At 52.4% G+C, this 70,168-nt stretch overlaps 1 protein-coding gene and 1 long non-coding RNA gene across 2 annotated transcripts; one reads left to right on the forward strand and one right to left on the reverse strand.

Annotated features, from left to right (window-relative positions):
- Positions 1–4,682: 4,682 nt before the first annotated feature.
- On the reverse strand, positions 4,683–21,918 carry SALL1 (spalt like transcription factor 1). Its single transcript, XM_089319706.1, has 4 exons — positions 20,948–21,918; positions 19,833–19,925; positions 7,385–10,863; positions 4,683–6,245 (listed from the first exon to the last, which is right to left on the reverse strand). Exons 2-4 carry the CDS (start codon positions 19,906–19,908, stop codon positions 5,805–5,807), a joined length of 3,996 nt encoding a protein of 1,331 aa, XP_089175832.1. The 5' UTR covers positions 19,909–19,925; positions 20,948–21,918; the 3' UTR covers positions 4,683–5,804.
- On the forward strand, positions 20,686–47,765 carry LOC108176725 (uncharacterized). Its single transcript, XR_016224999.1, has 3 exons — positions 20,686–20,809; positions 22,200–22,389; positions 47,013–47,765. It is a non-coding gene; the product is annotated as an uncharacterized LOC108176725 (long non-coding RNA).
- Positions 47,766–70,168: the final 22,403 nt, after the last annotated feature.

Below are 70,168 nucleotides of genomic sequence, written 5' to 3' on the forward strand. Positions count from 1 at the left end.
GCCATGGCTGGAGTTATGCCGATCTGAAGCCAGGAGCCAGGTGCTTCCTCCAGGTCTCCCACGTGGGTGCAGGGCCCAAGCACCTGGGCCATCCTCTACTGTCCTCCTGGGCCACAGCAGAGAGCTGGACTGGAAGTGGAGCAACTGGGACTAGAACCGGTAACTACACAGGATGCTGGCACCGCAGGCAGAAGATTAACCTAGTGCGCCATGGCACCGGCCCCCAATCTGCTATTTTCTAACCTATTACTTTGAAAAAGAATACTGGTGCTGACATACTGTACCCATTTCTTAATGCACAAAGCAGAGTTTGAAAAAAATCCAGGCCAGTTCAAAGGTGAAGGTTGAAAGGTCAGGGGTGGTGATGGGAGCTTAAATAAAGCTCTTTCCGACTCCGCGGTCCTCACACTTGTCTCAAGCGAGAGGCAGCAGGTGAGTGGAGTTTCTAAAAGTCACACAGAGTGAAGTGGCAAGACGAGCTGGCCCTGCTTTGATTTGGGGGAAGTCTTTCTCAGATGGAAGGGTCAGAAAGACCACTGGAGACAACTTTCCCAGCCTTTCCCAGAACAGGGAAGATCGTCAATAAGTAACAGTGTTGCTGGTGCTCCCGGCACAGTGAGGATGGAAGGAAGCAGCCGGGAAATACGATGGACAGCGGACTTCTCAGAGCGCAGAGGGGCAGGGAGGCTGTGTCACAGTTAGTGACAGCGCCAGGACTCTCCGTGGCCAGAGTTTCCTCTCTGCTCCTTGAGCCTTGCCATCTGTTAAATGGATCGTTAACAAATCATGAGCAAGATGAGACAGGTAGTCATGCCCCCAGTTCTGAATACAGGAGGTCCATCCACAGGTTGGCTTCTATAGCATTCCTGTTCCTGCCCTTAATAGCAGGAGTAGGGGCTGCCCGTTCACCTGGTTACGGCTGCTGTGCTGGGCCTCGCCCCAGTGTAGTTCTCTCTACCACGAGATCATGTGACCCCGTGCCCACCCCCACCCCGGTTCCTCAACTTCCACATCCTCCTAAGCCCTCCCCAGACCGGAAGTGAAGTGCCGAGCCTGGAAGTGGCCCCTCACAGAAGATGGCCGGTCACCTCCCCCAGCCCCGGCATCGTCCCCGGCCGGCTGCCCAGGGCCCTGGAGCCAAGCTGACACTCGGTCCAGGAGTCGCTCTTAAACTCGAGCTCAGATGGACGTAGAAACACAAGAGGAGCCAAATCATATGTTTAAACAGTTCAAGAGGAAACCAGGCTCAGCAAGCAACTCCAACCCTGGATTTAGCCTGGGTGAATTTTCCTTCTGTGGGATTTCCTGTCCCTTTTCTGGATGTTTCTATCTATCGAATGTTCCCTAGCAGCTGGTTTCAGGCCATCAGCTCTGCGGTGAAAGCAAGCCTTATGCAGGACTTGGGCTCAGCTGTTAAAATATCAAAACGGCTGCCGGACCGCATGGCTCCAAAGCCAGGCTTCTGCGCAGCCGTGAGCTCCTGGCATCCGTCAGTGGGCCCCCACGGTGGGGTTTGAAGACCCCTACACACAGCACGGGGGGAGCACGCTGTCCTGCTGCCTGCCGGGGGCGGGGGGGGGGGCAGGCGGCAGGGAAGTGAACCCAAAAGCCGGCTGCCTGCAACGTTCTTAGACTGCAGTTAAAATTTAACAATTTCTTAAAATGTCAATTCTCTGGCATCCTCAGTTGCATGGGGTTGGGGGAGGTGACAGGGAAGGGACAATGGGCCAGGATTAGATAATTGACTTGGTGCTAAAATTCCAGGAAGTTTGTGTTGCTCTGGGCCTGGATCTTGTGACTTGTTAGCTCAAATCTGAATCTACATCTTCCCAAAGTGCAGAGAGCATTTTTTCACTTAGTCACTTTTTCAGTTGTAATTCCGCCGCCCCCCCGCCCCGCCCCCGCCTCTCCAACAGATAGAACTGGTTAGATTAGCAGCTCCTAGCACTGAGATGAAAATACTGGGAGGGCCCAGTCCGGTCCCCTTCTGTTTATTCTGACCGAGCAGGCTTTGATCTAAACATATTTCCTGGGGTCTGGATGAGATGACCTAATTGCTGTCTTATCCGCCTCTACTTTTCTGTGAATCTCAGATTGCCCTTTGCTGTGGAGCCCTTTGAAATTCATTTTGCATCCCCCCTCCTTACCTCTCTGACATTTGTTCATTGGGGGTGGAGTGGGTAACCCCTTGGCCAAAGCCCCTTGCTTTCTTATTTTTCTAACGGGACTGCGAAGCTTTAACAGAGTGGGAGATTTTTTTTTTTTTTTGAAAGTTCTTTCATTCTTGACACTCGCACCATGCCAAAAATAATAAGCAAATAATCTACTGCTAGAAATTTATGTCAACTGCAAATCATTTAGGATTTTGTTCCCCCCCTTTTTTTTCTATGTAAAAAATGTCGCTTTCTGCCACCCTCTGAAAGCCACAGGAATGAACCTGGCTGTGAATGCCGGGATATGAGACTCATAGCTCCAGGTTGGCGTCAGGTAGCTCCAACTGCTCGCTCGCTCTCTCTCTCTCTCTCTCTCTGGCAGCCTGGGTCTGTCATTGCTCCTGTTAATTTTTTTTTTCTTTCCTTGCTCAGGTCCCTGTCAATCACCAAACTGCTCTTCCAAGGACTCCTGTATTTTCCAGAAGGAAGGAAGCTTGTGAGTGTCCTTCCCCAGGGTGGGGCTGTGGAACAGTGCAGATGAAGGGAGAGGGAAGAAGAAACTAACACAAAGGAACACAGGGAAGGAAAAACCCAGAAAGAGGAGAGGATGACAGCGACACAGAGAGACAGGAAAGCACAAAACAAAACAAAAAGAAGAACGGGAAGTTGCTAACGTTTGTAAATTTGGGGTAGTAGGCTCAAGGGGTTTTGTGAAGATTTTTCCAACCGTTCACACATCAAAGCCAACGAGCTGGGGAAAAAATGTCACCAAGTACATATATTTAGTTCCCAAATGCGGAGAACTCAGCCGTCGACCCACGCGCCGACGAGCCGCCTTCTCAGCGCTCAGAGACTTTTGCCTCCAAAGCCACCGGGACCCCCGAAGCTTCAGCGGGTAGCAGGGGCCGGGTCGGCGGGCGTGGGGGCAGGGCGCGCACGGCCTCGACCTGCCAGGAGCCCCCTCGGCTTGGCAAACACAAACCCACGCCTCGCGCGCTGCTCACGCTGGGAGGAGCCGCGGGGCCGAGGGCGAGTTCTTGTTTTGGAAACGCACGGGCAGGTAATGATCGATAGATCAGAAAGATAGCGGGTCGATAAATGGACAGGCAGGGACAAAAGGGCGAGGGAAGGGGAGGCGGGGGCAGAGACCCAGGCTCCGACCTTCCCCCGAAGGGCTTCTGCTGCCTCCAAAAATCTGATCGAAAAGCAACTGGGCTTCCCTGAAGTCACTTTCAGAAAACGCTGGAAGGGCGGGGTGGCTGGCGCGAGGGGAAGTGCCCGCGCTCCCCGCCCCGGCGCCCGCCTCCGCGCGCAGCCCCGGGGGCGCAGGGCCGTGACCCCCGCGCCCTGCCCGGAGCGCGGAGCTCCGGGCTCGGGGGTGGTCGCCGGGCCGCGGGCAAGAGCGCAGTCCAGCAGCGGGGGCCGCCGGCTGGACTCCGCTGGGGAGGGGCCGGCGAGGCGCTGGGGGCCACCCCGGATGTCCTCGGGCGTCGTCCCCGCCGGGGCGCCCTCTCTGAGCCACGCCCAGCGGTGGGAGGTGGAGGGCGCCGCCCGTGCACCGAGGCCCGCCCCCTGGGCCCCGCGAGACCCCGCGCTTATCTCCCGGGGAGAAAGAGGGTCACTTCTGGGCAGCGGGGACGCGGAAGCGAGAAATCGCGTCCTCTGCGTTTTGGGGACAATTCTGCGACCCAGATGCCGCGCGCACCTCTATCCCCGCCCTCACCCGGCACGGTTCGGGGCTGGGGTCGGCGCGCACCTTCCGGAACGCGGGGCTGGGCGGGCGCCGCTGAGGTCCAATGAGCGGTGCGTGCAGGCGGCCCCCGACTCCCGCTCCTTCCCTGCGGGGTGGGGGTGGGGGATCGCCGCTGGTGTAGACGCGGCCTCCACCCCGACGGCGCACGCAGGAGGGACGCCTTTCCAGCTAGGACAAAAGCGGGGAGAGGAAGACTCGGCCAGAATGTTCGCGAGGAGATAACTCAAGTCGCCTCTGCGTAGCCTGCACTGTGTCTCTCAAACACGCATGTGCGCCCCAGTGCCTGGACGCCCAAGGCGAGCGCGCGCGCGCCGGCCTCGCTGGGTGGCGGCCCAGTGTGTGAGTCAGACGGTGGCACCCGGGCGGCCGCCTCGCGAGGGCGCGGGGACGAGGTTCTCGGCCGCCTTCGGTCCGAGTGGAGTCCGGGAAGCCACCGCGGCTGGCCGAAAGCTGAGAGCGAAATCCCTGCAGGGTGCAACCTTCAAGTTTTGTCTCTCTTTGCTTTGGCTGGCGGTGGCGGGAGAGCGGAGTGGGGAGATTACTAAATGCGCTCCCGAACCAGGTTTGGGCGGCCAGCCCCCAGTTTTGAAAATAAAGGAAACGCGAGGCCTTGTAAAACCCTGTTTCTGTTAGGCCTTTTCCCATGGCTTACGCAGAGAGGGGGCGCACGCGCGCTCTCCTGCACAGGTCACTGGTACCTGGGGTATACCTGACAAGGGTCAGGGGCCTGGCTACATAGAAAAATGTACTCTGAAAACACAGACACGGGATTTTGCTTTATCTGTTGCAAAAAAAAAATGTATTTGATTACTTGGGTAAAATTACAGTATCTCTGTTGTTAGTAAGTATTAAATGTTAAAGAAACTGGACCCTCCCCCTTTCCTTTCAACTTTCCAAGAAAGTGCATGTAACAGTCCAATTTTTTTCTTCTTCCATACCTAATACAAAATAAACAAACACTATACCTGCTCTCGATCAAGAAGAAACATTTGCTCTTGTAGGGACCATCTGTACATTTTAATGAGAGTGATATTTCTTATTGTATATACAAGAGCATCTACATTTTTCTCCACGGAAGGTTGTTCAAGATGCTATACTTAGCAGCATTGTGAAATTCCAGCACACATTTTCTATTGTGAATATACCTACAAGGCTACCAAAACAACACTTGTTTTTTTCTCTAAAGAATTCTGCGTGCTTATTACTATACAGAAACTTATTAACATTGAGGGAAGACGCAAGTAAAAAGCACAATACAAATAGCGTTCCAAACGGAAATGGTTAAATCTACAAAACAAAACAAGAAAAAAAAGCGGTTGAATTTTAGAATAAAAGTAAAAAACAAAAAAACAAAAAACAACAACAACAAAACAAAACCCAAACCTTGCAAAGACCCACACTGCTCAGTCTGTACTTCTAGTCCTTTCCTTGAATCTGTTTCGAAAGATTAGACAATGTGTTTGCTGATAAAATTTTTCAGCAGGATCAAAGTGTACATTTATATACAGACTTTATTAGAGACCTAATGCATCACTGTGGCATTGCATCAACACCGGATTCATATTAAACTGGATATAGAAAATAAGTTAATGCCAGATTAAGACCGCCTAGGAGGGCAACTCGAAATTGCCATAAATGTTACAGCAAGTTTACAGCACTCTTAGTCAATTAGTATTTAGTCCAAAATATAGAAGACCAAAGTTAACGCTTGCATTCTGTTTGCAAAGCAAGGTTATATCACTAATAAATAAGCTTTCTTAGAACTCTAGAAGTTGAACAAGGTACAAAAGAATGTCTTCAGAATGTCGTGGTCCATAGAGCTGGGGTGACTAGGGGGTGAGGGGCACGGGGCCGGGGTGGGGGGCAGGAGGCCACCAGAGGTGGCGGCCCCGGTGGCTTTAACTCGTGACGATCTCTTTGCTGTCCTCCACGAAGCGGGTGAAGCGGAAGTTGGTGCCGTTCTCACTGCTGGCCATCTTCTCCAGGCCGGCCAGGGGCGCGCTGGGCTCGGAGTTCTGGAGCTTCTCCAGGTTCCCCGTCAGCCCGCTAATAGGTGAGCTGCTGCCGCTGCCCAGGCTTCCAGGAATTGGAGGGACGCCACCGTTCTGAATGACGGAGATCTCGTTGGCCTTCATGGCCAGCCCGTTGGACAGTGCGGCTGCGTACTGGTTCCAGAAACTGGAAGGATCCCCGCTTCCTGACCTGGCTGCCAAATCCTTCTGGAACATTTCTGGGAACTTGACAGGATTGCCTCCTAGAAATGTCATGGGGCCGTCCACGGAGAGCCGCCGGCCCCGCCGCGCCGGGGTGCTGTTCCACATGTGAGTGCCCATGTGAACCTGCCGTGGGGGTGGGGGGAGGGAGGAAGAAGGGAGGGAGGAGAGAGGAAGGAAGAGAAGCTTAATAGTTGCATCTGTCTCAGCTCATATCCCAGGACGCGACAAAGCAAGGGGCCTGCACGTCTACTCTTATTACGGGCCAGACAGTGGAAAGGCCAGCGGCAACTCTGCACTCGCGGCCACTCTTAATAACGTGTCCGCCCTCGACGGCCCAGGGCCTGTCTTGCCTCTTCCCCGGCCGAGATGCCTTACTTACTCCTTTTTTATTGCCCGTATTTAGCTTATAATGGCCTCCAACAAGCCAGCCACCGGCAGATAGCGCCTTGCAGGGCGCGAATTGTTATGTCCACTCTCATTGCAATGGTAAGGATTGTATCTGACACCCTTTACCCTATAAATGTCCTTTTCAGATGGGAAAAAAGCACCCCTTGCTGATTGCCCATTGGAGGGCCCCGTGTGTGGCTAGGGGAAAAAAAAAAAAAGGCCAGAAAGTAATTATTCATCTCACATTACTGGCAGCAATCTCCAGAGAGAGACTCTGTCAACAGAGATGTACACAGTCAGAGCGCTCAACTGTTGCTCCGGAACTTACGCATATTTGCTTTATTTCCAACACTTATCAGTAGGAAATGTTGTCTAATCAATTATCATCATGCCCATTAGCAGAGCCAGTGACGTTACTGTTTTTAGAGGAGCAAACCACGCTGGAGTGCGTGGTTGTGAAAAATAGATGCACACGCCGAGGCGAGCCGCAATTATTAAGTGATGCAGCCAGCGCACAGGCCACGTGGAGGTCTTTAATCAATGCCCTGTGGCAACGCCAGGCTGTCTTCCTGGGTAGGTAGAGCAATTCATTTGGTGCACTTAGCGAGACAACAGGGAGAGGCCGCTGCTTCGCTTAGGTACCAAATTACTCAATGCGCTCTGACATTCAGCGAGCTGCAGGCTGCCCTTGTCCTGGCCATGATCCTGCCCCTCAAGGGCGTCCCCCGCTCCTCCCCAGGCAGGTGCAAGCAGCAGGTTCCCCTCCTGAGAACCTCTCTCCCTCTCTGCATCTCGGGCCGCATGCATTACAGGCAATCCGTGGCGGGGAGACACGGGCCGGTGGGGTGGCTGAGGTGCACGGTGGAGGCAGGTACCTTAAGATTGCCTTTAGTCGTGAAAGCTCTTCCACAAATAGTGCAAGCAAAGGGTTTCTCTCCAGTGTGAGTTCTCTCGTGAATCTGTAGGGCACTGGATGAGGAGAAGGTTTTGCCACATGTGTTGCAATAGTGCTGTTTAGGAGTTCTCCTGGGCAGAGCGGGGAGCAGGACTGGGGACGTGGCAGCGGATGACAGAGGCCCGGAAGGGACGTGACCGGCGGGGGCGTCCTTGCTGTCCTGAGCAGAAACATGCATGAAGCCGTTGACCTCCGTCTTGATGAGAGACGACAAGGAGTTGGCGGGAATCACCGCAGAGTTCTGATTGGGGCCGAGGTTGGAACTGGGCTCGAAGAGCTGGGATGGCAGATCTCGCATCTGATGTGTCAACATGTGCTGCTTCAAATTACCCTTTGTGGAAAAGCCACGATTGCAAACTGTGCAAATAAACGGTCTCTCTTTGGTATGACTTCTATAGTGGATGTCCAAGGCACTCTGACAAGCAAAGGTTTTGCCACAAATGTCGCAAGCGGTATTTTTAAATTTACCCCGGTCTCTGAAAGGGAAGAGGATGCCCAAGGAATCTTCCTTGATGATTTTCTCTGCGTGACTCGATGTCAGATCCAGGGCCCCGCCGTTCATGGGGGTGGGAGACAAGCCGTTGGCGAACTCGCTCGGCCCGGCTGCTCTCTGTGGCTTTTCCTCAACGCCGGGGGACTTGTGGGCCTCCTGGGCGCTGTTGGAGGGGGACAGGGCCTGCATGGACGAGGCGGACTCGGAGGCGGCCGGGCTGCCGGCGCTCTGGCTCTCCACGTCCCCGCCCACTGAGGACGAGTCGTTGGTCAGCACGTCCCCCTCGACGGAGCCGTTCTCCACCGACTTGAGGCTGGCCTGCAGCTGCTCCGCTAGGCCAGCGCTGATCATCTTCATCTGGTTCTCCAAAGCAGCGATGCTTGACATCTCGAGGGGCAGAGGCGAGGAGGACAGGCTGTCCTGGGAGGCGTCGGCCGACCTGGGCGTGTCGGGGATGCTGCCGTCGGGACAGTCCTCCATGTTCTCGTCAGAGAAATTGTCCAGGTCATCGAAATTCTTCTCGTCGAAGGAGCCCGTGTCGGACTCCATGGACTCGGGGTAGCTGTCGGGGACGGGGGTGTTGGGGATCTGGCCCCCCATGTGCATCCGAATGTGCTGCTGCAGCACCACGGCGTTGGTGAACTTCTTCTGGCAGATGGGGCAGGAATGCTGGACTCTGAGCGGGGGCACGGCCCGGTGCACGCTGTAGTGGGTCTTGAGGTTCCCTTTCGTGGTGAACGCTCGGCCGCAGATCTTGCACTTGAAGGGCCTCTCCCCGGTGTGCGTCCGGTAGTGCATCTTCAGGGCGCTCTGACAGCTCAGGACCCGGTGGCAGATGATGCACTCGTTGGGGTCCGTGGCCTTCTTGTCAATGTTCTCTACCAGCTGCTGCAGCTTGGAAGTCTCTGATGCCTGGGCCGAGTCCAGGAGTCCCCCGAAAGGAAACTTGGCCTTGAACTGCTCCGACATGAGTGGCAACAGAGGGTTGGTGAACGTGGGGGCGCTGCCCGGGCCGCAGTCGGCTGCTGGCGAGCCCAGGGCGCTGCTGCTGCTCCCTGCAGGGGCCGAGGCGGGGACCACGCCGCTGTCTTCACTTTTGCCGCCAGAGGGTGGCAGAGTGGACGCGTCGGCTTCCTCTGGGAGCCCACCCAGGCTTCTCGTGGCTGGCTCCGGGGCCCCAGAGTCACTTTTGACTGAACCCGGGGGGCTGGCAGCAGAGTGGCTAATGGGGATGGGGGCTGGCTCTTCCGTCTTGATGAAGGGGGCCAGGCTCGGCAGGGTCGGGGGCAGCGGCAGGCCGACGGAGGTGGTCAGAGTGGGCAGGACTGGCTTGGTGTCCAGCCAGCTGGTGACCGGCTTCTCTGGAGGGATGGACATGCCATAGGGGATGCCGGTGCTCGTGGGGATGTTGTCCAAATGCTCAGGCACGGGGTAGGGGTTCATCTGGATGTGCGGGTATTTCTCTTTGTGGCGCTGGAAGTGCACCTTGAGGTTGCCCTTGGTGGAGAACCTGTTCCCGCAGATGTTACACTTGAAAGGCCTCTCGCCGGTGTGGGAGCGCAAGTGGATCTGCAAGGCACTGTCGCTCCCGAAGACCTTCGCGCAGAACCTGCACTTGTGTTTGAAGAACGCCTCGTCCGAAGTACTTTTTGCTTCGAAGGCAGTGACATTTGGTGGCTTGCTTTTTCTCTGCTGGGCCAAGGCAGACAAGGGGTTTAAGTCCTCTGCCGTCGTTCCGATGTTGGGCAAAGCGCTGGGGAACACCGAGTTAGCAGGGGCCGGCTGAGGTAGAAGTGGATTAGATGCAGGGCTTAACAAGCTGCTTATTGCAAAAGGTGGTGAGGACGATGCGGAGACGGCTGCGCTGCTGACATGCGGGGCCCCGGCACTCGAAGCCACTTTTTCCGAGGACGGGGTAGGACCTGCTGCCGCCAGCATGTCCCTACTGGGAGACGTGCCACTGTTGGATGGAAGGATGGTGTTGCCAGAACTGCTCTGAGGTAGCTGGATTGGGGGGAGCTGTTTCACACCGCTAATGCTGGCAGACTGGCTAGCGAGGCTCTGTGCTAATCCAGCTGCTGCCGCCAGCTGTTGAGATAAATGGGAACTTAGCGTGGACAAGGGGTTGGCAGATGTTCGTAAAGTACCTTGGGAAGGACTCGAAGATGTTGGCAAGTCTGCGTTCTGAGACGCCAACAGCAGGATCTGGTGCCGGATCTGTTCGATCAGTTGCAGCTGGTGGATCTGTTGCTGCTGCAGCGCCAGGAGCTGCTCCATGAGGGCGGGGACGGCCAGCTTGCCCCCCGAGGCCCCGCTGCACCTCGCTTCCTGCGAGAACTGGGCCACCGCCACCTTGGTGCTCTGAAGGTTCTCGATGATGACGTTGCTGTTGATCACGGAGAAGTTGCCCAGCGTTGTCAGGTCCCCGAGTTGAGGTAGAGAGGTTGTGATGGCTGAGGTACCTGTGGCGGGGCTGCTGCTGCTGCTACTGCTGCTGCTGCTGCTGCTACTGCAGCCCGAGGTCCCGCTGCCGCCACCGTGGCCGCCACCGGCGCTCGAGGACCCGCTGCTGCCGCTTTTGTTAGCCACGGGGGCCTCCAGCTCCATGGACTCTTCTCTGTCAAGCCCGTTGTGTTCTGAAAGGTGGCCGCCGTCCACTTGATCGGTTTTGTTCCCCGTGTCATGCATGTGGTCTTCGGGATTATCGGGAGCGGGGCTGGGGGAGAAGCTTCCGGGCGGGGAGGTGGGATTTTCAGTGACGATTAAAACTAATTGATTTTTAGTACAGTTCTTCTTGTGGAGCAGAAGATCTGATAATTCAAAGAACTCGGCACAGCACCGGCCACAGACGTGGGCGTCCTTGCTCTTCGTGATGCGACTTGTGGGATGACCCTTCTCCGTGTCTCCTGCGAACACCAAGAGGCGCAGGGTTAGAAGCGGGGCCGGGGCCACACAGTCACCTCCAGAAAGATGCCCAAGGCCCAGCTCACAGCTGAAGCCCTGGAAAACCAATCGATGGGGCCTGAGGGTGCTCGGGATTCATTTTTTTAAGGCTGTGTGTGTGTATGTGTGTGTGTATGTGTATGTGTGTGTGTATGTGTGTGTGTGCATGTGGAGTAGGGGGGAGGGGGACTTGCCTGTCCATGGCGTAGCCCAGGTAGTCACGGGCTTCAGATAATTCATCAAAACATGAAATACTCCGAATGGGCGACACAGGTACATGATGAAATTCCATAGCAAAATATTGATTCCCAATATTTTACACACCTTACTGTCTACTCATCTGCAGAGGGTCCAGCAACCATTCTGAGGACTTATTAGGCTCTTGAGTTTCTGTCAACCTTATTCATTTTCAACTGATCCAAAGATATCTGTGACAGTTTGTTCTGTCACTAAACTAATTTGTAGTCATTCAGGTTCCAATCAGTTGCTGACAAGCGGTGGGGGGAAAATGCATATCGCCAAGCTGTGGACTGACAACTTGAAGATCACCTCCAGCCCCTACCTCCAACCCCGGCTCAGTGTGATCCGTGACAAACACACTTTAGTCACATCACCAGCAAATCCTCCAGGCTGCTCTTCAAGACTTAACTTGAATACAAAAGGGAAAGCAACACACACACAATGCGGAGAAACACGATGATCCTAATCCCTTACAAGGCCTGCCTGGCACCTATATATCACCCCATGGCATGTTTATTTTTAAAATTAAAGAATGCAAGCCCTGCCACAACGCCACTGGTAGAGGAATCTATGTCACTAGGCCCCAAATGGCAACCTTCAGCCTCTAAATATTTCATCAGAAACGGCGCTTTCCATCTAGAGACTCCAGGGCAGGATTTCCATTTCTGATTAAACATCAACTTAGAGAAGGGTGCACAGTTAAGGGGTCGCGCTGCCCACCCCAGTCAGAGATCATGCTTGCGCTACAGTTTGGAAACGCTTTGCAGCCCTCCTTGTCTGAATGTCTTTAAAAGCAGCTTGCTCTGAACTGTTATCAATTGTTTAACAGATTGTCCTGAACCTTTTATTATAAAAAAAAAATCCCTTTATTTCATGTTTGTTTCCACTGGTTGCTCAGATGTCTTCTCACTAAGATCCATTTGTAAATTAAACATAAAAATCTCCAAGTCCAAGCTAACATCCTATTCAAAGACAGGATGGCGTCCCATTGTTTGCCCAGCATGGGGAACACCAACTTCTGTTGTACAAATGGTGTGTGGTCATCTCGGAGGGCTGTGAAAAAAAAAAAAACTGTTTAATTCAAGGATTACCTCCCTGCATGCCTTCCTGCAGAACTGAATCAGATAATAGGTAGTTTCCATGACTTCCAAATTGAATCTCCCACAAAACTTGCAGGAAGAAAGTAATTGCGGATATGAATAAATGCAAAATAAAAAAAAAGCTGTTTTTTCTTTCCTCCCTAGCAAACTTAATAGTCTACTCAAAGGAGTCAGCCATTTGCCTTTTTTGTAGTAAACATCAAAAAAAGAAAAAAAAAGGCTTGAAGAGTTTTGCATTTCAGAAAATAGATTTAATAGCGAGATATTAACTTCCGAAAATTCCTTAACTCTGCTTGCCTTGAGTGATGCAGAAGTCGAAGAGGAAAGAATGCCAAATGCATGCATGCTGTATTCACTGCAAGTGTTATTTTAGTAGCGAAGTTATACTTAACAAGCCAGCTTTCCTAATGCTGGTCGTTTAATCTCCACGAGGGTATAGTGCAAAATGTGGTAACGACACCAAACAAATCTTAGTGGTAGCAGAAAACACCAATAATGATCCAGTTTTAATTTAATGTTTAATCATCCTAATTGGCACTGGATTCCTATGCACGTGGAAGGTGCTCTTTTTGTCCCTTTTTGTCTCTCCTCTTGCCTTAAAACAACATAAACAAAATATTAGATGAAATTTGCTCAAGTTACGTCGCTTAACTTGGGACAAAAATAATGTGACAAAAATTCCGTTTAAAGCTTCTTATTTTGACAACCAATTTTAAATGATGCATCCATTTCAGATGCTTATTTTAAACTAGGAAATGCAATTCCTAATATATTCAACAGAAATGTGATTTCTTTCTCTTTGCACATTTCCATATGTAATGGTTATGTTTCCATCTACTTTTACAGCCAATTATGAAGGAACAAAAGCTATTCTGTTTGTTCACACATTTTCAACAAAATGCATTAAAACTATTATGTCAGCATGTTCTATTAAGCTCTGCATTCAGTGGAAAATACTTTTCAACCAGCTCACATTTATCAAAACATAAAGCCACTTTAAAACACAGTTTTGCTTGGTCAGCTGGGCTTAGACAAATAATGACAGATTCAGAACTAAATAACTAGCAAGGGAAATCAGAAAACTGACTTCATCAATTGTACACATTACAATGTAGTTGCTTCAAATATTTAGCACATCTGTGCTCACGATTAAAGGGCATTTTAATTCTTTATAACTTGCAAACGTCTGATAGTCTCGTAATAGAGAGAGAAAATAAAGGAAAGGTTGCTTTACAAGATTTAGCTGATTATTACTTTCCTGCGCTGGAGTTCTGTATGTGTGCGGCTTCAAGACTCACTTGAGAATTTGCAAGTTTTTCAACCTGAACATTTTTATATTTGAGATTGTGCTAACTGGACGGAAAATGAGAGACGCTGAAAAACACACGCCTGCTTCTTCTAAGAGAGACTGTTAAAAAGCTGCCTATGTTTTAGCTTAGATTCTCACAACATTTTAATAAGCTGACATTTGATCTCACTGTAGAGTCAACTAATTTAATTTCCTGATGTTGGTGAACACCTCCAGGACCCCCCCATCCCCCATCCTGGTATCTATTCTGATGGATTTCAAAAGCAGGTGTCGCTACACTGTAATAATTCTTAACTTTAAATCTATCTGTATTCTGAACAGAACTCCAATGAAACAGTTGAAAAGGAGACAGAGAAAAACAAGAGAACTAGTTTGTATCTTTAACTACCAAAGGGAATATTTTAAATTGTAATAAGATAGACACACTGGAACAAGTTCTAATTCCTTTTTCCCATCATCCTGCGAGCTTGTATCTCTCTCAATAATCTGTTACATAGGATTGCAACTGGTGACCCCATTATAGTAAGCACAGTTGCCTCCTTCCTTGTACTATGGTGAAAACAACATTCCCGTTCCTTTTCTATGGATTTTGCATACAAATGAAAGTAATTTTATAATGCTAGCCAGATAGGAAAATTTAAGAAGCAGTGGTTTTCTAAGTATGTACACAGAAAAAGATATTTGGAATTTTCTGGGCCTTTTTTGGGGGAGGGGATGATCTTAACGTACACCCACCCCCCTTACAGAATTTTTACTGAACTCCCAGATATTTTAGTTTTTGTGTTATTTTTGTACTTGATACTCAATTCAAATTTATCCATTTTTCATCATTTGACCAAAACATTGGCAGAATCAGAAGCAGAAAATTGAAGTGTTCCAGCATATCTGTCTGCTGAGAAAAATAAAAATAAAACTCTGCCCCACAGAGAAAGGTTTGGCCAGCCAGGAAAAGCAAAAACCACCACCCTCCTCTACCAGACTTAGTTTTCTTTATGGAGCTTCTCAGAAAGACACTTCACTGTACTCGCCTTCACCTTAAGACCATGTGAGCATTTTTGTCACACAACTTCTCCCCATGGTGGTTTTGTAGCCCATAACTTTAAGAGGCTGCTCCTCGTTCATGGACCTATTTAGGAAGGCTGTCATAAACATATTTGATGGATTGATCCTTTATCTTTTTTTTTTCCTTGCACAGACCTGAGAAAAAGCCAGAATCTGAATATCTAGCTGAGGATTCCAAAAGAATCTTTAAACATGACAACACATGCTGTGCATATTTTCTGTAATGTCCAAACTTTCCTCTCTGGGATATGCGAAAGCAAATGACAACATGGACCGGACCGGCACCCTTCAAGTTAGCTTGGTGTTCTGACCAGGATCCAACACAAATGCAATCCCTGAAAACACAGCCACCCAGACAAGACCCTGCTTTTAAAACCTTGAGCCCAGCCCACCTAAGGCACACAATAAAAGAAAGGGGGAGAGCGTCTCCCCCACGGATGAATCAAACTGAACACTAGATGGGGTTCCAGTTGCAAGGGTTTGTTCAAAAACTTCTTTGTGGCTTTCGTATTCCAGTGACGCGTAAAAGAGAGACTCCTTAAGGCGAGATCTAAACTTTGACTACATAAACATTGGCAAAGGCACAAGAAACTAAATCCCTGTTGTTTGCGGGTAAAACTGAGCTATGAGAACTACCTGTCAATCTTCCCCTTTGGGGGTCTGGCATCTGAGGGTGACAGGGGAATAAGGTTAGGAAAAGAAGCCAAGCTGATAAGGTGAAACTAAAATAAACTACTAACTTCCTGCTAAGTGACTAGCAAGACTCAATTTGGGGGTCACCGGGAAGATACTGAAAGACGTATGATGATCTGGACCTTGTCACCCCTGCATGGGAGGAGGCTAGCAAAGGTTAAAACAGCTCCGGCACACGGAGGCTTTCCGAAGCCTGGCATGCAACTTTTTTTCTTTTCGGGGGGAGGGGCGGCGGCTCTTAGGTTAACTTACCGTCTCTTTGGCTGAACAGCTAGAGGACTTCAGTTTTGCTAATCTACGACTATTTTAGACTACGGGGCGGTCTGCGCCAATGCTCTCTCTTAGAAAAACCCAGCTAACACCGTAGGAAGAATTCGTTCGGGTTAGCACACAGACACAGCGTGGCTTTTGAACAATTTCAAAACACTTAACCAGTCTGCCTATTTCTGCTCCAGGCTGCAGAGGCTCTCCACAGTAAACACGTGGGCTCCTGCCTGGGAAAGGACTCTGTGGGTAGGCAACTTGCTACCTCCATACGTATACAAAGAGATGAAAGAGATCCCAACCCCCCAAGAATCACCTATACATTGGCACTTGTGCCTATGAACCTTAGGAGAAACTCCACGTAATACAGACCACAAAACCTTGAGCACCGCAGAGGCACTTTCACACATGAAACCTTACACCCAACTGGACTTTGGCTTTGGTTGTGTTTGTGTGTGTGTGTGTTTTGTTGTTGACAATGTAGGAAGTATGTACAGCCTGAAGCAAATCTCAAACAGTTTGCATTTTCTCATCCAGAATCCCCCATTAATGCCAAACTTAAAATAGGCCTGATTAAACACGAATTCTTTCCGACTGCCTTATCTTGCAGGTGTCGGTTTTTTAAAAAAAGCAATTAATTATGGTTCTCTCTAACCTTTTGGGTCCAGAAATCAATGTGTTGCCATTAAGCTGCTCACAATGAGTAAATTACTTTGATAAATAATAGAATTTCAGTATTAATATCAGTAAGCAGATATTTTTATGATACTTCACGTGAGTCAATGTTTGATCTACAACTCATGATGCTTTTATTTTTCCTCCAATATTATCTTTTCCTTGAAAAAGCTGAACAGCAAAAATACTTTCTTAATAAATGAATGGAGTCCAAATAGGCCAGCTATGTAGTTACAGGCGTGGTAAAATTACCACCAAGGGAAGAAAAATCCAATACAGGCACACACACACACACATCCCCACCCACACACACCACAACTGAAATTCAAATCTATAGCAGAGAACCCACTTCTAAAAATCAGTAAACTTTCATAACCTTCTTGCTCAGAATTATTTATCTCTGTGCACCGTCTTTGCAGCGGCAGTTCTCTTTCTACAAGTGTTTCGAGACTTGTTGAATATCATATAAGAGGCAAGTCAGATGTGCCACAATCTTGCTTCCCTAAGAAACAAGAATTCCCCAGGTTATTTCAGAGTGTTTCTGGCGTTACAGCTGCACTACAGCAGAGTCAAACACCGATACCCTAAGTTAAATCGGCCAAAGAACCCTGTTTTCTTGAACTTGCTCTGATGGAGCGGTCTGTGTGGCTGCTTCCATGCCTCGGCTGTCTTTATAAGCGCGCACACACTCACACACACATGCACACACACAAACACACTACCTGAGACCTGCTCCTTAACTAGGGTCTACACACTTCTCGGTTCTACTCTGGGCAGAAGTCATAAAAACCTGAGGTGCTGGCACTTGGGAAGTACAGAAACTAGATTGGATCTGCTGTGTTTGCTGTTTCGCTCGCCCCTCTGAGGACTACCTCGAGAAAAAAGTAACCACAATGTTTGAACAGGGGTGTGCCTTCTAAAAATGTAACCACATACACACACACACACACACACACACATATATGTAAACAACAAAGCCAAACTCCATCGCCCCTCCAGGAAGGACTGGTGATCAGGGAGGGGATGCACCACAGAGGGGTGACCTTCTAAGGGTAACCCGGAGGTCCCTCTAGAACTTTCAGCTGCATTTCTCTCACAACCATTCTCAAATAAAAAGACCGGGATGCGGTGGGGGGCGGGGGGGGGCACGTTAGGCCTGCCTGTACATCCAGCACTGGGGAGGATCATTTGTGTACTAATATTATTACAACACACTAAATCCTGCAACCCTATTACAAAATCCACCCTCTAGGCAACTTCTTCGGAACTTATTGTTCGACCATGTAAAAACAGTCATAAGCTAAAACCATTCCTGCCGAAGGCCAAGAGGAGGGGGAGCAGAGAGGGGCACAGGCCTGGCTGGGAGGGGTGTTTCCTGGGGTGTCCCTCGCACTACACTGCTCCTTGGGACAATGAACCAGCTTTGGGGAAGAAAAAAAAGAGAGGGAGGAAGGAAGGAAGAGAAAGGAAAAGAAAGATGGAAAAGAAAGGAAACTCGATTCAATCCCTTAATTAACTTACCTCAAAGCTCAAATAAACTAAAAAAAAAAAGTACTAAGAAATAATCAGAGTAAGAGGTAGTGAACCCCTTTTATGCCATTGCTTTATGAGAGCCTTTAACTATTAAAAATGCCGGATTGAGAGGGGGAAAGGCAATTGCTTCCACCACCAGACTTGAATCGTTTGTGTGTGTGTGTGTGTGTGTGTGTGTGTGTGTGTGTAAAATGTAGAAAATCAGTCCAAATGAACAACATAGCCTAAAAAACCCTCCTTTCTCTCTTCTTGGGGTTTTCATATACAAATTGTGAGCCTAGCAGGCTGGCGGTGCGGAAGGTCTGCACAGAAACTCCAGGAAAGATGGGTGCAGGGGCGCGAAGCTGCCTAATAAACCCAGAACGGTACCGCTGCGGCCTCGGGTCACTTCACCTTGCCTTACCCCGCGCGTTTGGGGCGCAAAGCGGGGTGCGGGAGCTCTTTTCAGCGGATTAGGAAATCGCAGCGATTTGGGGAAAGGCTTCAAGGGAGAATGGCAAACACTACAGCCCGTGTTCTCAAGTTTCTCCATTTCTTACAGGGACCCCAGGCTAGGAGTCCCCATGTCGCGACAGCCGGGGTCCCCAGGCTCGGCGGCCGGCCTCTGCGCGGGTCCCTGCGCCCCAGCTCCAGGGAGAGCCAGGCCTCTGGGAGAGGGACCTAGGCACCTTGGGCCCAGGCGGCCGCAGATCGCGGTGGACAGAAAGGCTGATCCGGGGGCACGCTTCAGAGCCCTGTCCGGGTCCTGATTCCTCCTCCACACCCTAAAAATCCCTCCCGGGTCGTGAGCACCACTAGGCAGCTCGTTGTGTGCGCGCCGGCCGGCAGGCGAGCGACGTGAAGGGCTAATCGGACGAACTGAGCCCGGGTGCCGCTCCACGGTCCCCGGCGCTGGGCCTGGGAGCTCGGAGGCCACTCTAGAGAAACGGTTCCAAGGACGAGGCGGGAGTCCCGCGTCCCCATTCCGTACCCCCAGTTCCCTGCCCGGAGGTGCCCCGCGGTCGGCCGTGGCTCCCGCTCACAAACTTTGTCCTGGACTTGTTCACGTCCTCGGGGACCGCGCAGCTGTCGCCTCCACCGGCGAGAGCGAGCGCCTCCGTTCCAGGGGTCTTCGCCCTTCGGCTGCCTGGCTGGCTACTCCCCCTCCCCTCCCTGCAATCCTGGAAAAACCACCCTAGGACTCCTTCCCGGTGCCGTCTCAAGTTCGGGGCGCCACGATCTGCCGAGGGCGAGCACCAAATCTGGAGCATTCGGGGGCGAAGGGTGCATGTACTGAGGGGAGGGAAAGATGCGGAGATGAACTCGGGGAGCCGGATCGGGACACCTTCCTCGTTCCGCACCCGCAGCAAAGTGCGCTCTCCGCTGAGCTGTGACCCCAGGGCGTCGGGCGCCAGCGCCCCGACACGGGTCTCCAGCTTCTGGCCAGCTCCGAACGCCCCCGGGGCACCTCATTCCGCCGCACAGGCCGAGGGCGGTGGGAGCGTGGGGCACCAGGACGCAGCCAGCTTCCCTCCCCCCCCACCCCGCCCTACTCTCGGAGTTCAGCTCGGAGCACCAAGTAAACTTCCTTCCCGCTGGCAGCAGGGCCGGGGCGGTGGAGGCCCGGCCGGGGGCCCCGCGTGCGGCGCTGGAAGCGCCGTGGGGCCCGCGAGGGCGGGCGCGGACGGCCTCTGCCCGCGCCCGCGCCCCGCGAGGCGCCGGGGTCCTGGCCGCGGCTGGGCGCGCGGCTGGGCTCGGCTCCCGGGAGAAGCCCGGGCGGAGGAGCCAGGCCGGCCAGCCCGCCCTCCTCCTCCTCCTCCCCCCGGGAGGACCGAGCAACTCCTGAAAGATCCCGCCGGGAGATGGGCTGCTGGCTCTTCCCGGGGCAGGGGGGAAGCCGCAGAGGCAAATTGAGAATTAAAAGGAAGAGGAAACACGCCGAGTCGAAAAGGCGAGCGGGGCCGCGGCGGCGGTGGCGGCGGCCGGGCCGGCGGGCGCGGGGCGGCCGCGTGCCGCGGTCCGGGTGTGCGTGAGTGTGAGCGCGCGTGTGTCCGCGGCCGCGGGCCGGAGCACTCACCATCTCGCCGGGGGAGCGAGGCCACTTCGGGGTCGGATTGGAAATGTTGAGGCTTCGCTTGCTTCCTCCGCGACATGCTGGCTCAAACATCAGCTGGGGCAGAATAAAAAATTACTAAAAAAAAATCTTCTCAAAATTACGGAAATCGAGCGGCGGCGGCGGCGGCGGCTCCCCCCGCCCGCCGGCCCGCCCGCCCCCTCCCCGGCTCCCCGGCCCCGGGCGCAGCGCGCATGTGTCCTGCTATAATTATGATTATCAATAATGCATTGCGATTAATCATAGAGGGGTTCTTTGAAAGGCGATTGGCACCGGGCCAGCGCTATTCAAACCCGCTCGCCTTAATCAATTAGTTCGTGATTTGCTGCAGACCCCTGTCTCTCCGCGCGCTGGCCCAATAAGCCGGCCGCGGGGCTGGCTCTGCGCGCCGCGCCGCCCGGCACTGGGTTAACCCTCTTCGCGACCGCCTGGGACTCCGCGGCCCGGCCGCCGGGGGCCTGCCTCCTCGCCACTGCGCGCCCGGCGCCCCGGCCGGCGCCCCCCGCCCCCTCGGGCTGGGCCGACCCGAATTAGCATGCCCTCCCCGGAATTAAGCCGGCCTGGCGGGGGGTGGGGGTGGGGCCGGGCGGCGGGGGGCTGGGGACCCGGGCTCCCGGCGCGCTGCGAACTTCCCAACTCCCGCGCACGACGCGCCGGCCCGCGGGGGGGAGTCCCGTGGCGGGATTTGAGGGGGAGGGCGTCCCGCTTCGTGAGTGTTTCTTCGTTTCTTTAAGAGCTACCAGAAAGCAACCCACCCCCACCCTCATAAAAAAAAAAAATAAGCAAGTGGGGACGAGCCAGCCCCACGCCGGTCCGCCTCCCGCCCGCGGCCCGGCCTCCCGCCCGCCCGCCCGCCGCCTGGCTCGGCGCTGCTTCGCCCCGAGTTCTCCATGCCCTGGATCCCGGGCTCGCGGGGGCGCGGAGAAGAGGACCGAGGAAAGGTTTGGGAACGTGATGGGCTTGGGGCTTCGGGGGCGGGTGGGTAGGAACAGCTCTCCCGCCACCCCCACGGCCCCCTCCCCCCACCAGGGGCTCAGCGCCTCTAGCCTCTCGCTGGCTCCCTCGCTCCCTTTCTCTACCTCGGACATTCCCAGGACAATTAGGGCTGAAGTTTTCGGGAGAAGCGCCCCGAGCCCGTGGGATAAGGGGGCGGCCCGGCTCCGCCCAGGGCCCCTTCCGATCCTCCCCCCGGCTGCCCGGGTTGGCTGCAGGGCGCGTCACTCCGCAGGGAGGCGGCGGCGGTGGTGGCGCCGCCGAGCCCGGGGCGGGCGGAGAGCGGGGACCGGCCTGGGCTCCGAGTTCAGCTCCGGCCGGGGGGAGGGGAGGGGCCGCCGCTCGCCCGGTGCGCTGCAGCGTGCCCCTGGCCAAGGGAGGGGAGGCGCGGCACGGCCGAGCCGCGACCCGGGCAAAGCCGGCTCCCCGGACCCCTGAGCACCCAGCTCTGGGGGAGAGGGCTCCCCAGCCACCCCGGAGGAGGTGGCGGTGCCGATCCGGGAGTGAGGAGTGGGGCGGGGAATGCCCCTGTCCGCTGGCGTCCGGCTGCTCGGAAGCTCGCCTTTACTTTTCGCGCACTCGCCGAGTGCGGTGCCCAAACTTTTCGCTCTATCTCCATCTCCCCGAGCTGGGATGCAGCCTCCTTACCCACGCCCCAGAATCTGGAGCCCGGAGTCCGGGCCCCGCACTCCCTCTGCCGGGCTCAGGCGCCCGCGAACCTCAGGCTCGATCCTCAGCTCAGCCCAGCTCGTCCCCTCGCGCCTCGGGGTCTCTTGGCTCCGAGGTTCCCGAAGTCCGGCGCCCGAAGGACTAAACTCTGCTAAACTTGGGCGCAGTGATGGGGGAGGCGGGGGTGCAGACACACAATCCCTGCCCTATCTCGCGATCGGGAAGGCAGAGGGCTCGTGAGGACGCCCCAATTCGGGAGCGCGCTTGTCTGGGTGGTGCCACAGTCGGTTCGCGCGAAGTGGGCACCGATCACTCCAGCAGAGCCGGAGTCTGGCCGTGCGCGCGCCAAAGACCCTTTCCCTCCTACTCCTCTTCGGTCTTGAAGTCTTTTTTTTTTTTAAGTCTAAATCTTTTGTGTACTGTTGAATGTTTCCGTTTTCCGCCTGCTGACTTTATTTATTTTCTTGATACAACTTCTGCGTTCTCCCTGTTGGCCCTTTCTTTGGCTTTTCTCGCATTTTCCCTGTTAGCCCTCTCTCAGGCACGCACACACCCCCCGCTCTCCCTGGCTCCCCAGGTCCTGCAGGGTACAGTAGATTTTGATAAAAAGACAAACGAAGCTATCAGTGAGGCTGATGTTGAAGAATGAAGATAATAATGTTTCCATAGGTGGTGCTTCAAATGCCATTATTTCTCACTGAATATTTAAAGAGATCCCTCGGCAAAGATGGATCTGCACGCTCCTGGGATGCGAGCCGCTGGCTTCCCCAGACCCCCGGGAAACGTGTCCAGGAGCACGTGTAATCCCCCACCCCGCAAACCAGCGCCGTCTCCAGCACCCCAGCCCGCACCCTCGCAGGTACGAAGATGCGGCCCCCGCACTTCCACACTCGTCGCCCCGCACGTACACGCGTGCCGAGGCACCCGCGCCCGTCGCTAACGCTCTCGGCCTTTGGCAGGTCCGGGCCTCCGGGAAGCCGCGGGCTGCGGGGGAACCGAGTCCAGCTGGGGGGTCCCGCAAGCCCTTTCTCCCGGTGCGCGCCGCGCGCACGCGGGAATAGCTCCACATGAGCTCCTTATTGGGTCTATATGTGACTGAGATAAAGGAATTAGAAGAAGAAAAAATAATAATAAAGGCTTTCCCTCCTTCCAAACAATACAACAAACCACCAAACGAAATGAACATGCAAAAACATCTTCGCGAAGTTTAATTAAAAATGGGCGCGCAACGACGAATTAATTGGGGGGGAATCCAAACTTTAATAACTTTTTTCGTTCTTCTGCGTCTTCGACGGCGTAGAGGCGGGCGTCTCGCTCCGCGCGCGGCGCCCCCCGCTAATTTCTTGTTTGTTTTCTTTCCCTGTGCGGCCGGGGGAGAGGAGAGGGAGGTGGAGGAGAGGGGGATGGGAGGAAGGGGACGGTCGGCATGGCGGGGGAGAGAATTGGTCTTTATTGTTGATGGCAATACATCAATTACGGGCCATTGTGTCGGGCCCAAGTTCCGTGGTTCGCTGACGCGGGCGCCGCCGTGTCAGGGAGCTGCCGTGGCTCCGGGAGCCGCGGCGCAAAGAAATAATTAAATCAATAACAACGTGGGAGACAGAGTGGGGGTTAATTTTTATTTTGAAGCAGGGCGAAGGAAGGCAGCGAGTGCGAATGAGAAGCCACGGCTAGTGTCCCTCCCTGTGCCCGGTGCACCCCAGAGACCTGCGCGCGCTCTCTGGGGTCGCGCCCTTGCGGCCCAGGGCTGGGGGCAGCTGCCAGGGGTGGCGGGGGAGGATCCTGGTGACGAGGCTCCGGCTCGCCAGTTCCTCGAGAGGGCCCGGCACCCACGAGCCGCTCCTCGAGAGGGCATAGGGGTGGCCCGAATCGAGGTAGCAGCTGTGCCGGGGTCGCGACCTCGCGGGCCGAGAGGAGCCGCACCCGGGGGAGGTGCTAGGCTGCCAGCCCGCTTCTGGAGGGGTGGCTGCCCGGCTCTGCCCACACGTCGCGTCGGTCCTCCCAGGCCCTGCGGTGTTCTTGGTGGCTTAGCGGGGCCCGAGGGTGCTGCGAGGCCGCCGCTGCGTTCTCAGCGCAGGAGTCGCCCATCCTGGGAAGGGGAGGGCCTGTTGGGGCTCCCCCACACCCTAGGCCGGCTGCCTCTACCCGCGGAGCGACCTCATTCTGGCCCAGTCTGACCCCGGCTGTGGGACCAGGCCTTCCCTGGGCTCCAGACCCTGGGGCGTAGCGTTCGGCCCGCGCACGTTGGGCAGCCCACCCCAGAACTGGAGGACGCCTCCGAGCGTCCTCCCCACGGCCCCGCTTCCTCGGGCCGGGCCCCAGGCCACGCTGGCCCGCGGCCGAGGCCAGGAGGGCAGTAGAGGAGGTTTCGTTTTCCGAAGCCAAGCAAAAAGCGGCCAAAAGGCGGCAGCGGCGCCCTGGGGGCGCGGGGGGAGGCGGCGCCTCGATGGTATCAACATTATTGATGGGGAACCGTTCGGGGCAGGAGCCCGGAGATCAGGTTCCCAGTCCCTCCCCTACCCGGAGGTGGGTGGGACGGAGCGAGTGTGGTGTGTGTGTGTGTGTGTGTGTGTGTGTGTTTGGGGCTGGGGGCGCCGGGATGCCCCCTCGTGAGTCCCTCGGAGTTTACTTTAGTTTCCTTGTCTGAAAGGGAGAGGGAAGAAGTTGAGGTGACTTGTACCCGAGCCCTTAGGGTTGAGGCTGGCGTGGTGGGAGGAGGGAGCAGGAGAGCGCGGCTGAAGGCAGAGCCCAAGTTCGGAGAGCCCGCTGTAGGTTCGGTTATTTTCCTCGCCCCGGCACTCACTGGCTTCTCCAGGAGTTTGAAAACACTCCTTTTCCCCACTGATCTCTTGTCTCTCAAATCCTAACCTCTGCTTGCACACTGGCGCGGCTTCGAACCCGAAGGCCCGGAGGAGCAGGCTCCGCCCGGTGCCCGCGCCCCTGGCACCAGTCTGCGCCGTGTGCGCCTTTGGCACCCTGGCTCCCCAGCGGCTAAGTCCCGGTGGCGGCGAAAAGGCACAGTTTTTTCGAGGGGTGGGGGGTTCCCACCGCGCACCTCCAAAGGCTAGTCTGCAGTCGGGCGCCTGGAGCCGTGCGGGACCAAAGCGCTCCGGCGCCGGCGGCCGCGGGAAACGCAGCGGTGGCGAGCGGGGGGGGCGGGCTCGGGAACCACCCGCGCGCACCCTCACCCTAGCCAAGGGTCCCCTACCCCTCGGCCGCGGCAAACTTCGTCCTCCTCCCCTGGCAGGGCCATTCCCACACCGGCGCTGAGACTGACTTCGCCGGCGACTGCAAGTACCAGCGACGTTTGCTTTCCGTCCACACCGAGCGTCTTGCACTTCAATTCATTGCGCCCCGCATGCAACAGTGCCTCACTAAGGGGGTTTCTGGGTATAAAATTCTTCCCAAAGGAAATGTCCCGAGGCGGAGAAAGTGGAAAACACTAATCGAATTTATAAAAAGAAAACCTTTGCTTCCTTTTGGCTAAATCCCATTGCGGTTTTCCGAGCGTAAAAAAAAAAAAAATCATCTCCGTGCAGGAGTGGAGCTAATTCTTGCATCTTGGTAGTAGGGATGTTCAGAGCACCAGTGGGGAGCCTGGATTCCCATCTGCCCGCTCCAGGAGCAGGACCTCAGGATCCAAGGCTGGCGATTAGTTCCTGTATGTTTTCTACTGGGAATAGGTGTGAGAGCTGGGAGTGTGTGTGCATTTGGGCGTGATTGGGGGTCTGCCAGGAAACTCATTCTCATTCCTCGAGGAAGGCTGCTCAGATAACCTCCCGATGGGACTCCTGGGTGAACTCATTCAGCGAATCTCTTTGCAACCAAGTTTTCTTTTTGAAAGAAATTATACACTGCCACATTTCCAGCAAAACTTCCACTTCCAAATGGGAGCTGTGCGCCCTGGTTTTATCCAAAGGAGGTGTGCAGTGTAACCTAGCCCTGTGGGTAGCTCCTCCCGGTCCGTGTTCATGGAGCAAAGTGCCTTTTAGTTTCTGTTTGGTAGAAAGAAAATGCCAAGGTGCTGGGGCCCGGGGAACTTGCCCGAGAGCAAGGCCTGACTGTCACTCACATTAGTGGAAATTTACAAATCCCATAAGTCCTAGCTGAGCTGTGACTTCCATGGCCAGTATTTCTCAGGGCTTCCATTGCCTTTTGCGGGAGGAGGTTTTTTTTTTTTTCCTGCCTGATGGAAAAGGCTGTTTCTTTGGGGAATTGCAGTCAGAGAGAGTCACAATCGTAACTTTACCTTGTCTGCACCAGGAGCTTCAATCCATCAATCGCATGTAACCTCTTCAGTTCAAACTGCATCCTTCCCTTTCCAGCCCCATAAGAGGGGTGAGAAAGAAAAGGGGAGATAAGGAGGCAGAGAGCCCCCTGCCCTCTTCTTCTTTTCATATTTCCCCTTTTCCAACTTGCCTAAGGTTTCTTGATTATTGCACTGTCATTTGTTTCTTTTAATTTCCACAATCACATCACTGTTCTCCCCAACTCCGCATGCCATTGAACATGGAGTTGGAAAGGTAAGAGACCAACAAGTCCCAGCTCCAAGACTCAGGGTCTCCCTGCTTTCTTGCATCTTCTTGAAACAGACGCAGTAATCTTGTAAATTGCAATCAAATGGTCCAGCCTTCCCAACCAACACAGTAATGTTAGCCACTGACTCCAACCTTTTCTTCCTCTTCACCTGCATAGATTCTCATTCTGTCTTGGCTCCCACTCTTTCATCCTGGGTTTCCTGTTTCCCCCAGATGGCTTGACTTACTGTACAGTAAAATCCAGTCGCTGAGAACACTGTGACGCCTGTGACTTGGGCTATGTCTTGCATGTCTTGCTCTATGGCCTTTGCTTGGCCGTAATGAATGTTTGGGGACTGAACACAGATGCCAGCAAGTTTCTCCTTCGCCAAACAAAACAAAATCATTGCAGGAGAGTTGGGGGTGGAGCCTCTGTTTTCCAGGTTTGTTTTTGTTTTCTTTTTCTTTCCTGGAGCCCCCAATATATCCAGTGTGAGAGAGGGGTCCTGAGCAAACCAGCGTCTGTTCCCGTGGCATCCTTCACCCTGGCAGGGTCTCTTTTGCTGATCTGGAAATCTGCAGCAAGCTAACTCTCTTCCATGTGTGCTACCTGGGTGTGGGGAGCGTGGACTCAGAGACAGGCTACGTGTGTCTTCCACTTGAGAGTCCAGGGAACACAACCTTAGGTCCGTGCTCACGGCTGGATAGTCTTTTTATTTTATTTTATTTTATTTTATTTTATTTTATTTTATTTTATTTTTTAACAGGCAGAGTGGACAGTGAGAGAGAGAGACAGAGAGAAAGGTCTTCTTTTGCCATTGGTTCACCCTCCAATGGCCACTGCAGTCAGCGTGCTGTGGCCGGCACACTGTGCTGATCCGAAGCCCGGAGCCACTTGGGCCATCCTCCACTGCACTCCCTGGCCACAGCAGAGAGCTGGCCTGGAAGAGGGGCAAGCGGGACAGAATCCGGTGCCCCGACCAGGACTAGAACCCGGTGTGCTGGCGCCGCAAGGCAGAGGATTAGCCTAGTGAGCTGCGGCGCCGGCCTGGATAGTCTTGTTTCAATGAATATTGCTGCTGTCTGTTTCCTGCTCTGTAACATATGGCCCAGAGAGAAGCAGCACCGTGCTTACGAGAGCATCCAACAAGGCTGAGCCTTGCCTCCTCCCAGCACTGTGACCTGCATCTGCTTCCAGCAGTTTCTTCATCTGTGAAAAGGAGATAATAATAGCCCTTATTTCATAAGGTTCTAGCGGGTTAAAGGAGTTGATATGGATGAAGAATTTAGAATAGTAGCTGGCATGTAATTAGCATATTATAAGGGTTAACTATTATTGGTATTACTCCACAGGGCTGTTGGGAGAGTTGAAAGGTATGATATGGCTAAACAGCATTCTCAGTTCATCCACCCATCCATCGATCCACTCTCCAGAGAAATGTGCTAGGCACAGGGCTACAACTGTGGAACAAGCACTGCCATTGCTTTCTTTGCTTACAGGCAACTAATGAAGCCGATGAGTTCCTGGGAGTGTGTTATTGCCTGGCTCAGCATGAGGGTGAAGGGAACAGCATATTGGCAAGGGTAGAAGCAGGGCTTCATCCCCAGGAATATGTCCAGTATTCTAAGGGGAAGCTCCACTTTCCCATTTGTGCAGGGGCCCAAGCCCAGTCGCATATGTGGGTCATTTGAGACAGAGACAGACCATTGATGTGCTTCTGGAGGTTTTTTTTTTTTTTTTTTTTTTTTTTTTGACAGGCAGAGTGGACAGTGAGAGAGACAGAGAGAAAGGTCTTCCTTTTCCGTTGGTTCACCCCACAATGGCCGCTGCAGCCGGCACACTGTGGCCCGGTGCACCACGCTGATCCGAAGCCATGAGCCAGGTGCTTCTCCTGTTCTCCCATGCGGGTGCAGGGCCCAAGCACTTGGGCCATCCTCCACTGCACTCCTGGGCCACAGCAGAGAGCTGGACTGAAAGAGGAGCAACCGAGACAGAATCCGGAGCCCCGACCGGGACTAGAACCCGGGGTGCCGGCGCCACAGGTGGAGGATTAGCCAAGTGAGCCATGGTGCCGGCCTCTGGAGAGTTCTTGAGCACTAGAGGACAGACCAGTGGCCTGCCTCTCAGGTGCCAGCCTGCATTCACTTGTTTGTTTTACTTGGCTCACATTCTGGAAAACAGTGTGCAGACTCTGAGCTGTGCAGAAAGCAAAGCAAGAAAACAGGGGCAGGTGTAGTGGTGCAGTGGGCGGAGCCGTCACTCGGGATGTCCGCGGCCCATACTGGAGTGCCAGTTGGAGTCCCGGCTCCTCTGCCTCTGTTCCAACTTGTGCCCTAGCAGGCAGGAGATGATGGCCCAAGTGCTTGGGCCCTGCCACTCATGTGGGAGACCTGGATGGAGTTTCCTGATTCCTGCCTTCAACCCTGGTTGTTGTAAGCATTTGGGGAGGGAACCAGCAGATGGAAACTCTCTCTCTCTCTCTGTCTCTCTGTCTTTCAAGTAGCTAAAAAAATTTAAAAATAATTCCTAGAAAGAAAAAAAAGTAACCCACTTAGAGTGTCCTAGGCTTTACTTTTCTGGCTTTTTCGGCTTCTTATTTTATCAGATTATGAAAAATTCATCATGGAAATTATCATAGAAGGTTCTGTAGTCCATTCTAATGGCTGGGGCCGAAAAGCCTCCTATCCAGTCCTGCCTTCAGAAGTGCCCGTCCATTGGGTCTGGAGTGAGGCCGCTGTGTGATTGCCCCATCGTCCCACTCATTGTTGGTACTGAAACCAGGTTGTGACCAAATGTCTTTTCCCATTGACAGGCAGAATGCAAAGTGCCCTTGTAAAACTCCCTCCCGCGTGCTTTGAGATTAAAACACTTTTTATGGCTCGAATCTGGACAAGGAACGAAAGTCTGAGCGACAGTCCAGGCTAGCGGTGGGGCCGTCGTGCGGAAGGGGAGCGAGACCAGCGCGGGTGATCCATTTCTCCTGCTGTAAGGGTTTTCCTGGGAAGCCGCTGACTGCAAATGTAGTTTAAGACCTTTCTCAGACGGCGGCCAGTGGAGGGAGAGGTTCCTTTTCCCCTGGTATTGGAGGGGGGGCGGGGAGGGCGACTCGATTTAATCTGTCACTTGATGTCCTTCTACTCAAAAATAGTGCCTGGGGACCCCCTGGGGGCTTTATGTTGAGGCTCTCAGGAACTTGGCAGTATGTAAATTATGGGTGAGTGTCCTTCATCGGTCCTGTGGCCGCCATCAGGGGGGTGGAAGCATGATTTAGCATTTCCGATGATTTGTAGGCGCAGCCAGTGCACTGGGGCCAGCCGAGGCCAGCTTTCTCACCATTGCAGCAAATGGGTTTCCAGGTCACGGCTGCTGTGTCTGGCCCAAGCTTCTGAGTCCGTCCCTGAGTAGGCTGCAGGGTCAGTGGGTGGCCTTCCAAATGTCTATATCGTATTAGGGAGCTGTGAGATTTTTTCCAATGTCAAAGGCTTTTTATCTGTCAAAAATACAGCTCTGTCTACAGTGTCCATCCACCTTCTCAGCCACTGGTTCACTTCACTGAGACAGCTGTTTAAAGCATATTTGTGAAGCACCTGCTGTCCCCTGGTTAGTGTGACAGGCATGAGGATGCGATGGTAGGCAAGACAGACAAGGTGCCTGCGCTTCTACTCAGAGTCTACATCATGGAGAAGAGGACAGGCAAAATCCATCCATCCATCCAACAACCATCTTCTGAAGTTCAGAGGATGATGGGGGCTTGAGAGAACAGAAACGGTGTTGTGGTGGAGAATTACATGTTGGGGCACAGGACAGGACATGGCAGTGTCCTGGGAAGGCCTCTGAGGAGGGGAACCTCAGGGTTGAGTTGTGAATGATGAGAAAGTGTCAACGATGCTTGGGGAGCATTCCAGGCCAGGCAAAGAGCAAGTGCAAAGTCCCCAGGTGGAAATGAACTTGGAGAAGTTCACTACTTTTTGTTTTCTTTTTTTTTCCTCTCCTCCTCCACCTTGTTGTAATTCCAGGAAGATTTGAGAAATTAACATTTCCTTTGAAAAATTCCATTTTTCTGATTGGATGGATAAAAATATTGTGGAAAATGTGTAAATGAAACAGTACTCAACAATAAAAAGAAAACTACTGATACTGGCAATGATGTGGCTGGATCTCTCTCTCTTTCTCTCTTTTAAAGATATATTTATTTATTTGGGAGGCAGAGTTACAGAGAGAAAGAGGGAGCGACAGAGAGGTCTTCCATTTGCTGGTTCATTCCCACAAATAGCCACAATGGCCAGAGCTGGGCTGATGCAAAGCCAGGAGCCAGGAGCCTTCTCTGGATCTCCTACACAGGTGCAGAGGCTCAAGCGCTTGGGGCCATCTTCCACTGCCTTCCCCGGCCACCAGCAGGGAGCAGAATAGGAAGTGGAACAGCTGGGACTCGAACTGGTGTGCATATGGGATGCCGGCACTTCAGGAGGAGGCTTAAGCTACTCTGCCACAGTGCTGGCTCCTAAGTGCATGAATCTAAAAGGTACTGTGCCAAGGGTAAGAAGCCAGAACCAAAAGAGTGCACACCAGTATAATTCCATTTATGGAAAATTCTAGAAAATGCAGGCTAATCTGTACTGACAGAAAGCAAATTAGTGGTTTAGTGGTTGCCTGCAGACAGACAGGGAGGGAAGGAGGGGCAGATTGTTGAGAGGCACAAGGAGACTTCTGGAGGGAGTTGAAATGTTTGTTAACTCGATTGTCCTGGTGGTTTCATGGTTTTGTATTTATTTCAAAACTGCTCAGACTGTGAGCTTTGTGTGCCACTCCGTGTCCTTCTGAACAAAATCAGAAGGACATTGGGTTCCTCATTTAAAAACTTATTGGAAGTGGATGCTGTCCATAAAGAATTTAAAGAAGCACTTGAACAGTGACATTCCCTGGGGCCTGGGCACACTGGGTCTGGGGAGGAGGCCTGGCTGGGGTGGAGGTGGGACTGTGTCGGCACTGGACTGCCTGCCTTGACCTTGGGGAGAACATCTGGTTTTCCTTGTGCTTCTGAGTAGTTGTGACTCCATTATTCTGCCTGGAACCAACGGTGATTTGGGTATCAGGTACAATCTAGCCTAAGAATTAAATGTCCTGCCTATGATGAGAGGGACCATGGCCCCTCGGGGCTGCACACCCAGAGGGGATTCACTGCCTGAGGCTGGATCAGTGCCACTCAAAAACCCAAACCCACTTGGGGCTGTTGGACAGGACCATAGGGATTCCTGGGGTTTGCCACAGACTGTCACTGGCGAAGGAGCACCTGGGAGTCCTTGTTTCCCTATCTTGTCATGGACCAGATGTTTTGTGGGACTTTAATAAAAGTATATTTCTAGGAAAGTGAGCCTTGTGGCACAGAGGGTTAAGTCGCCTCTCGGGACATCTTCATCCCATATCCCAGTGTCTGGTCTTAGTCCTGGCTCTGCTCCTGATCCAGCTTCCTGCTAATGTGCACCCTGGGAGGCAGCCTTTTCATCTCTCTTCATGCCATAGGTCACTCTGATGTGCTTATTCTAGGAACTTCTTCTTTTTAAAAGTTATTTATTATTTGAAAGTCAGAGTGACATAGATAGATGTCTTGCATCTGCTGGTTTACTCCCCAAATGCCAGCAGCACCCAGGCCTGTGTCAGGCTGAAGCTGGGGCCAGGGAACTCCATCCAGGTCTCTCATGTGGGTGGCAGGAACCCAAGCACTTGGGTGGCCATCTGCTGCTTCCCAGGGAAATTAGCAGGAAGTTAGGTTGGAAGCAGAGGTGGGAGTAGATGCTAAGCACTCCAGTACAGAATGCAGAGTCCCAAATAGTGGCTTAACCCAATGCACCACAACATCTGCCCCAGGAACTTCATTTTTTTGGTTAAGATTTATTTTTTTATTTGAAAGGCAAAGTTACAGAGAGAGAGAGAGAGATCTTCCATCCGCTGGTTCACTCCCCAAATGGCCACAATGGTCAGAGCCGGGTTGATCTGAAACCAGGAGTCAGGAGCTTCTTCCTGGTCTCCCATGTGGATGCAGGAGCCCATGCACCTGGGCCATCTTCTACTGCTTTCCCAGGCCATAGCAGAGAGCTGGATGGGAAGTGGAGCAGCCGGGACTAGAATCGGTGTCTATATGGGATGCCGGCACTGCAGGCTGAGGCTTTACCTACCACACCACACCGCTGGCCCTGGAACTTCGTTTTGAGAGGTGCTTGTGGCTACAGAGTGGGGTGAATATTTTCCTGTGTGTGCACTCACGTCTTTCTATAAGGTAAGACCAAGACTTAAACTCAGGGAAGTTTCCATCAGAGTTCTTAGCATCAGCATGAGATTCTGTTGATTTATGTATTTGAGAAGCAGAGAATGAGGGAGAGGGAGTGAGCAGGAGAATGCCCACCTACTAGGTCACTACTCAAATGCCTGCAGTGGCTGGGAATGGACAAGGTTGAAGGCAAAAGCCAGGAAGACTATCCTGTCCACTTGCCTGGGTGGCAGAACCCGAGTCATCACCCCTGCCTCCCAGGGGCTGCTTATCAGGAGCTGGAGCCCGGAACCAGAGCTGGGGCTTGAATCCAGCTCCTCCAATGCACTGCACAGGCGTTCAGCTGCTGGGCCAAATGCCTGCCCCTGGAGCTTCCTTTTGATGGAGGATAGTGGGGAGACACAGTGTGAGGGTGCAGACATGTTAAACTCCCAGGAGCTGGGCTTGCTTTGTGTTTTTTTATGGTGCTCTTTCAATGCCTTCGATTTGGAAGTGATGAAATTGGTGGAGAGCTTATAGCCAAGCTGACCCCACCCCCAGTGGATCCCACTGTCTTTGAACTTCTGATTCTGGATGAGTTCCTGACTGAGGCGAGCTGTCAGTCTGAATGACATCCCCCCCCCCCCCCCCCAGGCTCCAACCCTGTCTTCAGCATGATTGGGTGATTAAGATAAGTAGGAATCTATGTTTTCATTTTGCACTGTGACTGTGGCTGAAGAGCAGTATGGGTACAGCAGGAAGAGCCAGGATGTGGGAGAAAGATGTCTTGCTCTGTTTGTTAGTAGCAGAGTTCTGTCCAAGTCTGCTCACCTGCGGGAGCTGCGTTTTGCTCCCGTGTAACCCAAGCACCTTCCTCTGTGTAGCTTCCTGCTTGAGGGTGGGAAGCGGCCCCCACACTGTTGGCCCCACAAAGGCAGGACACACGGTTGGTGTTCAATAAACATTTGTTGAGGGAGTGAATCTGGAGAGAGGAGGATATTGCAGTCCCAGCAGACACACTCTAAAATGCACTTGTAGGGCGGCGGCCCAAACTTCAGTGCATTCTCCAAAAAACCTGAGAATCTTGTTAGCATGGAGATTCTGAATTGGAAGGTCAAGGGTGGGGCCTGAGGTTCTGAATTTCTAGTAAGCTCCAGGGTGCTGCTGGTGCAGCCATCACAGACCACTCTCTGTAGGGAGGAGGTAGGTCACTGGCCAGCAACCGTACACAGCGTGCAAGGCCATCACTTCAGCTAGTGGTCACGCAACAGGAGCAAGACTCAAGTCTCCCACTCATCCAGTGCCGAGAAGTACCTCTAGTCTGCGAGCATGCCTTGCAAGGAACAAAGGGCACCCCCTCTTTTTTTTTTTTTTTTTTTTTTTCCCCCATGCAGTGATGAGGGCAGCCTGGCCACAGTATTTCAGGTTTGCCATATTTGGTGAGCACGACAGTCTGGCTGTCTGTTACTCTGAGTCACCAGCCCGTGGCATTAGCATGAATAACCACTCATCCTGGTTAGAGACCGTGTGTGTTGAGTGCCTGACATGCGCTCAGCAAGGGATAGACACCCCAGAAAAGGTAGCGCCCTCCTCCGTCTCATTTAGTTCTCAGGGCATCCTGCTGAGCTGAGTGTGAATTGCGCAGGCCCTGGAGTGGTTCTCCCTGGATCCTGGGCATCCCAGCCTTGTCCCCTCATCTGCATCTTTGCTTAAAACAAGTGGTTTTTCCACTGGGGGCAATTCCAGCCCTGGGGATGTTTGACTTTACCACGCCTGGGGATGTTACGGCCTCAGAGAGGGGAGAGACCAAGGAGGCTTCTGAGCATTCTCCAGTGCACAGGGCAAAGCACGGTGCTGCCCATTCTTTGGTTCCCAGGTGAATGGCGCTGAGGCTGGGGCACTGTGGCTGACCCTGTTCATCCTATGGAGAATGCCTGCTCCAGTGTCGCCTTGGAATATTCTACCGGTCTTCTAAGTTGACTTTGGAGCGAGAAATTCCATGATGCAATTTTCCTGAATTTTTAGAAACATTTTTATTTTTTCTTTATTTAATTATTTTTATTATTATTATTTTTTACATTTTAATTGAATTACAGAGACAGGAATAGAGAGATCCTCCAACTTCTGGTCCACTCCCCAGGGTTGTGCCTGGCAGAAGCCAGGATCCTAGAAGTCAGCCTGGGTCTCCCACATGGGTGGCAGGGACCAAAACACCCGTGCCATGCCCTGCCGTCTCCCTGGGTGTACATTGGCAGGAAGGTGGACCGGAAGCAGTAGTGAGCCCTGGACCCAGGCACTGTGATATGGGATGTGGGTGTCCCAAGCCTAATGTTTGAGAGGGAGAAGCTGCTGGGGCCATGAACTCAGCCCAAGGCCAGTGAGGGCCTCCTTGTTACCCTGCCCCCAACCCCTCCCCAACCCCTCCTCCATACCTTTTTCCAGTAAGAACGTGGTGGTGTGGTTGTTTCATAGTCCCCTGCACTCTGTGAGGGAGGGAGGGAGGGAGACAGGAGCCCCGGGGTGCCTGCTCCTGTCCTCTCTTCCAGAGCTGGAACCCGGGGTTTGGTTGGTAGCCCCCTTCCTGGACTGAGATCAGCAAGGGGTGCCGGGGTGGGATCAGGGGGCGGGGTAGAGATGCACCTTGGCTGCAACGTCCACACCAGCATTTTTTTTCCCAAATACAACATAAAAGATATAGATTTAGCACCTAAAGCAACTAGTTTGGAAGAATAATGCCATTTTGTGTTAAAAAAAAAAGAGGGGGCACTGATGAGATGTGGTCTCCCTCAAGGAAATCATTGGGAATGATTCAGCACGTGGGTCTCTTCCTGGGATCTAGGAACCCTGGGACCTCCAGCAGCCGTCCCATTCCATGCAACACCCAGGAATAAACCGAAGGACCCCTGGAGGTGGCCTGGCCCGTACCGGCGAGCCTGGGAGAAATCTGTGCCACAGCACAAGGAAATGTTGCTCGAGAGGTGGCAGGGCTGCTGGCCGCGGGCTCCTGGCTGTGAGCTTGCGCGGGAGGCGTTTGATCAGAGCAGGGCCCGCCTCCATGCAGTCTCCAGCTGCTTTGATTGCCAGTACTGGGTGCAGTCGGCCTGTGACCCGAGAAACGGCCGTGCCACGGGCAGCAGGGTCCGGGTACCTCATTGCTCTATGTCTCTATGTTCTTGCCACGCAGGAGCAAGACCAGCGCAGGAGAGTCGGGGCTGCTCACTGGCTCGCTCCCTCCTGAGCCGCAGGCCCCTCCAGACACATCCCTGGCCGGTTGTCCAGGGATCCTTCAGAAACATGCATCCCTCTTCCGCGTTCCTTCTTCTAGAAGGGCTATGACCCTGAATCATCTCCCCACCGCGAACGCACTGGGCCCCTGCTGCTGAATGAGACAGACAGGTGTGCGTCTGAGGCTGGATGCCCGATCAGCCCAGTCCTGAATGATCCTTGATGCCCCAACACGGGTGTGTGACGGGAGACTTGCAGGCTCCGAGTCTGCAGGCCGAACTCACCAAAAGGAGGGTGCACCCAACCTTCTGGCTTGGCACGTGCCGGTAAATGACGGTGATCGATACCTGGCCCTAAGCACCAAGGAGACATGTTTATGGCATGCCCATAAGAGTTAATAATGTAGAGGAGACAAGAGCTGCCACCAGCCCCAACCCACGAAGGCATAAAGCCCATCTTCCAAACAAAGATGCGGAAGCACTTTAGCTGCAGAGACAAGGCTGTTGAGACCAGAGGTGGGTGGGAGAGTCAGAATGTGTGTCTGTTGGGCCAGGCCCAGGGGCAGGGAAAGTGTGTGGGGTGTGGAACTGGGTTGTAGGTGGATGCTTAGGGCTTGGCCACAGCTGGGGGCACAGTGCTTTGTGGCGCTCCCACCTGCAGCCACTTGGCCTCTGGTGGGAGGCTCCATTGTTTTGAACCTGTTTCTTGATGAAAATAATAGTGCCTGGCCTTGTAAGGTTCTTCTAAGGAACACATGAACCAATGTGTGCACATGCTTATTCTGCCCCTGGGACATAATAATAGCTCATTGAATGTTAGGAAGGAGAGAGAGACTGCTGCTGGTGTTGATGGCAGCAGTCACTTGTCTGGAATGTACCAAATGACAAAGTGTAGCCACACGCCCGACTCATCATCACCCTCATTGGGGAAGAAGTGGGTTCCTCCACTTCCAGGTGTGTGGGGGGTGAAGAGGTCCATCAGGGCAGGCAAGGAGCTGGGCGCGGGGTTGGTTGTTCATCCTCCAGAGAGAGATTTTGATTTTCTGTCTGCTGGTTCACTCCCCAAATGCCCACAATCACAGCAGCTGGTCCAGACCTGGAGTCAGGAGGCTGCAGTCAGTCCAGGACTCCTGTGTGGGTGGTGGGAATCCAAGGACTTGAACCCTCCCCTGATGCCTCCCAGGGTGTGCGTGAGCAGGAAGCTGGATCAGAAGTGGAGTCAGGACTCAAACCTAGGCACTCGAATATGGGATGCAGGTGTCCCGAGCAGTATCTTAACCACTGTGCCACATGCCTGCCCTTTTCCTAATTTTGTGCGTGTGTTTCCTGTTGGCTGTGTGTCCTGGGACTGTAAAGGATTAAGACGAGCAAACTGTAGTTAAGAAGGAGATGTTGTTGCCAAGATTGACCTTCACCATTCTTCTTTGGCTTTGGATGAGCTGGGCCTCCACGCCATTGTGCCAGTCAAAGGTCGCCAGTTCACGGTGAGACCCCAGGCAGCCAAAGTCCAAGCCTAGAGGACTGAGTTGCCAGTGTGGCTGCAAAGATTCAAGGCACCTGTTTTGGTCAATGCGCACCTTGTGTTGAACTCAGATCATTCCTTCCCAGGGGCCTTCTGAGCCTTCGCACCCTGAAACGGTGATCGAGATTTGCTGAGTGTACATCAAGACCTGCCATTTGTCTGAGACAGGGCCAGACATACAGATCTTATTACTTATTAATTATTTATTATTTATTTTTAAAGATTTATTTATTTATTTTTATGCATTTGAAAGACAGAGTTACAGAGAGAAGTAGAGAGAGAGAGAGAGAGAGGTCTTCCATCCATTGGTTCACTCCCCAAATGGCTACAATGGCCGGAGCTGAGCTGATTCTAAACCAGGAGCCAGGAGCTTCTTCCGGATTTCCCACATGGATGCAGGGGCCCAAGGACTTGGGCCATCTTCTACTGCTTTCCCAGGCCATAGCAGAGAGCTGGATTGGAAGCAGCTGGGACTCAAACTGGCAACCATACGGGATGCTGGTGCAGCAGGCCAGGGCTTTAACCCACTGCACCACAGCACCAGCCCAAAATATTTATTTTATTTATTTGAAAGACTGTTACAGAGAGAGAAGGAGAGACAGGGATAGAGGGAAAGGGGGAGAGAGAGCTCTTCCATCCATTCCCCAAATAGCTGCAACAGCTGAGACTGGGCCAAGCCAAAGCCAGGAACCTGGAACTCCATCCAGGTCTCCCACGTGGGTGGCAGGGACCCAATGCACTTTTCCCAGGCACATTCATAGGGAGCTAGACAGGAAGTGGAGCAGCCAAGACTCTAACTGGCACTCATGTGGGATGGCGTTGGCTTAACCCTCTGTGCCAGCCCGAGATCTTATTTTTTAAGCGTTTGTAGTGCTGGTGGGCTCTATCTTTCACCAAGACTGCATACCATTGGAGGGGGGTCTCCAAAGGAAATTTTGAACGTGGAGGACTGGATTCTAGCTATTTCAAGCCGACAACCACGACAGTAACACTGCTGCCCTGATCGTGAGGATCACTGAACTGGTGCTCAGAGGGCTGGGTAAGTTGCCCAGTTTCCTACAGGCAGCAATGGGCAGAGCTGGCATTTACACTTAGAGCTCTCCGAGTCTGGGACTCAGCTCCTGACCGCTAAGTTGCTCTTCCTTTGCCTGGCAAAGGCATTGGTGAGGATGAATTCAGCAGAGGGTAACAGGATACGCTAGGCAAACCCATCTAACAGTATGCGATTGGTTCCTGTACTCACAGCCGGTGAACCCGGGGTCTCAGCCGTGACATCATCCAAAGTCTGAGTCCCCTCTTGGTTGCAGGCTGGCAGTCATGGGCAGCAGGTCTTTTTGTTCCTTGCTCATGTCACTCCATGGGAAGTGACCGTAAACTTTTGTCCTTCTCTTTCTATAGTGCATGACAGACCAGTCTCATTGGCTAGAATTGGGTCACCTGACCAGTATCAAAACACCTGCTGCACAGGACTCACCTCAGACCTACCCTGGGAGCTGGGGTCAAACCCCAAACTGCATGGTCTTTTCGAGATGACAGAGGAGTGAGCTGCAGGTTAGGGAGTCCATCATGGCCCACTACCAGGGATAATAATGTGTTTACATGTCCATAAATATGTATGACTTGGACTCATGTTTTACTTAGAATAAGGAGCCAAGCCAATCAATGTATTCACCACAATGAGACCTGTGATCCAGTTTAGCACTCTCTCTGGCTAATAAATGCTTGACGTCAGAGCAGTAGTATAAACAGAGAGAAGATACATTATTTGTTCATTGTTCATGCCAGCTTGGATGTTAACATCTCACCCATGTATGGCCAAAACACATCTATTACAGTCACGCTGCCCTGGAACTTTGCTAACCACTTTCCATCCCCATTAGAAGCTTCGTTTATTTTTCATTGTTGTTTTTAAACACAGCTCGTGCCTTGGTTTCCATCCAGTAGAATTATGACACCGTCTGTGGATGACTCCTTGGTTTGGGGGAGGGATGAGGGTAGGACAGAGAAGAACCTCCACCAAGGACATAGCATTTTGCAAATATAGGAGCTTCCCGGAGCAGTAGTGCAGTGTCAGGGTGCCACGCGTAGCAAGCAACAGAAGTTGGACCAGCTTGAGAGGAGGGGGACTAAGAAGAACCTGGAGTGCCTCTGGCCGGATGCAACAGGACTGCAGGGAGAATGGCTTCCAAACCCTCCACTCCTACTCTCTTCTCCTGAGCATCTGCTCCATTCTACCCCCAGCACACCGACTCCTCCACTTCCGACAACCCCCATGGCTGCAAATGGGGCTGCCTAGGACCGTCATTGCCTTCCTCAAAGATACTGGATACTCTTTTTTGTTTGTTTCTTTCAGTTTTAATTTCAAGGCTGTCTGCAAGACTTCTGATTGGCTCCATGTGGCTTGGGTGCCAGCCCTTGAGCCAGGAGTCACATAGGGTTTGCAGGGTGATTCCCTCAATGGCTATGTAGAGGAGAGGGGCATGGTGGGACGATGTCTAGGAAGGAGTCCTGGCCATCAGACTCACCTAGCGCCCTGGAGGGAGGGGTGGCTGTAGGGAGAGGGAAGGGATTCGCTTGTGGTCTTGAGCTCTGCCTGGGGTTTCCCAAGGAGACTGGAGAGCTTCATGCTTTTTTTTTTCCCCAGGCAGAGTTAGTGAGAGAGAAAGAGAGAGAGAGAGAGAGAGAGAGACAGAGAGAAAGGTCTTCCTTTCTATTGGTTCACCCCCCAAATAGCCGCTCCGGCTGGCAAGCTGCGCTGATCCGGTGGCAGGAGCCAGGTGCTTCCTCCTGGTCTCCCATGCGGGTGCAGGGCCCAAGCACTTGGGCCATCCTCCACTGCCTTCCTGGGCCACAGCAGAGAGCTGGCCTGGAAGAGGAGCAACCGGGACAGAACCAGCGCCCCAACCAGGACTAGAACCTGGGGTGCCGGCGCCGCAGGCGGAAGATTAGTCAAGTGAACCGCTTTACCTCTTCCTTCAGAGGATCCTTGGAGGAAACTCTGGGATGGTTCAGGTTGATGTTCTGTAGAGCTGGGTGACTGGTGTGGCATTGTCCCTGTCCTCAGGAAGCTCGGCCAGGGAGACACATGTGCACAAAGCTAGAGTCTTCCCCAGGGCCCCCGGGGACCTCTTCGGCCACCCTCGCTGGGCCCCGCGGCAGTCATCTATGCGTGGACTCCTGGAGAGGGCAAGCATGTGTCTGGGACCCTTCTGTCACTGACTGTATGGGAGGTCTGTCGGCAAGGGATGGAGGGAAGAGCTCGCCTGACCCGAGGTGGAAGGAGGAAGTGCCGGAGGCACACACAGCTGGTGATGACGCTGATGGCGCCGGGAGCCTCACTGAACTGTCAAATGCAGCAGATGGAAGGACAGTCTGAGTGGGTCCAGAGGCTCCTGTCTGTGGCCCGGACTGGGACAACCCTTGGTGCTCCCTAGCACACCATCCAAGCCCCGGCCGCTAAAGCCGAATGTCCCAAGAAGTCAGCACTTGCCAGGTGCCCATCACACTCTCCCGAAACCCTGCATCTTCCCAGTATGCAGTGTTACTCACCTCCATGAGCATTCCAGGGAAAGAGAGACTGGCCGAGGCCGTGGGCAGGTGAATAGTCAGGGAGCCGTGGTGGGAGGGGAATGGCAGGGTGCAGGCTCTGAGGCTTCAGCCAGCTCCACCATAGACCATTCTGCCAGGAGCACACCATGTACCCTTGGGCCTTCACTGGGGCCTGGGTTTGCACTTATAAAACGAGAAGGTGGATGCTGCTGTCTCTGTGGTGCCTGGCAGTGCAAGCCCTTCCTGCTCCCCACCGTGCCCTACCTGGTCATGCCATTTCTAAGAAAGGCAATGATTAGCAAGTTGGGGCAGGAGCCTTGTTTGTCCCCGCCAGAGTCACAGCCCCCTACGGGTGCCTCGCACATAGTCGGTGCTCAGTAAAGACTTGTTGAATGAAGGAACGAATGCAGGTTGCTAGACTCTTGCATTAGTGTGGACTCCAGAGGCGCCTCCATTTCTAGCAGGAAGCCAGCCCTCAACTCCCCTACCCCAGGACAGCCTGCCCCTGATGGAGGATTACGCAGACGTCAGAATTGGCCAGGGAGAGAGAAGTCGGGCCCTAGCCCTGATCGTCCCTGTGGATCTGGAACCAGTACTGCTCTCAGGGTGCGCAAGGCTGATCTGCAGAGGAAGCCGGTCGCCAGGTGTGTGTGCAGAGTCGTGGGACGCTGGTGGGACTGTGTCTCAAGGATTCAGTGCTACTGGGGCGTCTGGGGCGTGGCAGCACCGTGGAGGGGGAACCCTGGCCCGAAGGCCTCCCAGCAGCAGGAGGCAGGCAGGCTCTATGTGGAAGGACAACACAAAGATTCCTTAAGATAGTAAATTAAGGCCCGGGTGAGGTTCCCAGCAGGAGAGTCTTGTTTGCTAGATTTTCTTTAATTCGTTGATGTTTTTCATTGGTAGATTTCCTGGTTGAGATGTCTTTCTTAGATGAAGACATTCATCTGGAGCATTCAACTAGAACACTGAAGGGTGACGTCTGTCTTAATGAGGGATCCTAAGCTATGACATCAGGGGCTTTCAAAAGTTTTTCATTATGATTAACTCTTTTTTTAAGAGGATTTATTTATTTTATTTGAAAGGCAGAGTTAAAGAGGCAGAGAGAGAGAGAGAGAGAGAGAGAGAGAGAAATCTTCCATCCACTGGTTCACTCCCCAAATGGCCTCAACAGCTGAGACTGGGCCAGGCCAAAGCCAGGAGCCAGGAGCACATGGGTACAGGGCCCCAAGCACTTGGGCCATCTTCAGCTGCTTTCCCAGGTGCATTAGCAGGGAACTGGATTGGAAGTGGAGCAGCAGAGAATTGAACCTGTGCCCATAGAAACTACCGGCACTGCAAATCCTGGCTTAATTTGCTGTGCCACAGCCCCAGCCCTACCCACATGATTAACTCTTAAAAAGTGAGAGTTTCAGAAAAGAAAACTTAGGGCAGGCATTTGATACGGCAGTGAAAACACCATTTAGGATGTCGACATCCTTTATTAGCGTGCCTGAGTTCAAGCCCTGGCTCTGGTCCTTATCCAACTTCCTGCTAATGCACACCCTGCAAAGTGACAGATGATGGCTCAAGTACTTGGATCCCTTTCACTTACACAGGAGATTTGGATTGAGGACCTGACGCCGACTTTTGGGGAATGAGCCACTGGATGGGTTGTCTCTCTGCCTCTCAAATAAAAATTAAAATAAAAAATAAAAATTAAATTCAACATCAAACTTGACGGTCACATAGTGACGCATGCTTAATACAGTGGTTGTGCAAGAGCGGTCTTGCAGCATCAGCAGCAGCGGAGCCTGGGAAACTCTTAGTAATGCAACCCTCGGGCCCCACCCCAGAGATGCTGTGTCAGAAGTTCTGAGAGCTTTACTCAGCAACTTTGATACCTGTTAAAATCAGAGCATGACTACATACTACAGTACTGAACACTGTGGTGCTCTAACCTATTTAATTCAAAAAAAGAAAAAGGGAAATTTGGCTTGAAGCCACTAGTTTCGGGGTAATTTAAAAAGAAAACCCCCAAGGCCCTTCCCAAACTCACCTCACCTGCTCTCCGTAACTTTTCAGCCAGCTTTAGCCATGCCTACTTCTTTCTGTTCTTGAATTCGAACTCAGAGCCCTTCTCCTCCTAAACCTCTGTCCCTGGTGGCCGCTGCTTGGCGAGTTCTACCCCAGCTCTTGCACGGTTGGCTCCTGCCTCCTCAGGGGTCTAGGCTCAGAGAGACTGCTCTGCCTAAAGTGCTCTCCGCAAGTCTGTTTTCTCTTAGCGTGCTTAAAAATGACCTCCAATTGAATGTTAGTTATGTAGAACAGCACGTAGCGCATAGTAGGTCTTCAATAAATCTTGTTGAAGGAACGAAAGAATGGATAAGTAATTCCCCACCAGGAGGACTGGGGAGTGTTTTCCGCCCCCCAAAGCCCTGGTTGCCCCCGCTGCCATGATCTTCCCTTCCTCCGTGGGAAACCCTTGCCACCGTTTTGGAAGGTGGGATAGAGATTGCAATCCCCTCTGCTGGGATGTTCCTGGCCTCCAAGCCCTGTGTCCTTCTCCATGGATATTTTAATGAGGGAAACATAACAGGTTTAGAGTTAGGGTTCCTGGATTCCAGGGAGAGCTCAACCACAGCTTGGCTTGTGTGACCTTGGGTCGGTCAAGTACAGTAGGGGTCATACTGCCTGCCCTGGCTCCCTTACAGAGTTGTCAGGGTCATATAGGGGAGGACTTATGAAAATGCCCTGGATTACAAAGGACTCACAAACTTAACATGTAAGGTGTTGACCCATAGTCCACAAAGAGTCCAGGCATGCAAAACCACGAAAAGACCTGCGCGTCTTCTCCAAGGAGTCCCTGAGCCACAGGTCTAAAAGAGGCCATGTAGCGATTTGCATAATTCTTTGCATATTGTTTGCAAGTCATTTGAGGCAGGTGGGAGTGCACCAAGACCCATAATGCCTTGTGCTCCCTCCCCCAACAATCCTTGGCCTCTGCACCTTTGTGTCCTCCCTGGTGGAGCCCCGCCTGGAAGATGTGGGTTGGGCTCCCCTGGGGGCTCCATGGCCACGCCCTCTGCAGCAAGAAGCCTGCAACTGGGCAAATCTTTGCCCAAAGGGGGCCTGGGATGCCGCGCTGTCTGACGGCTGGCAGATCTTCAGCGTGACTGAGCTTTCACAGTTGAAACCATTAAAGGTGATTCTGCTTTTAATTCTTTGTGGTCGTTCTCACTCTTTTCCGTGGAGAAACCTCTGATTTTCACTTGCGAGACGCTTGGCTGCGCTTGTCATATCCTAAAAGGTGATTTCAGTTCTCCGATGCCAAAGAATCTTTTCTGTTAATCAAAACACAGCTGCAGAGGCCCGTTGATCTGCTAATGGGCACCCCAACTCTGGGGTAGGTCTGTCTGTACCTGGGAAAATAGATATAATTAGGATAACAGATATCATATGTCTATGCAAATGCCGCAGGTAAAAAATGACTGGAAATGAGACAGGGCTCAAGTCGCCAAATCCCATCAGACCAGCTGCACAGCTTAACCAGACGCTACCACCATTGCTACCAGGGCTTCCCCAGGGCCAGCTCCGATGCCCTCTCTTCATCCCCTAGGCTGGACCCCACATGCAAATGTCTTTTCTTTTTTAATACCAAGATAGATCCTGGTTTTTGAAAGGATTTTTAGATTAACACGTGTAGCTCTTTAGGGGGCACAGTGCACTATTTCAGCCCATGTGTGCGGCACAAAAGGATCAAATCAAGAAGTCTGCTTCTGCGTTTCTTCATCTTTCTGCATAGTCGGAGCCCAGCAACTCCTCTTCAAACAGTGCAGAGTGCATTACCGGAAGTCACACTTACCCGTTTGTAACGTGAACACTGGAACTGACTCCTATCTGGTTGCGTTTTGGGACTTGCTAGCCAGCACCCTTCTTCTCTCTTCCCATTTATGCCACCTTTCCCAGCCTCTAATAATCGCTGTTCTAAACTCAGATGACGCGTAGCCTTTGTCTTTCTGTGTCTGGCTGATTGCTTGAATATGATGACCTCCAAGTGCATCCATTTTGGTCCAAATGTCAGGATTTCTTCCTATTTGTATGGCTGAATAATGTCCCGCTGTGTGCACAGTCCACATTTTCTTGATCTGTTCATCCACTGATGGATACGTAGGTTGATTTCATGTTTTGGCTACTGGACATAGTGCTGAAATGAACATGGGAGTAAGCAAGGTGTCTCTTTGATATAATGATTGCATTCCCTCCAGATGCATTGCCAGATGGACACCCAGAGGCAAATAGCTGTAGATTCCCCAAGTTTTTGAAAAAGGCTCTTTCAACCCCATGTCTTAGGAGGCCATAGGGATTCTAGAATCAGAGACAAAATGAGAGAAAGCCAGAGACAGCCTCGTCGATGTTTTCCCTTTAATAAGGATTCGCTCCCAGTGCATCTGCTCGGTAACGGGAGAGGGCCTGCCAATGGTTACTAAGACCGGGCAGCGTTTCCCGAAGAGAGCGATTGTGCTTGCTGGGAGTCACGACACTCAGGTTCTTAAAAATGTTATGTTTCTGCTTAGGGTCTGATTTTTTAAAGGATTCTATTTCTTTTTTCAGTGACAGGTAGTAACTGGGCGGTGTGATGTTTCAGTACGTGTGTGCACCCTGCAGCAATCACGCGAGATGAGCAGATAAGGCAAATGACACGCGTACACCACGACGCACCGTTCAGCTACAGAGATGGGCGAGATTCCGTCATTGGCGGCAACAAGTTTGATCTTGGAGGACTTCATGTTAGGGGAAGGGCACAGAAAGACAAATGCTGCGTGATCTCACTCATATTGTAGATCCAAAAAAAAAAAAAAACAGATGGCTTAGGTTTAAGTCCTGTTTCAGCCTCTTCCTCATTGGTGGGCGCCTGAGCAAGAGAGAAGTCACTCTGTGTTTTGGGTTCCTGGCCCTGAAATGGGTGCAGAAACACGTGCCTGAAAGCATGTCCTGAAGGGGCCTGGCAAGCTGTTGGCTTGCACACAACATCTTGCTCACATATTGCTAAGAGATGTAAGAGTGAAGAGAAGAGAGGGTAGGGCCCAGTGTCCCCACTCCACTGCACAGCCCAGTGTCCTTACTCCACTGCACAACTCAGTGTCCCCACTGCACAGCGCAGTGTCCCCTTCTACTGCACAGCCCAGTGTCACCACTGCACAGCCCAGTGTCCCCACTCCACTGCACAGCCCAGTGTCCTCACTCCACTGCACAGTCCAGTGTCCCCACTGCACAGCCCAGTGTCCCCACTCCACTGCACAGCCCAGTGTCCCCACTCCACTGCACAGCCCGGTGTCCCCTCCACTGCACAGTGCAGTGTCCCCACTGCACAGCCCAGTGTCACCACTGCAAACCCAGTGTCCCCACTCCACTGCACAACCCAGTGTTTCCACTGCACAGCCCAGTGTCCCCACTCTACTGTACAACCCAGTGTTCCACTCTACTGTACAACCCAGTGTTCCCACTGCACAGCCCAGTGTCCCCACTCCACTGCACAGCCCAGCGTCCCCACTGCACAGCCCCTTGTCCTCACTCCCACTGCATCGTTCCCTCTCTCTGCCCTTGGACACATCGCTGCTGTTCTCTAAGCCCCATCTGGGTAATGGGCTAACAATGTCTGTTTTCTTGGGCTGTTCTGAGTAGACAGTGGGTCCAGTGCACCATGAATCAGAAGCTAGTTGTGTAAGTGGAGTAACGGTGCTTGCGTCTTTTGCTGAGACTGGGGAGGGTTTCATTTGTAAAACCTGTGTCCACTGCGGGTTGAAGAGGTCCTTGCTCCTGTCTGGTTTATTCAAAGGGCCCCAGAACCCTGCAGGCAGGACCTAGGCACTGCCCTTATGCTGTGCAGGAATTCAGTGCGGACATCCAACTCCGACCAAACGAGGGTGACTGCATATGGACCCCTGACGTGACTGCTGGGGTTGGGGCCCTTGCTTTTCCAATTCTGTGTGTTCTCTGCCTGGCACTGGTGCCTAGTGCCTTGTAGACGCACTACAATGCTTATTGCTTTGTGGATGCACAGACGAATCCTCTGAATCAATGGATGGTCAATTCCATTGTGCCCTTAACTTCTCTGCCTTGTGAGGGGAGTGGAGAAAGCTGCCGGAACCCTGGTCCCTCTACAAATGGTGGCAGGGGGCTGTAGTTGTACAGCGTATGCAGTCTTTGGAGTCAGAGCCACATTTAAATCTTGGTTTTGGCTTACCTTAGGAGTGATCTTTAAAAAAAAATTTATGGACTCAGTTTCCTCCTCTGTAAAATGGGGAGAAAAATGTGACCTCCTTATGAAGTGATTGTGTGCTCTGGACACGCGTGCTTGCCTGGCAAGTGCCTGTGGCAGGTGGTGGAGATGCAGTGGCTCTCCTTCTTCCTTCCTCTTCACCCTCATTTCCTCCCTCCCTTCACAGATTCCAGCGAGAACGTTTCCTATCCAGTGCAGTCCTGAGCCCCAGACGTGAACCCGACGCTTCATCTACCCATGGCATTGATGTCTCTCATTCAGTTGAAGACATCAATATTTGTTCAATAGTATAAGTCTTAAATAAACATCCAAACGACGTATTACAGATGAGGAGAGTCATTTTCGCGTGGCGGATTATCTCACACGATTGTATTTCCATCGTTATCGGGGCCTCTGTAGCTGGCAAATCTTCGCAGGGACTTAAATGATAACATTAGCCCTAATACAATGTGAGATGATGGGCTCATTGGGGTCGGCTTCTTTTTAATGGCGTGTGTCAGCAGTAAATAGCTTGGAAGACCCCAGAGGAGAAAGCACAGCTCACGCTCTCACTGAAGCGATGATATGGATATAGTTAATATCTATATTAAAAACCTTTCAGGCACCATGCTGATACTGAGCGACGTAGTTAGCCATGTGCAGGCAAAAACCCCAGGTGGTTTATGGGACATGATGCCGTGGATGCTGTAGAAACCTTCTTAGGTTGACCACAGTCAAATCTGAGCTTCAGAAATCTTTGATAGACATTTGATCCTAGAGTAAAAAAACTCTGAAACACAACTGGGAAGAATATAATCCTGCCCCCAGCCCCGGCGGTCTGTTGATAAGTTTGCTGCACTATTAAAATGTTTAATCACTTGACTACAGCTAGAGCAGTATTTTGGACTGATGGCAAAAATGGTTCTGGGTTTGATGTCCGGGGAAATGATGCAGAACTTGCACCCGTCTCCTAAAGGCACAGGGTTGAAACATTCAGGGGTCGCAAGCCGGCTGTGCCACGTCCCTGGGACAGGTGCCGAAAGGGGTGCTGGGTCTGCCTGAGGGAGGAGAAAGGACACAGGGGGAGTGGCTGCTGGCTAGGAATATGACTTTCAAGGAGCGGCTCCTCTGTGCCTGAGGGCGGGTCAGAGATCTCAGCTCCGAAGGGCGATGCTGATGCTCAGGTGCCCAGTTTGCCTGGCTGCCAACCTCAGTCTCTCCCCCTGCTCTCTTAGCCATGGACTTCACCCTGGCCTTTCAGATTTAACCCAAAGCACACTGCCTTCTGGGGCGGGGGCAATGCCTCTGGGGACAGTGAGCTCCACCTGGCTACGGAGACCACAGCCTTCTGGGGTTACTAGGGTAACAACACGGTGGTGTCTCTCTATCCATCACTCCTGCTACAGCCAGTCAGCCACAGCCTGAAAGTGCTAAATGGAAAAATCTCAGAAATGACCAATTCATGTGTTTTAAAATGCATGCCTTTCTGAGCTGCATAATAAAATCTCATCCTGCCTGGAGTGCGAATCGTGCCTTCACCTGGCGTATCCAGGCTGTGTATGCTACTCACCCATTAGTGAGTTAGTGCTGGCTTGCTTATCAGAGTGTCACGCTGTGTCAGCCTAATGCTACATTACAAGGCCCGTGCCATTCACCTCTCTCCATCTCTTCATTAGCATTGTGGTCCTCTCACACCATCTCAAGAAAGGTAAGTAGACTACCAGAAGATACTTTCAGAGAGAGAGGAGAGCTGTCATGTTCTCATAATTCTTATTCCACTATATATTTTTTTGATAGGCAGAGTGGACAGTGAGAGAGAGAGACAGAGAGAAAGGTCTTCCTTTTGCCATTGGTTCACCCTCCAATGGCTGCCGCGGCCAGCGCGCTGCAGCTGGCGCACCGCGCTGATCCTAAGCCAGGAGCCAGGTGCTTCTCCTGGTCTCCCATGCGGGTGCAGGGCCCAAGCACTTGGGCCATCCTCCACTGCACTCCCGGGCCACAGCAGAGAGCTGGCCTGGAAGAGGAGAAACCGGGACAGAATCCAGCGCCCCAACCGGGACTAGAACCTGGTGGGGCCGGCGCCGCAGGCGGAGGATTAGCCTAGTGAGCCGCGGTGCCAGCATTATTCCACTATATTATTATAATTGCTCTGTTGGGTTTTTTTTGTTCTATTACTGTGCCTAATTTACAAATGAAACTGTATTGTGGGTAGGTATGAACAGGAAAAAACTAGGTAGAGAGTTCAGGCATCCACGGGGTCTGAGCCTGTGGATAAGGGAGGATTATTGTACTGTGGACCTCTGCCCCCGGCAGATGCAGAGCCGAGGGCCCTCAGCTGGCTACAGACGATTTACTGTCCTGGTAACTGGTCACCCCGGAGCATCCTCAGGAGGGCACCTGCAGCTATGAGGTCACCATTCTCTAAAAGCAGACGTATAAAAATACAGGAACTTCCCTGAACATACTCTGGGCTCTCTGCTAATACAAAGTAGCACACATTTCTTTTAAAAAGTGGATAATTGGCTGGCGCCGTGCTTGGGCCCTGCACCCCATGGGAGACCAGGAGAAGTACCTGGCTCCTGGCTTCGGATCAGCGCGGTGCGCCGGCCGCAGCGGCCATTGGGGGGTGGAACAACGGAAAAAAGAAGACCTTCCTCTCTGTCTCTCTCTCTCACTGTCCACTCTGCCTGCCAAAATAAATAAATAAATAAATAAAAGTGGATAATTGTCTTCCAAATATTTTATACAAAATAATAGGTATTTTAGTAGTAAAGATTACCGTTGCTTAATAAATTTGGGAAATGTTGTATGTCTCATAGAGTCACTGGACACACTGGCATAAGAACGACTTGGATATATGCTGAACCGAAATGCTAGCCAGCAAAACTTTCTATTCACATTACTCAACCATGAGCTGCCTTCCTCATACAATGTCTATTAACACCTTCTCTTTGTGGGACACAGTTTAAGAATTACTTGGGGGGCTGGCACTGTGGCATAGTGGGTGAGGATACTGCCTGCAGTGCCGGCATCCCATATGGGCGTCAGTTCGAGTCCCGGCTGCTCCACTTCTGATCCAGCTCTCTGCTATGGCCTGGGAAAGCAGTGGAAGATGGCCCAAGTCCTTGGGCCCCTGCACCTGGGTGGGAGACCCAGAGGAGGCTCCTGGCTCCTGGCTTTGGATCAGCGCAGCTCCGGCCATTGCAGTCAATTGGGGAGTGAACCAGCAGATGGAAGACCTCTCTCTCTCTCTCTCTCCTTCTCTCTCTATGTGTAACTCTGACTTTCAAATAAATAAATAAATGTTAAAAAAGAGAGAGAGAGAGAGAGAGAGAGAATTGCTTGGGGAAGGATGCATCATGGCACAGCAGATGAAGCCACTGCATCCTGTCTCACATTGCCTTTTGGAGTCCAGGCTGCTCTGCTTCTGATCCAGCTTCCTGCTAATGCACTTGGGAAGGCAGCGGAGGACGGCCCATGTGCTTGAGTCGCTGCCAACCATGTTAGAGACCAGGATGGAGTTCTTGGCTCCTGACTTTGGCAGGGCTCAGATCTGGCTGTTGTGGTCATTTAGGGAATGAACCAGAGGGTAAAAGATCTCTCTCTCTCTCTCTGCCTTTCAAATAAATAAAGTAAATTCTTAAAAAAAGCATTGCTGTGTAATTGGCAGAAATCTGAAAATACTCCGCTCCCACCCCCCTCCCAGAATCTCCTTTCCTGGTCCTTCAAACACTAACGCAGGTTCTGGTGTGAAAGGATTTTGCAGATGTAATTAAAGCCTGGAATAAATGGACCTTAGAAGATGGAGACCGGGAAGGGAGTTTGGCATAATGGTCAGGTCACTGCTTGAGACCCGGCCATCCCATATCAGCGTGCCTGGTTTGAATCTCAGCTCTGCCCCAACTCCAGGTTCCGGCTAACGGGCACTCTGAGAGCCAGCAGGCGGAGGCTCAAGTATTTGGTACCTGTCACCCATGTGGGAGAACTGGGTGGAGTCGCAGGCTCCTGGCTTCAGCCAGCCCCAATCCTGGCTGTTGCGGCTATTTGAGGAAGGAACCAGCAGATGAAAACATTTCTGTCTCTCCCTGTGTTGCTCTCTCTCTCCCTCCATTTCCAAGCAATTCAAAAAGAGAAGAAAAGGAAAGAAGAAAGATACAGAGTGTCTGAGCCAGTCAGGCGAGGCCTTCCTTGGAAGGGTGAGGGTTTGCTGCTCTCCCTCTGGCTTTGAAGGTAGAGAGGACCCAGGTAAGAAGAAGAAGAAGAGTGGGTGGAGAAGCAGCCCAGGCCCCGCCCACAGCCAGCGAGGGACTGGATTCTGCCGCCAACCTGAATGCACTTGGGAGCAGATTCTTTGGCACAGGCCCCAGGGGAGGGCCCAGCTGATTTTGGCCTTGAGACTCTCTGAGCAGAGCACACAGGTGGACCTGGGCACCCGCCCTGCAGACTGACCGGTACCAAACAGGCCAAGCTGCTGAGCTGCGGGATTCTCCGCACAACAGCACAGGACGGCTGCCCGCTGATTCGGAGCAGTCGAAACGGAGTCGATTGCAGTACAGTTTCCCTGCCCTTGGACGTTAGAAGATGTTTCAAGTACATTTTTGAAACGTTATGTTTTATTTCCTTCAAAGACAGACAGAGCAAGCAGCAATCTTCCACCTGCTGGTTCATTCCCCACATGCCTGTAACAGCCAGGGCTGGAGCAGTCTGAAGCCAGGAGCCACAAACTCCACTCTTCTCTCCCACATGGGTGGCAGGAACCCAAGTACGAGCCATCACCTGCTGCTTCCCAAGGTGTGTATTAGTAAGAAGCCAGATGGGAAGAGGAACCAGGACCCAAACCTAGACACTTCGATATGGGATGCAGGCATCTTTAAAAAAAAACACCTCATATTTTTCTTTTTAAAAAAGATGTCATTATTTATTTGAAAGAGTTACAGAGAGGCAGAGGCAGAGAGAGAGAGGTCTTCCATCCCCTGGTTCATTCTCCAGATGGCCGCAATGGCCGGAGCTGCACAAATTTGCAAGCAGGAGCCAGGAGCTCCTCCATGTCTCCCATGTGGGTGCAGGGATCCAAGGACTTGGGTCACTGTCTACTGCTTTCCCAGGCCATAGCAGAGAGCTGGATTGCAGTGGAGCAGCTGGGACTTGAACCGGCATCCATATGGAATGCCAGCCCTGAAAGGTGGCAACTTAACCTGCTATGCCACAGCGCCGGCCCCCATATTTTTCTTTAAGATTTATTTTATTAATTTGAAAGGCAGAGTTATGGAGAGAGAGAGAGAGAGAGAGAGAGAGAGAGAGAGAGAATCTTTTATCTGCTGGTTCATTCCCCAAATGGATGCAATGGCTGGGGCTGGGCCAGGTGGAAGCCAGAAGCCTGGAGCTTCTTCCTGGCCTCCCAGATGGGTGCAGGGGTCCATGCACTTGGGCCATCCTCCACTGCTTTACCGGGTGCATTAACAGGGGGCTGAATCAGAAGTGGAGCAGCCGGGACTAGACTAGTACTCCAATATGGGATGCTGGTGTTGGAAATGGTGGCTTAACCCACCGTGTAACAACACTGGCCCAATGTCTTTTTTTTTTTTTAAGATTTATTTATTTATTTGAAAGGCATAGTGACAGAGACATAGGAAAGGAGGATTGGAGAGGGGAGAGAGAGAAGGAGAGAGAGAGAAAGAGGTGGCTTCCATATGCTGGTTCCCTCCCCAAATGCCCTCAACAGCCAGGGCTAAGCCAGGAGCCGGGAGCTTCATCCAGGTCTCCCACATGGGTGGCGAGGACCAAAGTATCTGGGTCATCCCCTGCCGCCTCCCAACTGCAGTAGCAGGAAGCTGCACTGGACGTGTGGAGCAGCCAGGACTCAAATCAGGAACTCAGACACGGCTGCTGGTCAGCCCGGATGTGAGGCCTTCACATGGCACCAAACGCCCACCTGCCGAGTGTTCTACACGGAGCGGATCCTCTCCATCTCTCGGATGCTGCCGGTGGTGTTCAGAAGCGAGGATCCAGACTCAGAGCGGTGAAGGGGTTTGCCTGCGACACCCAGCCAGTAAAGAGAGGCGAAGGGACAGGACTGGGGCTTTTACTCTCGCCAACGGAAATAAAAAAAAAAAAAAAACACAACAATCCAGGCAAGGACACATCCAGCCGAGGGGCTGCCTGCTTCCTCGAGAGGTCCTTTCTCTCAGGTCTTGTGTCTGGGAAGACAAACCAGGCAGGAAAAGGGCGGACAGCTGTGTGTCAGCGACACTGTGTGTGTGCCGGGTGTGTGTGTGGGGGGGGGGGACAGGGTCTTCGGGACCTGGAAGTGGACTGCTGGGTGGCTTGATTGCAGTGACTCAGGGCACAGACCCACAAGCGTGCGACGAGGAGCAGCGTCCCTAGGCCGGCCTCCGGATCTGTGGTTGGCAGGGGCGGGGCCGCCTGCGGAACTCATGGGCTCTGCCTTGCTTTGCCTGCATCCCTGCTGGGGCCCCTCAGTTGGCATCCAGGAGCAGGTGAGTGCTGGGGACGGAAGTGGAGGTCAAGGTTCAGAAAAGGTGTGGCGCATCCGGCAGGTGTCAGACAAGGATGCGCCAACACACACCCCCCCACGTGTGCACACCCCCTACACAAGTATGCACACACTCACACTCGCACACAGACACACACATGCACACGCACACACGTGCACACAGACTTGGCCATGGCATCATGGAGGTTCCCCGTGTTGGTTGACGATGGTGTCTCGCTGGGCCAGAATCCCTTACATAATGGCCACGTTTCCTTGTGAGTGTGTGTGTGTCGTGTCGGGGGAGAGCATGTGGTTACTGTTGTGCTAATAATGACCATCAAGGCAGCGCTGCCCCAGTGCAGAGCTGGGGCCGGGCCACGTGTCAGCTCGTGGAATTCTCATGCAAGCCCAGGCAGAGGCGGTGGTGGGTGGGGGCAGTTCTGAGTGGGCCCAGGCCGGAGGTGGGTCCGGATTTTGTAGGGCCTGAAGCATAGCCGGTTTTGGGGTGCCCTTGAGGGGAAGGAATGCCAAGTCACAACAGCACTGGCAGGCTCAGGGCCTTGGAAGGGACCCGGGGGGGAAGTGGTGTGTCACCACACGCCTGTCAGCCACCCAGCAATGTCCTGTCCCTTCTAAGGCTACGCAAGAGCCTGTGGCTTGCTTTGGCCCAGGAAATGTGAATGAAACGGTTTTTAGGGCAGCGAGTGATTCCCCATGTGCCCCCCAAGCCCCGAGTTTCACAGTCGCTGGGTTGACACTGAAGCCTCTTCTAAGTCAGACGCCCTCTCCCTGGGACTCAGAGTCATTATCGGAGCATAGCCCCTCCCTGCTGCCTTGGCCCAGCCCACAAGAGGGAAGGAGTGTGAGGGGGAACCTTCCACCATGGGAATCCACTGAGATTTTATTTTTAGCAGCAATAAGCTTAGTGTCACCTTACTGGCACGAGTTACTATTATTGTTCCCATTTCCCAGATGGAAAAACCGAGGCACAGAGAGGTTTAGTCACTTACCTAAGGCCACACAGCAAATTAGCGGTGGAGCTGGGTAAATGGTTCAGGGTCTTCATTCCCCGCGACATCAAGGAAAGGCAGGACCTGTGGCAAACTGAAGACTGGTGTCCTTTCTGCAGTTGGCTCATCCATCTGAGCTGCAGGAGGGAAAAGAACACTACTCTGCTGTTTCCAGGTCTTCTTTTTTTTTTTTTTTTTTAAATAACCAGAAGCCACAAAGCCAGCGTTTTTAAATCTCTTGATGGTTCAACACTGTCAACAGATTGAAGTCTTTTTCTTTTTTTAAAACCCGGTGAGGCTAAGACATCAGTGAGCTAGATGTGGTTCACCAGTTTGAGACCACTCATTAAAATAAAAAAAAAAAACCCAAACACTAAAAATCCCAATCAGTAGCCAGTGCGTTCTAAGTGACACGGCCCAGGCAGAGCAGGGGGAGGCGGGAGCCAGGCAAGGAGTCGTCGAGGCTCTGGGGCTGGGGGGTGGGAGTATGGGGAGTCTCCCAGAGTCCAGAGAGGTTTCCAGCAACAAGGCGATAGGGTGTGGGGAGGTTCCTGGGAGGGACAGACAGACAGACAGACAGACACACACACACACACACACACACACGCTCAAGGACCTGGTGCCATCAACAGCGCTTTGCAAGGATTGTTCACATTTCCATACAGGGCTCTCGCCTCTCTCACGCACAAGCAGTCCTCCTGTGGCTCGGATAGGCTCAGCCATGCCTGCCCGTCACTGTGTGACTGTGCAGGGTGTGTCTGTGTCGCTGAGCCAACAACAGAAGGGCTGTCCCAGGTCACAGGCTGGCCACCTGGGAACTGGCCTTCTCTCTGGACTCACGGAGGCCAGTCCTTGATAAGCTGCGACAAAGCTGAGATCTTGCCACCAACTGGGGCTCTTCCCCAGGGCTGGGACTTGTGCGGCTCAGCTCATCCCTGGCCTGCGGGGACAGTAAATGGGAAAGAGGGTGACCCAGTGTGGTTTTTCGTGGTAAGACCGACAAAGTCATGGTCGGAGAGCAACAGGCGGTGTCCGGAGCACCTGCCCTTGGAGACTAACCTCGAGGTCCCCAAAGCGTGTGTGGAGGGGGTCTCGGAGTGTAAGAACCAATGGCCCATAGTGTCTTGTGGGAATTGGATGCTTAGAAAATCAGGCTGTGCAGTGAAACAAGGTCCCTTGTTATGGGACTTATCAGGACCTTTAAGAAGCCACAAGCACGGTGCGTCTCCAAGAGAGGGAAGAGAGGGCAACCCTGATTGGCTGGGACCCCCTCTCCTGCCGCCTTTGTGGCTGCTGCTTTTCATTGCAGGGTCTCTTGGTTGGGAACCTCATCGAGAATGTTCTATGAGACACACGGTCTAATCTCCCCTGTGGGACGTCCCTTCTCACCTCCCGCTCCTGACACCTTAGCCTCCTCCCTCCAGGTTTGTTTTAGAAAGGCAATTTTCTCTTTTCAGGAGATGGGTCCTCTCTGCACAGCCTTTCACTTAAACAGTTAGGGGCCCAGTGGAGCCTGGGGGAGGCAGCGGAGGAAGGAAGGGGCAAAGCGTCGCTGGGGGCTCTCCAGCGGAACCCAGGCGCCTCCCCCTGTTCTCCAACTCCCCATGAAGAGCTGGTGTCTCCAGCAGGGACAGAGGCACTTGGGGAGGTAGCAGCCTGGGGACAGCACGGAGGAGGGGGGAGGGAAAGGAAGAGGAGAGAGGAGCCCCTGAATGGCTGACCCCAGGGGCCCCTTTTATGGCCTTCCTGTTTATGGCTGAGAGTAAACAGCTGGGGAGCCAGGTTGTCTCCTGCAGCAGCTGGGGCACTGGCTCCAGCTGGAGGGGACCCTGGCTTTCTGGGTGGCAGTGGGCGGGGAACCTGCCAGTCGGGCCCCTCTCAGGGTGCATCGTCTGAAAACCAACATCTTGGGGCATTTGTCCATGCCCCCCCCCTCCCCCGCCACGCCATCTGTTTCCATGGTCAGGGTGGTTTTTGAGGGACGGTTTGTGGATCTGGGTGCATGAGCTTGGAGGTGGCTGCTCTTAGCAGCTGTGTGACTTCAGGTGAGTCCTGCACCTCTCTGGGCCTCACGGGTGCTGCTAAGGAGCAGCCTCGCCATGGAGAGATTGGGAAGACCTGGAGCAGAGCCCATGTCTTCCGTGGTGAGCCTGGGTACTGTTTCCTGCTAGGATTAGGATTTGCAGCCTCCGGGACCTCAGCCGGGCTGGGCAGGCAGGGAAAGGACTTGGGGTCCGGAGGGGCCGGGCCCTCCTCCCCTGAGGCCAGCAGCAGCTCTGTCTGGGCTGGCACTGGGAGCACTTGGCCTGTGATAGACAGGAGATGCCCTGGCTAAGATAGAGAACATAGCACTCCCGGGGCGGCCAACGCAGGGAGAATCAATAAACTATAATTATCAGGAATGGAGTCTGTGGCAGGTGAGGCATTGTGGGGACAGAAAGAGCAGGGGGTGGGAAGATGCCAGAGGGAGGGACAGGAGAGCATCTCCTCCTCTGCCCTCTCCCCCCTCCCCACTCTGGCTGGCCAGGAAGAAGTGCCGGGCAGAGGAAGCGAACCAGGAAGATTGACAGAAGCCAGAAGCGGGCTGTTCCCCTCTCTGCCCTGCCCCAGGTGGGCGGGTGCACAAGGAGGAGGGGGGGGGAGCAGCGCAGCTGGGGGCTGCACCTTACTTTGCACCATACCAACATCATCCATTCGTTCTTCAAATTCTCCAAGTCTTCGCCCACATCTGTCCTTTGAGTGACTAACGGATGAATAAGAATAGCAAAGTCCAAATATCATATCTATAAAGAGTGTTTATTAACTCCGCAGCGCAGAGTGGAAATTCTCTAACGTCCACTTCGGATGGCCAACCCGTGCATTTGGTTGTGTTTGGGTATTAACCAACATAGGCTGTGACATGTCAGGCCAGAGATGCCACCTGGACACTCCCGGGGCCGTGACCACCCTGACTTTAATTCCTGCTCCCTGGGCCCAGTGCATTTGAGGCTTCTGACTGAGCGCGCACGTGATCGGAATCCCCGCTGTGGTGCCGTCACCAGCACGTGTCCCGCTAAGCTCAAGTTCCCCTGGCTGTTCACCACCATGGTGCCACTTTAAAATGAAGGGCTTTATTTATTTATTATTTTATCTTAAAGACAGAGAGACAGAGACAGAGAGAGGGAGAGAGAGAAAGCAAGATAGAACACTCATCAAGCTGGCGCCGCAGCTCAATAGGCTAATCCTCCGCCTAGCGGCGCTGGCACACCGGGTTCTAGTCCTGGTCGGGGCGCCGGATTCTGTCCCGGTTGCCCCCCTTCCAGGCCAGCTCTCTGCTGTGGCCCGGGAGTGCAGTGGAGGATGGCCCAAGTGCTTGGGCCCTGCACCCCATGGGAGACCAGGAGAAGCACCTGGCTCCTGCCTTTGGATCAGCGCGGTGCGCCGGCCACAGCGCGCTGGCCGCAGCGGCCATTGGAGGGTGAACCAACGGCAAAGGAAGACCTTTCTCTCTGTCCACTCTGCCTGTAAAAAATAAATAAATAAATAAAAAAGAAAAAAAAAAAGAACACTCATCTGCCGGTTCATTCCCTCTATGCCTGCTGGGATCCCCATCAGGGCCTCCCATGTGGGTGGCTGTGACCCAGTTCAATGAGCCATCACCTGCTTCTTCCTAGGATGCACTGTAGCAGGAAGCTGGACTCAGGAGCCCAAGGCAGTCGGATCTGGGATGCTGGTGTTTTAACCATCGAGCCAAACATCCACCCCAACTTTATTTTCTTAAGAGCAGCTTTAGGTTCACAGCAAAAGAGGGAGATGCGGAGCGTTCCTCGACACCTGTGTCCCCACACGTAGCCTGATGACATTATCAAGTCATCTGTTAAAGTCCCCTTCTCCCTGATCCCTACACTTGCCAGTTCCAGGTCTCTGCCCCGGAAGGGATTCCTAAACCTCTGTGTGTTTTCTTTTCTTCTTCTTTTTTTTTTTTTTTTTTTTTTTTTGACAGGCAGAGTGGACAGTGAGAGAGAGAGAGACAGAGAGAAAGGTCTTCCTTTGCTGTTGGTTCACCCTCCAATGGCTGCTGTGGCCGGCACACCGTGCTGATCTGAAGCCAGGAGCCAGGTGCTTCTCCTGGTCTCCCGTGGGGTGCAGGGCCCAAGCACTTGGGCCATCCTCCACTGCACTCCCGGGCCACAGCAGAGAGCTGGCCTGGAAGAGGGGCAGCTGGGACTAGAACCCGGCGCCCCGACCGGGACTAGAACCCGGGGTGCTGGCTCCGCAGATGGAGGATTAGCCTAGTGAGTCACAGAGCCGGCCAACCTCTGTGTGTTTTCTTGGCCCTCCTGACCCCCTCTCTGACCTGGTGGTCCTTCCAAGTGCGGGCGCTGACAGTGATTGAGATTGTTTGGGGCTGCCCTGCCTCTCACGGCGGGAGCATTTCTGTGAGGCTCCAATCCCGTGGGTCCCTGCTTCCGCGGGGTAACACTGCCGAAAACGGGCAACCTTGTGAGCAAACGTGTTTCGTTTGGGGGCCTTGCTCTGAGCGCCTGAGCGTTTTGCAAGGATTTTCTTACAGCCAGCCTGAGCCCAAGTGTTCCAGCAACTCTTTCTGCCCTTGTGTCTGGGTAGCGCTATTGGATCTATAAGCGCTACAGAGCTTGCGGGTGGCTGAATGTAGTGGCTTCCTGGGCTGGCTGTCAGCACTGCCCTCCACCCAGGAGGGTCACTGCTGCCTCCCCAGTAAGTTTGCACTCAAGGTGTCCCTAGTGTCACTGCAGCAGGGGTCAGCCTAGCGTCCACTGGGTCCCTCGTCTCTCAGCCTCCCTGGCGTCCCCAGGAGAAAGTGAGAAGGAGAAGCTCACAGACGGACTCCACAGTAAGACCCATCTTGCACTGGGTGTCTCCAGTGGCGACTGTCTCCCATGTGCCCGCCGCCTCCCACCCACCCCTTGGCAGGATGGATGTCCTCCCCTCCAGCCTCCCAGCCTGGGCTGCCCAGGTTCCTGAGAGACTGCGGGCGAGAAAGACGGAGCTCAGGACCCGATCCTGGGCCTGTGGGGCCCTCTCGACCTGTGCCTGCTGCTCAGCATCCATGGGCCGCCTCTCTCTGCCAGGTCTCTCCCAGGGAGCTCCGACTTGCCTGGGAGAAGAAGACAGATTCCACTCATCAGGTGGATGGGCGATCCCGTGGTGAGAAGTCCTCCCTGGGTTTGGATGTGTGCAAGGTGGGAAGGCACCTCCAAGCCTTGCCTGTGCTCAAGAGGGGCGTGGCCTCCCTCATCACTGAACACAACCCCCTGGCCCGCCCCCCCGCACCCCCCACCCCCCTTTGGTAGCACCAGAGGCAGAGCACAGGAGGGGGCTGCTTCTTCCTCTTACCTTTTTGTTTGGTGCTTTTGTTTGAGGCTGTGTAAAACCTTTGGAGAGTTGAACTTGGATGCAAGGAAGCCAGATATCAGAAACAGAAATTTGCCCTCAAGACTCTGAGGTTTAAGGATTTGTGCACACTTTTGTCCCTGACCACTTTTCCTAGAGGCAAGGCAAGTGTTTTATTTAGCAACTCATTTTCCTACCTTGGTAAGATATGATTAGAGGAATGATAGTTTAAAAAAAAGGAGGAAGTGGGCGCTTTTCTCCCACTTTAATTGGGAGTCTGTGAAGAAGCAGGCCTCCTGCTCAGCCGGTGTCACCTCACTCAGCGTTCGTTTGCAAGAACCAGGCTGGGCTTCTTCTGTTTCAGACCCAAATCATGCTCATTGCTGAACTGCATTCAGAAATACAAATGTGAGACTTAAAAAAAAAAGGCCTCAATGTGCCTTTGATTAGAAGCAGTTTTTCTTCTTTTCTTTCTTTCTAAAGATTTATTTATTTATTTATTTGTTCGAGTTACAGTGAGAGGGAGAGGCAGAGAGAAAGAGAGAGAGAGAGATCTTCCATTGGTTGGTTCACTTTCCAGATGGCTATAATGGCCAGGACTGGAACAGGCTGAAGCTAGGAGCTCCATCCGGGTCTCCCACATGGTGGCAGGGAGCCCAGGCACATTCCAGGCCTGGCTCTGCTTTCTCAGGCCATTAGCAGGCAATGGGATCGGAAGTGGAGCAGCCGGGACTTGAACCGGTGCCCATGTGTGATGCCAGCACTGCAGGCAGCAACTTTACCCACTATGCCGCAACGCTAGCCCCATCAGCAGTTTTTCTTTCAATGGAAGGCAAGTTTAGGTGCAGTAAGCAGCCTAAATTTTTTGCGCACACCCAGCCTGTTGTTGGTTTCTGTGTTGTTGGGGGAGGAAGGGCTGTCTCCGCAGCCCCCAGCAGAGGAATGCTTTTTATTAGATGTTTTTCTTCCCTGCTTTCCACGAAGGGAGAAGTCTTGAGGCTCTCAAAGAATAAGAATGTAGAGAAACGACAGTGCAAGGAAGGCTTTCTCTCTCTCTCTCTCTCTCTCTCTCTCTCTCTTTCCCAAGACTTCCCCTCCATTCCTCTGGGGCCGCCACCAGGCATGGAGGTCTTACCCCTTCCCTCCTCGCCAAGACCAGATGTCCGCTGGCCTGGACTCCTGCAGCCCGATGAGGTGGGTGGTGTTGAGGAGGCCAGGGCTTTAGGGGCAAGCAAAGCAGTTTCTGAAAGCAGGAGCCCCTTTGCCAGGGGACAATGGAACCTGGAGACACCAGCTCATCCCTTTTTCTCACGCTGAGTCCAGTATTCCAACACCAGTGAACTCTCCCCTGCCAGCTACTCTTTGAAATGATTCTATAAACTATGGCCGTTGGCTCTGTGGGTTTTAAAGTGCTGGTGTTCTTAGAAATATACAAAGTTTTAAAAAAGATTTCTTTATTTGAAAGACAGAGGTACGGGGCAGGGAGAGGGAGATGGGGGCAGAGAGAGAGAGAGAGAGAGAGAGAGAGATCTTCCATTTGCTGGTTCTCTCCCCCAGATAGCCACAATGGTCAAGGCCAGGAGCCAGGAGCTTCATTTGGGTCTCCCATGTGGGCGCAGGGGCCCAAACACTTGGGCCATCCTCCACTGCTTTCCCAGGTGCATTAGCAGGGAGTTGGCTTGGAAATGGAGCAGCTGGGACATGAACCAGTGCCCATGTGGGATGCTGGCGTCACAGTGCTGACCCCAGAAATACATGAATTTATTATAAGCATTTAGTGGCAGCAGGCAAGAAAGACACAGTTGGCACAATATTGTGGCTACTGCCAGAATTATTTGGCAAACTGTGAGTTTTGATTCGATGGCTTATTCTCCCCTCTCTTCTTGCTATGTTTTACTCTCTTTCCGCATTCAACTTGTGTATTAGAATGACTTGGTTTCCTATGTTGTCCTCTCACCCAGAGATTCTGAATCTGTGTGTCAGTGCACAGAAATGAAGCACTTTGCACACACATAGTCAAGTTCACTTTGTGCCCCATGATCCTCTAGCTGTGGTCCCTCTGTCACTTTCCCTAATGGCCCTGCTGGGTTTGTCCCCTGAAGGTTGCATGTTCCCCCCCTCCGCCCGCCCCCCCGGATGTAAGCTAAAGATTTCAAGCTTGTTCCAAGTTCCAAAAATGTCTCCATGCTAAGGCGCCCCGGGCTTCTCCCACTGCCTCTATTAACATCAGCTTTGTAGGCTGATTTATGGCTGCGTTAGGGAAAACTCTGCAGAGGGTATAAAATACAGTGTCCCACGGTGGGGCCTGATCTTACATGTTATCGGTGATTGCAAGTACATTTTATAACCCTGGTGCCAAATCGAAATCAAGGTGATTTGCACATCAATCTCCTGGATAAAATCAGGGCAGTTTGACCTTCCTGGTGTCTTTGGCTGGTGTGGCTTGTCGAAGCCCCTTGGACAATTATCCAGGGAAAGTTGGAAAATGCAGCGATCGTGGGCTGAGCTCGGGCTCCCAGCTGTCTCAGAAGGCTTTACCACTCAGCCGGGAGACTCCTGAGAACCAGAGAAAAATCCCTGGGAGGAGGCTCCAAGACCTCCAGGAAACACAGTCACTGCAGGCAGGGCCGTCACCACGTGCGCTTGGCACGCGGCCCTCTGCTCCCCGGCGAATCTGGAAAGCAAAACTGAATCTTACCCACCATCGGCAGCTAACTTGGCCCGCAGAAGCCTGCGCAGTCCCTCTCTGTCTGAGTCATCATTCTGAGAGCTCAGCTAACTGGGCCCGTGAAACACTTCAGTTTCTAAAACGAACGGGACAGTGGGGAGGAGACTGCGAGCCGAGGCAGCCATTCTGTTCTCGCCACCATCCGTGGCTTCCTGAGAAATCTGAGTGTCCCTCGGTCATGTTCAAGTCTTACTCCCAAGTTAGTTTCTTGGATGTCCCTTTTAGAAAAAAAAATGTTAATGAAATTATATTTGTCCGAAAGGCAGAGATGTTTTTTGCATTTGCCGGTTCACCACCCAAGTGCCTGCAACAGCCAGGGCTTGATCAGGCTGAAACCAGTAGCCAGCGACTCCATCTCCATCTCCCGTGTGGGTGCAGGGACCCAAGGTCTTGAGCCATCATCTGCTGCTTCCCAGGCTTGCGTTAGCAGGGAGCTGGATCGGAAGGGAAGCTGGGACTTGAACCCAGGCACTCCGATATGGGATATGGTAACCCAAGCAGCGGCTCGAACTCCCACCGGAACCCTAGATTTGGATGGATGCGTTTACAAGTGTCTAGAAGGGTTAAAGATATTTTGAACAGATTCGTGGAAATTGTAGATTCATATACCCTAGAGGCTCTTCAGGGATGGTCAGAGGGTGTATTTAGGATAAATATTTTTAAGTCAAGGTCTTATGCCTATAATCTGAGTTTCTCAACTTATATTTAGCCCGAGCTTCTTTTTAAAGTAATTTCATCTCTTTTGGTTCTGCACCCTTTAATAGGCCAGGGGAGGAAACCCATATGGCTCTTCCAATGCTAAAGCTTGTTTTACAAAACCCCTTTAAGATATGCTAATGGTATGGGATGATTATTAAGATAAATACCTTGTGTAGGAAACTGGAGTTAATTTTAATATATATAATTAGTCACTGGTCAGCCTGGAAGTTATAATTTATTGCTCCCTAATTTGCATTTATTATCGAAGATATTTAATTTAAAGGAATTATAAAAAATAGCCTGATTCGAGTGGTTATGGAGATAGCAAGCATTTAGCAAACTTCAAAACTCCTCTTTCCAACTTTTCTAAGCCCATCGTATACAATTTCAGGAAATAACACACCAACCTTGGGAGGTGACTTGTACTTGTTGATTAAAAAATGGCAAAGCTATTTTCGTAAGAAGAAGTGATGCAAGTTTGCCTGCAGGATACTCACTTTTAGGGCAGTAGGAAAGCTTTTAGGCCAAAACGCTCCAGATCCAAGGGGTGGCATCCAGGGAGCTTGCGTGGTGGGGACGTCTTTGGTGTCAGTGTCCAGAGCGGCAGTACAATAATACATTGGGCGCTTCTCCTTCAGATGATCATGTCTCCTGCACAGGGAGGGAGACCAGCAGTTGTCGCAGATGCAACTTCAGTGTAGAAGGAAGCCGCGGCTCACTAGGCTAATCCTCCGCCTTGCGGCGCCGGCACACCGGGTTCTAGTCCCGGTCGGGGTGTCGGATTCTGTCCCGGTTGCCCCTCTTCCAGTCCAGCTCTCTGCTGTGGCCAGGGAGTGCAGTGGAGGATGGCCCAAGTCCTTGGGTCCTGCACCCGCATGGGAGACCAGGAGGAAGTGCCTGGCTCCTGCCTTCGGATCAGCGTGGTGTGCCAGCTGCAGCGCGCCGGCCGTGGCGGCCACTGGAGGGTGAACCAATGGCAAAAGGAAGACCTGTCTTTCTGTCTCTCTCTCTCACTGTCCATTCTGCCTGTCAAAAAAAAAAAAAAAAAAAAAAAAAAGAAGGAAGGGGTCCTACTTTTTAAAAATAATATATATATATATATATATGTATATACTTATTTATTTGAAAGCCAGAGGGAGGGAGGATGGGATGGAGGGGGGAGAGAGATAGATCTTCTATCTGCTGGTTCATTCCTCAAATGGCTGTAGTGGCCAAATGTTTGCCAGGCCGAAGCCAGGAGCCAGGAGTTTCATCCAAGTCTCTCACGTGGATGCAGGGGCCCAAGCACTTGGACCATCTTTCACTGCTTTCTCAGGCCATAGCAGAGAGCTGGGTGGGAAGTGGAGCAGCTGGGACTTGAACCAGTGCCCATATGGGATACCAGCATTGCAGGTGGTGGCTTTACCCACTTTGCCACTGTGCAGGTCCCAGAAGGGTCTTACGATGGTGGGATGTGTTTCCACCAAAGTGTTTTCTGAAAGTGCTCACCAATTGACACATTTTCCACGAATCAATAACTGTAATTATATAGCGCCATCTTGCAGGGTATGGAGACCACTAAAGGAGACGGCCACTTACATCTCGCTTATCCCTGGGGAAGTGTCACTCGAGGCAGGCAGAGAGGGTGAATTGTGCAGGAATCTACAGAAATCCCTGGAGAGAAGAGAGCCTGCTTCTACACTTGATCATGGCCAAAAGGCCGAGAAGCATGAGAGCCCACTTCTGCCTTGGCCACGGCACTGTGCTGAACGATGCGGTTCGTACGATGGGGTATGGGTGTGAAATGGACTGGCGCTCTGTGCGTAATAGGCAGGGTGCTGGGGGGAGGGGACAGCTGGAGCCCCCCGGGCCATATTTCCCAGGCTGGGGGCAGTGGGACGGCTTCCTTTCCTGCCCCTTTGATAATTAGTCTGATGACAATCAGGAGACCAGAGGGCCACCTCCCTGAGTGCATGGTTCTGGCAGGAGGCTGGTGAGGGGGACCCCTGGGAAATCCTAGCTGGGCTCCCTGGAGGGGGCGGAGAAGCCCTCCAATGCCCGCTTCTTTCAGCAGGCTCTGACTTTGGGCTCCTGTTGAGAACAGCATCGTGGAGAGCAGATCAAACCGCATGCTTTGATGTTTTCTCTACACCGGTCTGGACAGTGTCTGCGCCTCCCTCCTGCCAAGAATGAGGATCAAGGAGACAGGAAGACTTCAAAGCCCAAGTCTTCCCATCCTCCGCGGGGCCGCTGGACCACGCATGCCGTTGACTGGGAGCCGGGGTCCCCCGTGTATCTGTGGATCTCCCCTTGGCCCGTGAATGCCTTGAACTCCAACCCTGAAGGGGTGTTGGCATCTTGAGACATGCGTGTCCCAGGAGGTCTCCACCGACTTACTGCCCACTCAGAGCTTTGCTGTGTGCTGTCAGTGTGTCCAGCGGGTAAAATCACAGTGTCTCTCTCTCGGGTTGCAGTGTATTTTCCATGAGCAAATTACAGAAGGCATTTGCATTCATGCCTGCCCTATGTTATAACACAAACCAAAAGGTGATTACTTGTGATTTACCCTTTTGTAGACATTTGCTCGTCCAAAAAAGGAATAAGGGGTGGGCATTGTGCTCTGTGGGTTTAGCTGCTGCTTGGGCTACCCACAGCAGAGTGCCAGTTTGAGTCCTGGCTGCTCTGCTTCCAATCCAGTTTCCTGCTAATGTGTCCTAGAAGGCAATGGATGACGGCCCTAGCGCTTGCACCCCTGCAGCCCATGTGAGAGACTCAGACGGAATTTCAGATTCTTGGCTTCGACCCTGCCCAGCCTTGGCTATTGCTGGCATTTGGGGACTGAACCAATGGATGGAAGAAAGATCTCTCTCTCTCTCTCTCTCTCTCTCTCTCTCTGTCTCTCTTTTGCTCTGCCTTCCAAATAGATGAAAAATAAACATTAGAAAAAAATTAAAAGATGGGGCTGGCATTGTGGCATAGTGGATGAAGTCACCACGTATGACGCCGGCATCCCATATTGGCACCTGTTTGAGTCCTGGCTGCTCCACTTCCCACTCAGCTCCCTGCTAATGCACCTAGGAAAGCAGCAGAAGATGGCCCAAGTGCTTGGACTCCTGCACCCACGTGCGAGATCTGGAAGAAACTTGTGGCTCCTGGCTTTGGTGTGGCCCAGCCCTCTCTCTCTCTCTCTCTAACCGCCTTTCAAACAAATAAATACATCTTTAAAGAATTAAAGGAAGCAGAGTAAACAAAAGCCATCATATCCTATCTCAGAAAAGAGTTTAAATCCGAAGTCTGGGCGCTATGACATTGTCAATATTTGGTCATTTCTGACCTATGAAAACAGCAATTTCAGGTGGATTAACTGGATGAAATGCAGATGATTTGTCTGTCTAGAGACTTATAGCCAGTTATAAATAAGAATTGTGATTTTTATCTCCCCTTTCCTTCCTGGTTCCCAAGTGAAAGTGAACTGTAGAGAAACCAGAAAATCAGCCCCATAGATTTTTTTTTTTCATTTTCTCTCTTTGTTTTCACTTTATCCACCCCCTCCCGCCTCCCCCCAGAAGCTTGCCCATAATCATATTTCACAGAGCTCTGGACGCGCAAGCTCTGTTCATCAGAAATACCCCATTGAGGAAGGTAGGTTTGCGATTTTCTGTGTTAAATTGCTAATTGATTTGATAATTGCCTGGGAGACACAGAGAGACATACACATTCACAAAACAAATGTCAGGCCACACAGTTTTCTCTCGTCAGGAAGATGAAGATGTTTTAGTGATTGGAACTCAGATGTCACCTAGAAAAATAAGAGGAGGTACCAGGGGAAAAAAAAACCAGGGGAGTGGAGTCCGCGTGGTGGGGGAGGCAGGCTATCCCTCTTGGTTATCAAGCGAAATGACTCCCCAAATATGACAATAAATCACCGCGGGAATCAATCAGACGGGAGGCCACTGCTTCATGCTGATAATGCATCAATCAATATTTAATGTTTACACTTTAATTAATCCACACACGGGAAGCATTCTTTCAGTGACAAAAATAAAGGGATGAGAAATAAAACACCTTTTATATCAAGGAGCGGCGAGCGCTCTGCCTGTCTGGTGGCTTTGATTGGGGCTGTCATTGATCACCTTGGGCCTCAAGAGCCACATTTGGATATGAAGCCTACTGGGGGGAGGGGCGCGGAGGTGTCAGAATCCAGCCTGGGAAGACGGTGACTTCCCCAGAACTGCTGTGGAGTATGGATTCCTGCAAAGCGAGAACAAAGCCAGGGCGAATATCGGACTCTAAATGCCGGTGACATCTTTTCCCCAGACAAGATTTCTGTCTACACACAGATGGTGATCTATCGCTCTGAGGGAGGCAGGCGGGCCCGAAAGATGTTTCCTCCTGTTTCCAAGACTCCAAGTGTAGTCTCCAACACAGGGATTCCAGCCTCAACCACCGAGACGGACTACAGGCGTGGTCTATCAGCATGCTGTTGACACTGTGCCCTACTTCTTATCACTGATAGCTTTGAAAATACACACACCTGCATGCATGATAATTCCCATGTAACCGCACAGCCTGCACCACGTTCTGTGAATGTTTAGTCAAATAGATAGCGTGTATGCATTGGTAGATTCCTTTGGACACTTTACATCCAATGACTTTTGCTTTTGCGACACAAGCATTTCTCAGCCCTTGAGAAGTTCCTAGGCTGTAAGTTGGCACACTTCGGAGCAAAGGAGTGAGTTGAAGGTAATAGAAGTTAAAAAGAGTTGGGGCCAGCGCTGTGGCGTAGTAGGTAAAAGCTGCCTGCAGTGCCGGCATCCCATCTGGGCACTGGTTTGAGTCCCAGCTGCTCCACTTCTGATTTAGCTCCCTGCTAATGCACCTGGGAAAGCAGTGGAAGATGGCCCTAGTGCTTGGGCGCCTGCACCCACATGGGAGTCCTGGAAGAAGCTCCAGGCTCCTGGTTTTGGATCAGCCCAGGTCTGGGAATTGCAGCCATTTGGGGAGTGAACCAGGGGATGGAAGTCTTCTGTCTGCCTCTGCCTTTCAAATAAATAAATAAATAAACTTAAAAAAAAAGACAAGAGTCTTGGTTTCTGTTGTCGCAGCAGTGGACCTAAGATAAGTGTCTGAGAGCAAGTGGTTTGTAAGTGAAGTAGGGGAAGAAAGGCAGCCAGAGGAAGGGGGTTGTCACTGTGGGACAATAGGATTCACTCCCCCTGCGGCAGCGGAAGTCGGGTTAGAACATCCCTCACCAGGCGAGTTAATGGCTCACCATTCCCTGCTCCCAAGGCCAGGGAAGCCCCCGTGCAGAGAATGGTGAAGGAAAACAGGCACACACTAATTGTGACTGTGGCACCAGGATACACAAATGACAATGGAAGGCGATTTGAGCTGTAAAATGTAAAAACAAACACACAAAGACTCATTTTCAAGGCTGCAATGTTGTGGTTTAGGAGGTAAAGCCACAGCCTGAGATGCCAGCATCCCATGTGGGTGCCAGTTCGTGTCCCAGCTGTTCCACTAATGATCCAGCTCCCTGCTAATGCACCTGGAAAAGCAGTAGAAGATGGCCCAAGTGCTTTTGTCCCTGCCACCCATGGGGAGACTCGGATGGAGTTCCTGGCTCCTATCTTTGGTCTGGCTCAGCCCTGGCTGTTGCAACCACTTGGGAAGTGAACCACCAAATGGAAGTCCTCTCTCTCTTTCTCTGTCTCTTCTTCTCTCTGTGTAATTCTGACTTTCAAATAAATAAATATACAGATTAGTCTCAAAAGATTTTTCTTTCCAAGAGAAAACATTTCAGTAGCTCTTCACCATCATCCCCACCCATCCAACCTAGTTTCAACTTCTTTTAATTCTAGGAGGACTCGTACTCTCAGTTGAGAACTTGTGTTTGTGTGTTGCTATAACAAAATCCTTGAGACTGGGCCATTTACAAGAAAAAGAGTTTGAGTTAGCTCTCAGTTTTGGAGGTTCCAGAACACAACACTGGCACTGGCTCGGCTCTGGCAGCGGGAGCACATGGAGAATAGGTCATATGACAAGACAAGAAGCAAGAAAGACCCAAGGAAGGTGCCAGGAAGCACTTTGAAAGCAAGAGCACACCCACAAGAAAGGTGTCCATGTCTCTTAAAGACCTAGTCACTCCCACGAGGCCCCACCTTTTAAAGGGTCCCCTACTTCTCTCCTCATCCTGAAGCCCAGGCTTCCAGCATGTGAATATTTGGGGGACAAACCATATACAACTCCCAAAAAAGTTTATTTGGCTTTAGTTAGATTCTAGTCTTATTCTGTGGCCAAGACTGAGTTGGGGGAGGGGGTGGGACTTAATGCTGTCATTTCTCCAAGGAAAAGTGGACCTATAACCAGCAGAAGGAGGGGAGGAGAGTTGAGCAGACAAAATCCAGAGAAGCCACTGTGCCCCCAGGGCTTGTGTTCTGTGCCATTCTGTAGATGACTTTTAGTTGAACATACATGCCCCGTTTCTAATTGTGAAATTAGCATATATAAACACACAATGATCTTTAAAATCCCATGAAAGCAACAGGCATACAATATCGCAAGAGTATGGCAAGGAAATTCAAATGTTATCAAGCATCTACTGTATGCCAGACCCTTCATATCTAGAAAGTCCTGTTGTGTAAACTTTTGACTTTCAAATAACTTGCTTCAGCTCTTACATTCCCTGGAATCAACACGCCCAGTATTTTCCTCTTGAGAATTTTTCTACATGCTCTTCTCATTGTTCAAGAACTTCTTGGGATTCCTTTAACACAATGCAGTTGGAGCAGTTTTGTTCCCAGAAGACAACTGGCAGTGTCTGGAGACATTTTTGGTTTTTGTGAGATGGGAAGTTGCTCCTGGTGTCTAACAGGCAGAGGCAGAGATGCTTCTACATATCTAATAATGTACATGGCAGCTCCCATGGGAAAGAGCTCCCTGGCCTAAAACACCCATTGCGTCAAAGTTGAGAGACTCTACTTGAACTTAAGCCGGTCGTCTCTGGTCCGAACAACCAAGCAAAGACAAGACGCAGTGAGTTAATCAGTGTAATACTGCTACTGCTTGTGGCTGCCAGGCGG

Source organism: Oryctolagus cuniculus, chromosome 18 (assembly GCF_051225735.1).
Source record: "Oryctolagus cuniculus isolate XC-2025 breed Fujian yellow rabbit chromosome 18, ASM5122573v1, whole genome shotgun sequence".
Taxonomy (NCBI): Eukaryota; Metazoa; Chordata; class Mammalia; order Lagomorpha; family Leporidae; genus Oryctolagus; species Oryctolagus cuniculus.

What these genes read in the sequence shown, in the direction of transcription:
- SALL1 (XM_089319706.1), bottom strand. Translation starts at nt 19,908, where the DNA reads ATGTCGCGGAGGAAGCAAGCGAAGCCTCAACATTTCCAATCCGACCCC. An exon ending in CTCGCTCCCCCGGCGAGATG is followed by an intron (nt 10,864 to 19,832) that starts GTGAGTGCTCCG and finishes TGGTGTTCGCAG; the next exon opens with GAGACACGGAGAAGGGTCAT. An exon ending in CGACTAAAGGCAATCTTAAG is followed by an intron (nt 6,246 to 7,384) that starts GTACCTGCCTCC and finishes CCCCCACGGCAG; the next exon opens with GTTCACATGGGCACTCACAT.